Genomic DNA, 52,422 nt, shown 5'->3' on the forward strand with positions numbered 1-52,422 from the left:
CGGTCAGGAACTCCGACAGCAGAGCCCGGGAAGGAGAGCCACCGCTGATTGGTGATGTCTGAGGCAGGCGGTCAGGGGGTGTGGCAGCGCTCATTCATTCATCCACACCGGGTCCACAGCAGTTTACCTCCTCCGTGCCTCGCCTGTGTGCTCTGAAGCTGTCCTCTTCGCAGGGTCTCAAAAGGCTCAGCTGCAGAAAGAGCAAAAGGCCCCACAGCCCAGGCTCCACTCTGCTCTGGCCCTTCTCCCTTGGAGCCTCTTTGAGGTTTTGGAAAACGCCTGTGTCCCACTCTCTCGGGATCTTGAACAAATTAGCTGCGTGGTAGCTATTTGTGGAAGGAAGAAAGTAAATGCGGGAATCACCATATTTTCCACTTTTTTATTCATTTAACAAAGAAACCGATATATACATTTTGCAAGGCCTTTTCGAGGATTTGGAGATGAATTAGACCCAATCTTTGCCTTCTAGGAATTCATAGACCTCATCTGGAGATTAGACATGTGCCCAAATATCTGTAAAACCAGGTCGTTATTTATAAATACAAGTTCCTTCGGGGTGCCCGGCTTCAGGAAGGCAAACAGAGCTTGTCTGGGGTCTGGGGTATCAGAGGGGAGTAGTGTGCCAAGGTGAGAACCAGGATGGGGTGGGGGGGGCGGTAGCAAAGGAAAAGCCAGCTGCCTTTCCTCTGGCCCCCCACCCCCACCCCGCCTCCCAGGCAGGTCCCCCTCCATGCCTCCCTGTGCTCCTGGAGTCTGGAAACAGAACACAGCTGTGCAGGATTGGCGGCAGCAAGAGGTCAGAGTGACAATGGCATTACAAGTCCCCTTGAAGGAAACACTTGGAGATGTCCAAGTCTTGCTCTGAGAAGGCCAGACTGTCACTGGGCTACTGGTGATGACTACGTTGCTGCTCAGAAAACAGCATGGACAGAGGGAAGCAAGTGCATTGCCAGCTCCGGCCCCCCAGCTGGCCTACCATGGCTGACCACAGCACAGCACTTGCCCACATCTCCGCCCTGGATCACGGGCATGAGGGGCTCTGTGGGTTCCTCCAGCTCCCAGCACAGTCCCTGCATGCTGTTACCTGTTCTGGCCCCTAGGACCTGCCCCTCCTCCTCGCAGGCTGGTGAGAAAGGGGAGAGGGGTGAGGGTGGGTCGGAGAAAGAAGGACAGCCCGGGGCCTTTGGAGGACTCAGGTTGGTAGAGGGAGGGTAGGAGGATGTCTCAGGCCAGAGTGATGGTGATGGGGACAGGAAGGAGTCACTGTGTGGGGAGACAGAATCCACCTGGGGCCCTGGCCCAGCTGTGAGCCCAGAAAGGCCCAGGGACTCATGGACTGCCCTCCCCAGAACTTAAGCCCATCTTCTGGGATGATGTGGGGCCGGAACCAGGAAGCAGTGCAGCTGATGTGCACAGAGTTTTTGAAGTTTTATAAAGCTGGGTGGAGCTGGGAACTCCGAGTCCTGGAGCAGTTCTTTGTGGTTTGTGTCCTGCGGAGAGCAGGAAGCATGCATGCTGCAGGAACCAGGCAGACACTCAGAGGTACACACACAGACATATGTGTCACTCGCAGGTCCCCTGGGTCCCTCTGTGGCTGGTGATTGATGAGCCATCACCGGCACGTGGGCTCAGGACGCAGAGCAAACAACAAAGCAGGAGGCTGTGCCGCAGACAAACCTGCAGGGCTCTGTGATCACAAACCCTCTGCTGGACTGGGACGTGAGGGGGGGTGGCTCTTCATAATTTTTATCCTGTCGAGGGTCTTCTTGCCTGGCTGCTTCCATAAAATGGCCTGAAAGGCTGCCAGTGAAATTGGCAATCTCAATCTACCTCAAATGGATCGCCCTTCCCTGGGAATATCTGCAAGCGTGTATACAGGTGTCCATGTGTATGCAAGAAGGAGTGTACATTTGTGTGTGTGTGTGTGTGTGTGTGTGTATGCACAAACACAAGCGGCTGTGCTGGGGGGGGGGAAGCATGAAAAAGAAAGAAAAAGAAAGAAAAGCATGAACTTTCAATCGTTCACACACATATGTGCACACATGTGCACACAGAGCTATACACACACACCCACGTCCACCCATCCACATTTTTGGCCCGGCATGTATCCCACATCAGTGATTCTAAATCACTTTTTTGTCAGAAACCTGAGCCCACTTAAACCAGTAGCTCTCAATCTTGCCAGCACTTTGGAATCACTTAGGGAGCTTTTAAAAATCCCAGTGCCAGGGACGCTTGGGTGGCTCAGTTGGTTGAGCACCGACTTTGGCTCAGGTCATGATCTCACGGTTCATGGGTTCAAGCTCTGTGTTGGGCTCTGTGCTGACAGCTCAGAGCCTGGAGCCTGCTTTGGATTCTGTGTCTCCCTCTCTCTCTGCCCCTACCTCTCTCTCTCTCTCTCTCTCTCTCTCTCTCTCTCTCAAAATTAAACATAAAAAAATCCCAATGCCCAAGTCACACTCCAGACCAATACATCAGAGTTTCTGGAGATGGGACTTTGGCATAAATACTTCATATCAATAATCATAATCTCCTTAGGTGATTCCAGTGTCCCACCAGGGCTATGTATTCCTATGCACAGAAAGCCCTTCTCCCATTCCTCTGCACAGAGAAAACTTCTGTTCATCCTTCAAGACCCAACTCCCAAGGCCTCTTTGGAGGAATTGCCTGAAATTCCCAACAACATCTTAGTCATCTGACTGTATCATAATTATTTGCTTATCTGCCTGCAGGTCCATGAGCTCCGTGAAGACAGGTGCTGTGTGAGATCCATTCCTCCATTGTGAACACCCAGCTTAATGTCTGATATGCAGCTAATGACCAATAGATGCTTCAGAACGAAAGGGAAGTATGTTACAAAGGCCAGGAATAAGAGAGGGGTGGGAGTGGAGGCCACGGGTTGTTTCTGGGTGGTAAGGCCATGGGGTCTGGTCCCCTGGTGGCAGGATGAGGGTACCTCCCCACCTTTTAGTAACAGAAAGGGTCCTCTTATGTCAATAAGTTTCATGCTGTTTGGTCCACATTTCCTGCTTCCCTAGGAAGTGTCACCAGCGATACTCAGAAAGTCAGGGAGACAAGTGAGTGGGGATATGCCTTGTGCCTGGAGCCCTAGGTGACCAACCTTTTTTTTTTTTTAATGTTTATTTTGAGAAAGAGTGGAAAGGGGCAGTGGGGGGGGGGGGGGCGGAGAGAGAGAATCCCAAGCAGGCTCCATGCTGTCAGTGCTGAGCCTAACGCAGAGCTTGATCTCCCCACCATGAGATCATGACCTGAGCTGAAATCCAGAGCTGGATGCTCAATCGACTGAGCCACCTGGACACCCCAGTGACCATCCCCTTGTAGCCCCCATCCCAAGCCCATTCTGTCTTGCAGGGCACCTTTGCTCTGAGGAGTGCTCTGAGCAGTCTGGGTCCCCTACTTCTGTCCCAGATCCAGGACCTGTCCAACAACCTGGTTCTTGGCAAAGGGCCATGCCTGGGAAACACTAGTGCAGGGGGAGGAGGCTCCTGTCAGTCAGCTGCACCTGCAGACATTCAGGACCCGGTCCAGGATCCGAGGGAGCAGACAGAGACGGCGTGGCTGGGCTGAACCAAGGGACAAATGTGCACCCTGCAGGAGCATAGCTCCTTTCCTCATCACCTCCCATCTCCCTGGGCAGCCCTGCCCTTGAGAGTCCTCTCCCCATTCTTATCTTATGACCTCTTCCCCACCCCCAAATGCCCACTGAGGTGAAGTGATGTGACAAGGCCACACAAAGACTTTGGGCTGGGACTGGACTATGGGGCCAGAAAGGGGGTAAGAGCACAGGATTTGGCGTGAGATCACCCTGATTTGGGGGCCAGATCCATCACTGTCTCCTTGGGGCCTTATTTCTTCATCTGTAAAATGGGATTAAAATGACAGTTCCCACCTCATAAACTCGTGGAATGGATTAAGTGAGGTATGAAGTGGAAAGAGCTCCTCACATGTTTCTGACCAGGCCTCCTGGTCACTAGTCCAGATTTGAGGTCATAGTGAGGGCTCCCTACACCCTGACACACGCACACACACACACACACACACACACACACTCACACGCTCAACTTCTAGGCCGACACCAGCCTCTCCCCTCCTCCCACAACCCCCCCTTAACTGACCAGCCAAAGTCCTGGTCGCCCACAGAGTCCATTCAACACGAGCAAGTGTTTTCTTTACATGTTTGGGCTTTTACTTCAATTTGAAGCAGATGGTTGAGCACAGATGTGAACAGCTTTGGCCTTTTGAGCACAAGGAAGGAATAGGCCTTGGCTTTGAACATGCCCCTCGCCACCATACTGGCCCATTTCCCTGGTCCCTTCCTTCCCTCTGCCCACCCCTTGCATAACCGGGAACAGACTACTGGCCTTCATGCAGGGCACCATCTTGTTTTCCCAGCCAGGAGGGTGGGCCATGGGCAAGGAGTGGCTGGCTGGGCTGGCTGGGGAGCAAAGACCCTTTAGGCTGGTCACCTTGGGGGACAAGACCCTGCGGTGGGGTACAGGGTGGTCAAATTGGTTTCTTTTCCCTCTTACTCCCTTGCCATGATGCTCAGGGCCCAAGAAGCCTGGACCAGAACACTGACAATCAGGGTCAGAGGCCTAGGCAGCCAGTGGGAAGGAGAGAAGAGGGCCAGGATCTCACATCCCCCTCCATATAAGCACCCCCAGCCCCCTCTCACAGCCCCCAGAAGGCTTATCTTATACCCAACCAGCTCAGGACCCAGCGTAGAAAGAGAGTGCCAGGTCAGAAGGTTGAGTGCTTCCAATGGTCACCAAATGTCCATCCCTTCCATGAGTTTCCTGTGGGATCGCTGACTCGTCTTTGGCTTGAGATGGAACTCGGGCAACAGGAGGAGCAAAAGTCCTAGAGCAATGGGGTGGCTTTTTGCCGTGGGGTTTTGTCACCACCATTTCTTCAGTGTCTCTGTGGAATCTTTGGCAACGAATTTCTGCAGCCAGACAGGGGCCTCAGGCCCTGGGCAAGGGAGAGGCTTTGCTCTCCCCTCCCCACCAGGCCGAGGGCAAAGTGCAGAGTCACCAGAGTGGCTGAGGGGGGACAGGAGGGCAAGAGGGAGGCAGGTGTGCCCCTGCCCCACCCTGAGAGGCAGTGGTCTGAGCATCTGGTGGAATCCTGGAGAAGACAAGGCTGGACTTGGAGAGCTCACCTTCTCCTCGGGCTTGACCAGAACGAGGGCCCACGGAAGCATCCTTGGTCTAGACCGGGGCCAGTCACTCCTGAAAGAAACAACCAACCATCAGAAAAACTTGACTCTCCTGACTCTTTCCTAAAGGCCAGCTGATCCCAGGAGCTGGCACCCCAGCACCTCCTCTCTCTTGATCCTTGCTGGCTCCTGCCCCGGGAGGGACCTGTGTGGCTCAGGCAGGGGACTGCATCCTGAGGGGTTCAGTAAGTGATGGAGCCGGCATCTGGACCCAGAACTGGCTGCCTCCAGAGCCCACACTGTCCCCTTACTCCTCACTCTGCATTTCAGAGCCATTGCTGACTTGGCCGCTTTGGGGATATGGGCAGGGCTGCAGGGGCTAGAGGGGGACTCAGGGACACCTGGTGCTGATAACACAGTCCTCCGGGTCACACCTCTGAGGGATGTAAGTCAGGTCTGCCCCCCCCCCCCCCCCCCGCCCACAGGAATGACCACCTGCAGCCCCTTTTCCCTACGCTGTTCAGACAAGAGCACTATGCCAGGAGTCCAGGGGCCTCCTCTAGGTGCTGTCTGTCCACCCCACCAAGTGGGTGACCTGAGACAAGTCACTTAACTCCTCTGGGCCTCAGTGTTCTCCTGACACAGCTAGAGCAGGTCAATAATTTTCAAACTTTCTTTTAAGCAGCAGAAGTGAAGTCAAACCCGTGAAACCCTAACACAGAAAACAGATAAACATGGTCTGGTGTGTTTGCAGCAGCAGGGTAGGGAGCACACAGGGAGAGGGGGTCACAGGGTGTATTCCCTCCAACGGGAGGCCTGGGACATCTCTGAGAACCCAGGGTGCGCAGGAGCCTAGTTGGAAAACCACTAGGTTGCACCGTCGTGCGCGCCTCGCAGTCCTGACCTTTGGAACCCTCACTCTGGCACCTGAACCTGGTGTCGCTCATGAGAAAACTGACCGCAGGGTGTGACTTGCTACCAGGGACAGGAGACAGGGAAAGGTCACAGGGGCTGCTGGGACTTCAGGTTCTGAGGGAGGTCAGCACTGTGGGGGGGGGGGGGGGGGGCGGTCTGCGAGGCCTCCAAGTCTACCCAAACACGCCAAAGAGCAACAGCAGTGCCCTAACCTGGCACAGCACACTCCTACGAAAGCAGCTCCAAATACCGCTTCTCTGGGATTCTTGCAACAACCCTGAACAAACAGCTAAGTACTCGTTTTTGAAGCAAAACATCTGTCAGGCACCTCCACCATGCCAGGGGGGCTTTCTCCGCACCCTCATCTCAGAGGTGAGCCATCGCCGGTGGAGAGGGGGCGCTGGAAGCTGGCGGCCATCAGGATTCGAATGCGGATCGACAATGTTTGTTCTACCACAGAGAAGCTGCTTCTGCTGAACCGGAGGCTTGGGGAGCCGGGATGGGGCCAAACCACAGCCTGGAGGGCCTGCCAACCACAGGCCCCGGTGAGCCTCGCAGGCCTGGGGCGCCGGGCTTGGCCAGCGGCCAGGGTGTGAGGCTGGGGTAAGGCTGGAAGTGGGGTCCGAGGAAGGCGAGAGCTGGGCCAGGAGGAGGGGGCGTCCCCTAGCTAACAGAGGCTGAGAAGGGAGAAAGGAAAGAAGAGGGAGCATCTTGATGGGGTGAGTCCCGGCTCACATCCTCTGAGCCCACAGTGCGGTGCGTGGCTGGCCCCAGCAGGAATCTGCTTTTTGTTACCGAGTCTGAGGAGGAGGATTAAGAGGCGGAAAGGAAACCCGTGGGGATGGCACAGGGTCTGTGGTCCACGGGGTGATTTACAGCCCGCGTCAGCCAGTCGCTGGCTGCCTGGGCGAGCCCTGCGGAGAAGGGCCCAGAGATCCTCTCTGTCCAGCCGGCCTGCGGTCTGGGGGTTCGGCGCAGAAGGCTGGCTGGGCAGGCGGGCCGGAGCTGTCCCACTGGCTACTCGGTCAAGGTGCCAGGGCCCTGCCCGGGCTCGCTATTGGCCCTCAGGCCCTGCGGAAGCCATGACTACCACCCAAGAGCAAGGGAGCCAGGTTCTTCTCGCCAAAGCCTGACCTTCAGTTCTTGCTCCCACCCTTTCCCTGGTGTCTACACTGGACCTGTGTTCCCACCGCCCACCTCGGTACAGGAATCCCAGCACACGTATCATCCATACGTGGAAGTCTTATGTCAAATGGGGCATGGTGGGAAAACACCAGGAGGCCTTGGGTGCCAGGACCTCCTCTGTGATCAACCAGCTTTGTGACTTTGGGGAACTCACTCTCCCTCTCTGTGCTTAATTCCTTCACTTGTACAGCACACACATGGATTTGCACTCCCACCAAAGGGTATGAACATTAGGCAGGTGAGGTTATCCCATCTGGGAGTCTGGGAAACATTTTAGACCTTGACCCCACCTTGGAAAGTCACTACCTATATTAGCGTATTAAAGGACTGAAAAGTCCTGCAATGAAGAAATTCACAAGACTTTATTTACTCGTTGTTTTCTGAACTCCTATGATCCTGTGATCACAACTGCACCCTGAGTCAATCTGTGGCCCTTCCCTCTAGGTGCCTCCCAGAAGCAGCACTCGGCCACATCAAGTATCTGCTTCCTTCCTGCCTACCAGCTGGCCCAGTCTCTCAGTGCCCCAACTCAAATGTCCCAGTGGAGGCAGCCAGTGGTCCAGCCTCAATCAGATTTCCTCCACAGATCAGCTGTGGCTGAGAGGTTAGGAGACAAACCCATGGACAAACCCTTCAGAAGGGGCAGGGTGTATGCGTGTGTGTATTAATTACAGGCACATAATTACAAATGCAACAGAGAGGGCTGGCAAATACCCCCAACTTTGGCAACCGTACTATAGACCCCTTCTCATGAAACTGGTGTCAACATCCTATGTCACCTCATATAGAAGCACAGCCTGAGAGGGCCTCCCGAACCCCATCCAGCTCTGGGATTTATAGGTGGTGTTTCCTCTTTGGGCCAAGGCTCTGGGTACAGAGGGGAAAGGCTCTTGGCTCACTGCTCACAGAAGTCTCCTACATCCCAGCCCCTTACCACAGAAGATGCCCTTTAAACAGGTTCTGCAGTGAAAATAAACTTTGAACACGACTAGGCAAGATGGCCTCCCAGGTCCCTTTCCGCGGCCTGACATGCTGAGTCTGATGGAGGTGATTTGGTCAGAGTGGCAAAGTGGCTGAGTCTATCACATTTAGAAATCATTTTTTTTAATCTGTTCATTTGTGGTCAGAACATCATTTGTGGTCAGAACATCAGCTCCACAAGGACAGGGACATGGTCTGTTTTGTTCCCTGACATAGCCCGAGAGCCTAGAACAGTCTGGACACATACGAGCATCTTGACAAATATTTGTTGAACACGTGAATAAATATTTCCAGTCACAGGCTTTTTATTCACCATAGCTTTTATATACCATGGAGTATGTTTCCTGTTTCAAATGTAACTTTGCATTTTTGAAAATACGCCTATGCTTTAGGGAAACTTGGGGTAATTGTTGTGAATCCTGAAACAATTCTGCATCTTTTTTTGCTTTTGTTCACCTCCAGTTTCTTATTCTGACTCTGTCCTCTGCTTACCAAGTCTGTCTCTGGCTTTAGGTGGATTGGTTTCCTCTTTTGATCACTTCTGTGTATTGCAGGGCAATTTTACCATTTTAGGGGCATTTAAAAATGACTGTGTCTGCTTTCTAAGGTATTTTACCTTTTAAATTCATTTTCAGTCCATGTTATCTACTTAACCATTTTTCATTATTTTTAAATTATACTTTTTTTTTTTTTTTTTTTTTTACATTTTAGCAATTTGGATACGGCCTTCCACATGCAGAAAAAGACATCTAGTGAAACGGAAATCCCTATTTTTTTTTTTTTTTGCATTAGTTTGTCCTAAAAAGAATAGTCAGGTTTCAGATGTTAGTTTAAAACAAAAACACGAGGGGCGCCTGGCTGGCTCAGTTGGTTGGTTGAGCGTCCGACTTTGGCTCAGGTCATGATCTCACAGTTCATGAGTTTGAGCCCTGTGTCAGGCCCTGTGCTAATGGCTCAGAGCCTGGAGCTTGCTTTGGACTCTGTGCCTCCCTCTCTCCCTGTCCCGCTCCTGATCGCACTGTCTCTCTCTCTCTCTCTCTCAAATGAATAAACATTTTTTAAAAATTTTTAAAAAATATGAAAGACAAACAGAGAGGACGTGGGAAAAGTATTTTTCAAGACCCATGCTATTAGGTATTATTTTTTCTTTCACTTTTAAGTACACCCACGTTTGGGCTGGGAAGGGGGTTCTGTGTTTGGTTCTAAACGCAGAACATTGGGGTTCACCTTGGCCCCAAAGTCAGCAGGCTATGGGGCTCTGGGCAAGTGAGTTAATCTCTCTATGCCTCAGTTTCCTCATCTTTATAGTGAACCTAGTAACAGTACTCACCTTCCAGTTGCCAAGAATCAATGAGACAATGGAGCGTTGCCCCCCCCTCCCAAGCAGGGCCTGGCACACAGTGGGAACACTGGAAGGTGCTGGCTCACATTCCTGGAAAAAGCTGGGTCCTCGGTTTGACTAATGGGTGTTTAGAAACATAAAAAGGCATCACAGGCTGAAAAGTCTCAAAGTAAGTTTATGTCATCTTGACCAATTTGCTTTCAATGGATTGTTTTTAAAAATGTAGACACAACTTCTAAAATCACATAAGGCATGTCTCTTGCCTCATGAATGGATAACCAAAGTGTGGTGTATCCATGCCAGGGAATATTATTCAGCCACAAAAAGAAATGAAGCTCCAACACATTTCCAGACCATGGATGAACCCTGAGAGGAGTACGCTGAGTGAAAGAAGCCAGGCACCGAAGACCATGTGTCACAGGATTCCATTTACACGAACTGTCCAGAATGGGAAAATCCACAGAGTAGGCTAGGACTGAGGGACAGCGAAGACCGTGGGGTAGGAAGAAATAGTAAAGCATACAGGGTATTTTTTTTTTTTTTTTTTGCCTGATACAAAAGTTCTAAAATTGTGGTAATGGCTGCACATAGGTGTGAAAATACTAAAAACCACTGAAGTGGACACATTTTTTTTTTTAAGTAATTTTTTTTGTTGTTAAATTTATTTATTTATTTTGAGAGAGAGAGAGAGCATGCGAGCGTGCACACAAAGCAGGGGAGGGGCAGAGAGAGAGGGAAAGAGAGAGAATCCCAAGCAGGCTCCGCACCATCAGCACAGAGCCTGATGTGGGGCTCAAACTCCCAACTGTGAGATCATGACCTGAGCCAAAAGCAAGGGTGGGACGCTTAACCAACTGAGCCACCCACGCGACCCTGAAGTGGACACTTTAAACAGGTGAACTATATACGATCTCAATAAAGCAGTTAAGTTTTTAAAAAACATTACACAGGTAGGACATGTTAATTATAGAAAAACTAGAAAATACAGAAGAGTGAACAGAAGAAACAACATTTCAATCACCTCAGTCTCCCCACTAGGAGCAAACCACTGATAGCCTTGGGTGACTTATTGTTCCATATATTTTTATGCTCAGACCTACCTGTATAGTATTTTTTTTTGTTTGTCTGGGTGTTTATTTGTTTACTTGTATTTTAAAATTTTTATTATTTAAGTATGCTTGGCACCTATATAGCAGTTTATGAAAGTGGAGTTATGTTGTGTAACTGCTGGTGTTTGTGTTTTCTCCAACACCCCAGCCTGTACACCTTTGCATTTGGCAGATGTGTTTTCACATCTCCACGGGCCAGGCTGTGCTGAGGTTATTCTGGGCACAAGCACAGGCCTGGGCTTCTGGCCTCCCAACTTCCCAGGGAACTGGAAGCAGGTATGGACCAGCCCACCCCCAGCGCCTCCCGCCCCGCCTGGCCTGGGCGCCAGGGGTGACAGGCAGGAAATTTATGAGCAGTTGGAGTTGGCTGCTATTTTCTGAGGGCGGGAACATGGTGTGAATCAAGGATCCCACTGTGTCCGGGCTGGGAGGGCCCTCTGAGGTCCCAGCCATCTAAGATTTGCAAAGTTACGGCCAGAGCCCCTTGTGGGCCAGGAGAATCCTCCTGGGGACCATGAATTGGGAGAATTCATTCACTCATCAAAGATGCACTCAGTCCCTACTGGGTGCCAGCTCTGTGACAGGCACGGGGTTAGAGTCCCTGCCCTGGGGCAGCTGACGATGTAACTCCAGGGTGAGACTGAAAACCACTGCTGCTGGTACATGGCATTGATTCGCCCGGTCCCCCTTGTGTTCGCTCCTCACTAGAGGAGCGGCTGAGGTGGCCAGGGGCTCTAGGCTAGTGTGCAGACAGTTGCCTGGGCAGCGAAGAGGCTCCCCTGCCCTGCGGGCCCCAGCCCCCCAGGTGGGAGCATGGGTGGGTCCAGCAGTCTAAGCCCCCCATTGACTGAGGCCAGTGGAGACGACCAAACTTCAGTCAGTCAGTGACATACAGAAGAACTGTCCTACCGGGAAGAATGAACCCCCTCATCAGACAACGTTGAGGATGAGAGCAGGTGACCCTGGGGCCCCCTCCTGTGCTAAGACGCCAGTCGCAGAACCGGATCCAGGTACGCTGGGCAAGCATTGGGAGAGCACAGTCCACACACCCCACGCTGCCCTGAAGCTTTACTTGGAGTTACTCCCGCCGGCTGGACCATAAACTCCAGGAGGGCGGGGTTTTGTGGCTGGGTCCCTGCTGTCTCCCGGTCCAGGATAATCGGGGCTAACTCGAGTCCAGTCTCTTCACCCCCCAGGCCCCACCTCCGCTGCAGGCTGAGAAAAACGTGCCTCTCCTCTGCACTCCCGAGGCACTGTATGTGGACTCCCACACCCCTCCGTGCCACGAATTATTGTTGGTACGATTGCCATCATCATCCCCTCGCTCACCCCACATACCTCGACTGCGAGCTCCCGAGGGAAGGAGGGGGTCGCGTCGTCCTGTCCACCGCTGTCCTCCCGGGCCTAAGGCCAGAAGTGAGTGAATCGGCGCTCAGAGCTACCAACTACTGCCTCGTGCCGGGCACCACGCTGCCCTCCTTTGCATGTGCTGTCTTACACACTCCCTGGGAGGTGGCCATCTCTGCTCCCATTTTGCAGATGAGGAGATGGAGGCCGGTCCGGTTTCCTGACTGGCCTGGGTCACGCTGCTAAGATGCAGCAGAGCAAGGCAGACCCCCTGACCTCTGGACAGCTCAGCTTCTTCACTGCAAAGCGGGCTGGTGAGTCCCCAAGCCATCCACCCAGCTGCCACCTTCCTTGGTTCTAAGAAAATCTCTGTCTCTGTCCTTTGAGCCTAAGGGAAAGGTGGCTGGCAGTGGGAGGCCTGGCATTCCCAGAGCCAGGGCCAGAACCCAGAAGGAGCCCACTGAGCCTGCAGGGGATGGCCAGGGAGAGCCGCGGCCCCCGCCGCGCTGACGCCTTCTTGGGCTACAGGCCGCTCTCTCTGGCTGCCAGTCTCTCACTTTCTTTCTCCATGCTTTGCCTATGTGTCTCTGTGCCAGCTTTCTCTTGGCCTCTCCTTTGTTTATATCTCCCCGTCCATCAGCCTGTCTGTCTTTCTTGGCCCCCACCCCACCCCACCCAGAGCACAGAGCACTGGGAGGGTCGAGCTGGCCCGAGAGAGGCCTGAGGCCCAGCTGCTGCAGCTTCCCATCTGCTTCCCATTCTGTGATGTTGTCCAGCCAATTCCACTCGGCTACACACTGCTCTTCCAGACCCCAGGAGCTCAAGGAGCCCGTGACCTTGCCCCATAGCCAGGGGAGGCACTCAGGCTGGAGGGGAGCAGACAGCTGGGCAGACAGGTGGCCCAGCCAGGTGAGGAAGGCCCTGCTCCCTGGCAGCTTCCCGGTGGGCCCTGACCCATGCCCCTCACCCCACTCCCACCCCCACCCCCACCCCCGCTATGCACATACACACACACACCTAACCGCAGGGCTGACAGATCCCTGTCAGACCTGCTTCTTCCCCAGCTGGGGATCGCTGGCCATCACTGCCCTGCATCTTTCAGTGCCTCCCCCCCCCCCCCATCCTTACTGCAACTGACAGCAGGGGTGATGGGGAACCAAGCAGACAAGCCAATTCACGCCCAAATGCTGGCCAGCGCGCCTTTGCAAAGATCACGATGTATCTCTCCAGGAGACCTCCAGGAAGAAGTCTAGCTGTGGATATTTCAGGACCAGCAGGGCAATAACATGTGGTCATGGAGCCCCTGGAGAGCCCAAACAATCAAATGACTTACACAAAAACAGCGTGCAAATGCAGTTTTAAGGTGAGAAAAACACCACCCCCTACCCCTTCGCATCATCCCTGGGCCTCTCACAGCCAGATTCCGGAGGCACGGTGGGGGACATCTTTGATCAGGGCTCTTTACTCACTGCTACCCTGTCCATCAGTAACACCACAAAAGTAGCTCCCAGCCGCATAAGGGAAAGGCCGAGACTGGACGAGAAACGATTATTTTACCCACATGCGTGTGCACACGCACACCTACTGACAGGCAACACGGCGCGATGGCTGAATGTGCCAGCCGTGGCACCACACAGCCTCTGTTTGAATCCTGACTTCCTCATTCTACCAGCTGTGTGACCTTGGGCACGTTCCTTAACCTCTCTGTACCTCAGTTTCTTCACCTATAAAATGGTAATAATAGTAATCTACCGCAGGAGGTTGTAGGGAGGACTCAAGAGCACAGTGGCGGCCCCGCGAAGCACCCGGCCCCTAGGCGGTCACGTGCCAGAGCACACGTGTGTGCATCTGTGTCTCCCTTCCATTGGCCCGTTAGCTCCTCAAGGCAGGACTGTGTCTCCACCTCAGACTGCCAGGGTCCCACCCAGTACTGGGCACAAAGGAGCTGCCTATTAGATCCTGGGGAGGACAACTGGAAACCCCTCCTTTCCTATGGCTTCCACTCGTCCGTTCTTTCGGCAAACATCTACGGAGCGTTTAGACCATGCCAGGCTCCCTTTGAGGCACTGGGGATGCTGCAAACAGCAAAACAGACACGGAGCCCTGCCCTCCCTGCACTGACATCCTAGAACCAGCTCTTGCACAGAAGCAGACTTCCCCAGAGAAAGGAAGCCTCATGTTTTCTGTGCCAAAACAGCTTGGACAGGTCCTTTCCTAATAATTGATGCACTTCCCTGCATTCTCAGCCCGACGTTACTGGATGTACTTTAGCTTCCTCTTGACAACCCAAGGTCAAGCCCAGAAACATCAGGCCAGAGAAGACTCCACAGGTCCTCGAGGCTTCGGGGGCCCTTTACCCAGACACTAAATGGCTCCAAGCCTCTTGGCTCTTCTGAGCCTCTGGCACTGCTCTCTTTGTTTTTCTGTTTCCTCCCACACCATCAGGCCGCTGGCCGTGACTCTGGGCGCTGTCCCTGCACCTGCTCCAGGTTACCACTTCAATAGGTTATTTCTGCTCAGCTGCTCTGATCTGAGACACCGGGGAGTCCAGCTTGTCAGAACTATGCACAGATTAAGGGCCGTGGGCTCTGAAGACGGCCCCTCCAGGGCTCCCCTATGAGCTTTTATGCTTGGCCCTTGTGTCATTTAGCCCTGCCCTCCAAGGGGTGGGGCCTTTGTTTGTTTTGTTCTCCAATGTGACCCGGCACCCAGAACAATGTCTGACGCACAGTGGACATTCCAAAGTATTTATTCTTAAACAAATGTGCAGGACCCTCATGCTTTCTTCATCTTTTACTGCTCCTGTTAACTCAAGAGACTGAACAAGTAAGAATCACTGTGTGGATAGGCTGAGGGGGTGAGTGGGCCAAAGTGGGCCAACCTTTGCCAGTAACCACTCTGGCTGCCCACCCATGTCCCATGTGTGCGTGCAGGTGGGGCTGCGGGGGGCAGGAGAGCACCACTGCCACGGACTGGGTGGGGTGATTCTCAGCAACACCTCTACCCACCTGGACGGGAAGTCAACCTACCATGTAGGAGGCCCCCCATCTGATCCTGACAGACAGTGCCTAGAGACCGACCCAGCGGGACACCCGTGCGCGTGTGTGCACGCAGGATGGACGGGGTGTCCTCTGCGCGGCGATGCAATCAAGTCCTCTGTGGCCAGCCCAGTCTGATATCCATTCTCTAAATCACTGGGTGGGGAGGGGACACTGGGGCCCCTCTGCCCAGTGCCCTGATGGACGTGGAACCTCTCTGACCACACAGCATTTCCAGCTGACAAAGCCCTTTCTCAGCCATTGTTTCCTTGAAGCCGGCTCACCTGTGGCCATTTCCATCCGTGTTTTAGGAGGAGCAGAGCATAGAGAAGGCAAGACCCTGAGGTCACAAAGCCCATGAGTGGCTGGGCTGAGACTCAGACCGACATCTCCCAGTCCTGGGCCTTTCACTGCCAGACACTCTCTGCAGCTCATACCCACCTTGGGAGCAGCAGAGGACAGAGATGGTCTAGATTCAGGAGCACCTGTGTCATGGGGCTGAGGAGCCTGCCTTACCCCACCTGGCCTGCCCAGCTGTGTGACCTGGGTGACTTCACCTCTGGGTCCCAGCCTCCCCATCTAGCTGCCATGGTTAGAAATATGTGTCTCGGGGAGGTCTGGGTGGCTCGGTCAGTTAGGCATCCGACTTTGGCTCAAATCATGATCTCACGGGTTGGTGAGTTTGAGCCCCACATCATGCTCTCTGCTGTGGGCGCAGAGCCCGCTGCAGATCCTCTGTTTCCTTGTCGCTGTCCCTCCCCCACTCTCTTGGAAGGAAGGAGGGAAGGAAGGAAGGAAGGAAGGAAGGAAGGAAGGAAGGAAGGAAGGAAGGAAGGAAGGAAGGAAGGAAGGGAGAAATGTGCGTCTCCAGAGGTTGCTATAGGAATTAAGTGAGTAACAGGCATGAGAGGGCTCTGCAAAGTGTAAAGCACAGCACAGATAGGTACATGGTCACTAGTGGCCTAGCCTGGTCACCCAGGTTCTTTTAACCTTAGTGTCGTCAACTGAAAATGGAGCTATTGGCACTCACTTTGCAGAGCCACGGCGAAGAGGGAGCAAGCTCATGGAGGCGGGGTTCTGGCACTGTGGTTAAGGTTAGGACACCGGTTAGCCCCACTGAGAAGAAAACCACCCTGTCACAAATCAGGGCCAATGCTCCAGGGATGTCACGTAGCTGCATGTCACGAGCCTGCTGCACTCCCAACTGAGAGATCCTGATGTCTTTCTCACTTTCAGGGGGAGCACCCCTTCTTCTAGGACAGGTAGGGGATGTCTGGGCAGGATGACTGAACTGATGAGGAGAAAGGCTCTCTCCAGCAAAGCCCCTGTTCTGCCTTTGGATGTAACATGAGGATGAAGTGCTCAGTGCTGTGGCAGCCACTATGTAGCCATGAGGCAAAGACAGAAAGAAGCCTTGGGAGCCCAGGAAGCAGCTGCTTCCCTTCAGCTTTCCTGAGAAACAGGAACCCCTACTTAGTTTAAGCTGCTGCTTGAGGTGCTGGCTCTGTGATCTGAAATGCAAAGTTTTCCTCACTGATTCAAGGGAACAAGGACACAAATTCCCCAAATAGGGGGCTGAGGGAACACAGGAGCATTTCCCTGGTTGTGTCCTGAAGCCCCTAGTTTATCCTTCCCTCGAGTCTCTGCCCTCGAGTCTCTGCCTTCAGCCTAGGAATACTCAGCCCCAGCTGTGTGGATATTAGTTGAAGGAATGATGTGTCATTATTTGGGGGCCTACTATGCACCAGAAACTGGGATACAAAAATGAAAGGGCACCCAGTCTGACTGGAGAAGCAGGCACTAAATAAACACTGTATGCCTTAAGGTAGTGTAGTGTGGGGGTTATAGTATCACATAATATATCCTGTAACATACCAGCTAAAAGTGTAACAATATAACATGGGCTCCAGCACGTCACATAACAGAACATCTTACATCGTTACTTCACAGTAGATCATAGGACACTCTCCTGAATTAGACTATACACACCACTGTGGTAAAGGCAAGTAGAGTGGCCATGCTATGAGGCCCTGAGGAGGAGGCTGGGGTAGGGGTCAGGGAGGTCTTCCAGGAGGAACTGAGCCTTCCAGAATGAGCAGGAGTTAGCCAGCCAGACAGGGGAGAAGGGCATTCCAGGCAGAAGGAACAACATGAGCACAGAGGCCAAAAATAGCCCCTTTGGGCGAGGAGTTCCTTGTTGCTAGAGTGTAAATTGGGACACAGGGAGTGACCGGCTGGAGCCAGGTCACTTGGGGGAGGGTCAGGTGTCCTGCGAGGGGGTATGGCCTCTACTCTTGGCCTGTGGGGAGCCCCTGAAGGTCCCGAGCAGGGAGTGAGGTGGTCAGACCTGGCTTCTGGCTGAGCTGCTAGGAGGGGCTCAGGTGGGGGCCCACAGAGCCGGAGCAGTTGGGCAGCTGGGCCAGGTCCCAGGTGGCTGTGAATTCTGGGTGGAGGGCAGGAAGGTCTTGAAGGAAGGAATGGCTCCCTACTTCTCCCTCCAGAAATATTTTTAGTAGGAGCTCAAGGAAGGCAGGGATTGATATCTTCCCCTAGAACCAGCTTTCTGGTGTGCTAGGGCAGATAAAAGGGGAGAAGCAGTTCAAGGACAGGCGAGGAACGGGGGCCTGCAGCCACCCCTCAGATCCGGGCCTTCTGCTGTGCTGGGTACAGTGTTCAAGGCTGAGCAGGGAGCAGGGAAGCCTCAGGGCTGGAAAGCAACTTCTGGTCATTGGGCTGACTCTACATTACAACCAGGGGCCTGGGGCCAGCAGTCACTCCTCTTTGCCCAGCCCTCCGCCCCTCCGCACCTTTGGCCCCACAAAGACCAATTTCTCAGGCAGAGGACATGGGAGAGAGGAGGAAGTTCACGAAACAGCTTCACATACTTTGTGCATCAACCCTTGAGTAGATCTGGAAGGCAGGCTAGGCATCTTCCAGACAGGACACTTGAACACGGCCACCCAGTCACACAGCCCCGGGGCAGAGCTGAGGCTGGCTTCAGAGTCCGGGGCCCAGACACCTGCCCACTGACACCAAGCAGGGAGGGTAGATCTCAGCCCCCTCTGAGCCCTTCAGACGGTGAGATTAATGGCCCTGAAATTGTGATAAACATAAATATTTGGTCCTTCTGGAGCTGCCTCTCTCCAACTAAAACTGGGAGGGGAGGAGAGAGAAAAGGAGGGCAAAGGAATGAAATGCAGGGGCCTGGGTACAGTGTAGATGAGACACATGGATGCCCTCCAACACCCACAGTCCTTGGCTTGTAAGAAGCCAGCCACCCACAGCCACGGGACAACAGACTTTTCCCACTGCTGCGGTGAGGGGTTCCGGAGCTTCTGGGTCTCCTGGGGCTGTGTGGGGGCAGACAGTGGGAAAGGGGTGCAGGGAATTGAGAAAGGAAAGGGGAGACCCCAGTCCCTTGGCCCTGACCTGTGTCCCCTCCCCCCCCATATCAAATCAGCACCCTCTGACACTTGGGAGGCATCCCTCTTCCCACCTCCACCTGGCAGCCTGGGGCCTGAGTCTCAGCTCCACATCAGTGCTCCAAGGGGTATGAGGAAGGCGGGCCACGCCTTGCCATCTTGCTTCCTCCCGGAAGCTGGTGTCACAGCTGCCGGCCCTGCCCCAGTACCCGTGGCCTCCGGACAGACCACAGGGTGACTGCTCCCAAGAGGTGCCCAGATTCCAGGCACACATCTCCCAGAAGCTTCTGGCAGAGACAGCCAGTTCTTTAAAAAGGCTTCATGTCATACTGCAATCAGCTGAGGGGCCCAAGAACAAGGGTGTTTATGAATGCCACTGTTCTCCCAAAGCATCTCCACGTTGCTCTCTGATGAGCCGACGAGGGTCTCTGCGTTATCTCTGCCCCACTGACGTCTCTGGCATCTTTTGTGCCTGGGTTTATGACTTTCTGCCTCTCGTCCAAGACCTGAGCATTCATGGCCTGGGCCTTGCCCATAGCGTGCCCTCCCAGGCACCTTCTTTCCCGTCTGTCCTTCCCTACCCACCCTGCACCCACCCACCCCCCGCCCAGGTTTTATGAAAACAGTCACTTCCAACTCCCTCCAACTCTAACAGTTTTGAGAAGGAAAGGATTCTGGCAGCATCCAGGAGAACTAATTAGGTGGTCTTCAGGCACCTTGGAGGAAGAAGAAAAGTCATAAGTGGTGTAAGAAGAGGAAGAAACAACATAAAAAGAAAACGAGGGGAAACAAAATAAAAACCAGAGATAAAAAGTCAAGAGAAAACGGCGGCGCCTGAGAAACAAGAATTCCAGCCGCCAACTTTTACGGCGTCCAGCCCTGTTATTCATAAGTGAGTTTCCTCTCTCACAAAGGACCTTTTGCACGGTTTTCCCTTCTGCCTCCAAACCAGCTGCTCACGCTGTTGTATCCTGAGTGATGATGAGGCTCTGAAAGGGTTTTTTGGGAACAGATGGCCAGGGGAGAGCTGGGGAATGTGCCAGCAGAGGGCTGGGCGGGCTGCCAAGGCCTGCGGTGACTGAGTGCTTGGGCTTCCAGCTCGCGTGCTTTCCCTGCCCTCTGCCCTCCGTGGCGCCAGCAGGCCTTCCCAGCGAGCGCTCGGAACATCTGGAGTCTGGGGCTGCCAGGAGGGGGGGCCGCGGCGGCCGGGCGGGGGACCCTCTGTTCCAGCGAAGCTCCCATGGACTCGCCACCAGGCCCGCCTCGCAGAACAGCTAATCAAAACCACAGCGCCCCGAATGGGAACCAGGCGTGCTCCCAGCTGCAGCCAGAGGCCGCCAGGCGACTTAACCCGGTGTCAAGCCTCGCTGGCGGTGCAGCGCTGGGGGTGCGCGGGGCTGATGACACCCCCAGCCTACCCCACCCCGCGCCACCCCCAGTGCCACCACCGGCGGGCTATTGGCTCCCTGCAGCTAAATGCAGCCTCCACGTGCTGCGGCCCGGCCGCTTACATAAGAGCTGCTGCTCGGGGCAAGGCGCTGCACCCGGCATTTGCTGGGGACCCTCTGGGCGCAGGCCACCCCAATGGGCAGTGGGTGAGCCTGGGGGCCCGGCAGGCCTCCAGAGTTGAAGGGCATGGAGTTTGGAACCAAAGAGACACAGGCTGGAAACGGCTCGACCGCTTGCTAGCCATGTGGCCTTGGGCAAGTGCCCTCCTCGTGGCCTCGGTTTCCCCTCTGTGCAATGGGGAAGGAGGTCCTAACTTGTGCGGTTAGTGTAACGTGAGGCAGAGACAACGTACGTGAGGTGCCTGGCAGACAATGGGCACTCACTGCATGGTCGGCATGACCGTAGGGGGCAGCTTATTAGCACTATTACTTGTGCACAACCAAACATTATGCATGTTTTTTGGTATGAGTCCGTGAACTTGAAAAGCCAGGGGATTTCTGAGTTTGCTGCACGTTCCCCTTATGGGTGTGAGACCAGGGGTTTGGGCTGAAGTGCTGGAGAGGGGAGGGGTCCCCCATTCAGAACTATTCATTCTTATCTGCCTTTTGGTTGGTCAGTCTTTCGTCCACCCCAGGCACTGCCCCTTCCAGAGATAGTCCTTCCTGGGGTTCCATATGAAGTTGTTACCTTACTGCTATAAATTCCAGAGATTTCCTTTCTGGCACTCCCGGAGAAAATGCCAGCCCCTTCTCATATGGCAACCTGTTGAATCCTTCCAGCAAGGTGGCAAGGAAGGCATGTGGGCTCTCACTTTATAGATGAGGGAATGGGGGATCAGAGAGGTTAAGTGACACACCTAAGGCCACACAGCTAGGTCTTGCCCATGTCAGGACTCTCCCCTACAAAACTCTGTTCTTGGCCTACTTCACAGTCTTCCTGAAGGTCTCCCTGTTCTGCTTTCATATGTCTTAAAGGTACACAACAGCACCAGAGAGAACTGAAGAGAACTGTAGGGTTCAACCTACCCCTCCCCCAACCTACAAAGACACCCTTTCTCCAGTGTCTTGGACCAAGGGTCATTGAGCTTCTGCAGAGATTTCCAGAGGGACACCCTGGCTCAAAGAGCAGCTGGCAGGAGGATGGGAGGGGGGTTCTCGGAAGGGTCTCTACATTCCCAAGGGTGATCCGTTAGAGCCTCAGCGGGGTCTTCCCATGTCTCTGTGACCTTCTGACCATGAGTGGTTGGTTCTTTCTCGCTGTGCCCAAGATTCCAAGTTTTCACTCGTGGACAGCATGCTGGGGAGAAGGGTGCATGTCAGGAGCAGAGCAATTTGGAAAAGGGGACAGGAGGCGGGTGACGAGTGCGTGAAAGCAGAGAGTAAAGCAGCACCAGCCTCTACCCCACCCTGGGACCACCCGGGGAACATCGGAGGGCCGACTTCTGCCTTCCTTCCGGGGAAAGCTGGCTCTGAGCTCACCTGTGAGGCTCCCCAGCCAATGATCCCTCCAACCCAGTCCCTGCCAGACTTGTGGACGAATGATGTCAAATGTGAGAGGAGAAACGGCAGCTGAGAGAACACTCTGTTAGAGCAAACAGCTGGCGACAAACGTCTATGTAATTGGAATGCCAGAAAAAATAAATTGCATCCATTTTTATGACTAGAAGGGAATTTGATGGTGGTTTCCCACCCACCCCCCTTTTTTCCCAGCATAGATGGACTCTATGGGCTTTGAAGGCAAATGGTATTTAACTCAGTCACTTGGCCGGTAGGATTTGGAAATAGAACCTCCTCTCACACACCCACTTCCATGTGGGAGGCAGAACAGGGAAGGGTAGGGCCCCTGCACCCCTCTCTGACTGGCTAAGGGACCTTGGTCAAGTTCCTTAGGTCTCTGGACCTCAGCTTCATTATCTGTGTAATGGGACAGCATCAGTACCTCCCTCGTAGGCTTGGCAGAAAGAATCACGAGTCGATACATCACAAGATCTAAGCACCATGCCCGACACGTAGTCCAGGCTCTAAGAACATCAGGTATTACCGGTGTTCCCGGGACACAATGCACTGGAGACCCAGCAGTCCCTGTGAGAAACTTTCAGGTCTGTGTAAGATGCCCATGCAGGGCACAGGGAAAGTAAGAGTACCACGTTTAGTCATTCAGACAGAAAAAGGGGCTGAGGTGACCTCAGCTCAGAAAGCCCAACCAGAAAGGGCCTCAGAAATCACTTCTGGTGACAACTCGCCTCAGAGAAGTGGACACTGAGGCCCCAGTGCAGATGACTATGTACATGCAATGGGGACAGAGCCAGGGCTGTGCCCCTTGGCGGATACTCTAGGGACACAGGAGGCCAGGCACACCAGCAGTTGGGTCCAGCCAGAGCAGGAGCTCCTAAGACTGGGCCACATGCTCTGGGGCTTGGGTACAGTCCACATAAGGCTCTGGGCTCAGCCAGTCAGTAAAGGGCCCCTCGAAACACCCTTGGCTCCCATGGACCCCCAACCCAAAACCGACGTACCACCTCCGCTTGTCCCCAGCACCAAAGCTACAGAAGTCTGCACACAAGATGTTCTTCCGAAAAGGAGCAGGTCACCCTGGGACCTGCCATCACCAAGAAAAGCCTCCCCTGCCTAAAAAGCAGCAGGAAAAGAGGGAAGACATGAGTGTGATGGCGCTGCATCAGCTTCGGGGCTTCCTCCGGCCCAGATCACCCAACGCGTTAGGAGCAACCTCCAGTCTTGCAGAGCCAGCCTCCCTCCATCTGGCACAGCCCTGGGGGTCCCTAACCGCTGCCCAGGCTTCTGGGACAGCCCTTAACTCGGTGCATCATGACGTTTTCTCTCTCCCCATCCCCAAACAGCCTGCAAGCAACTTGAGGGCACGGACTTACTGGCCATTTAGCACTACCGTTTAAACTATGCCTTCAGTGTTAGTAGCTGTCGTTATTACTATTATTATTATTACTCAGTAGGTTAAAGGCGCTGGTAAGGGGCGTCCTCGATTGTGGGAAATTGGTCCTTTCCTATTCTGCAGGTCTGGCAAGGCCCACCCGGCCCAGGTGTGAAACAGTCTTGCTGCTCTTCTTCCTCCTCCTCCTCCTCCTCCTCCACCACCTCCCCCTCCCCCTCCTCCTCCAAAGCTCCCAGGAGTTGCTGCTTTAAAAACAGGAGCTGCAGAAACATGGCCCAAAGCCAGGTGCTTAACGTGCATTATCTCCAGCTACAGCCAGAGTCAGAACTGCGTTCTCCAGGGCCCATCCACTCCTCCCCACCATCTCTGGGCTGGGCGGCCTCACCGGCTGACACAGGCCTCACCGCACAACAGGGGCTTCCAAACGAGGCTCTGAAACCTCAGAGTTGTGTCCCATGAGGACCAGAGACAGAAGACCCACCGGTCAAGGGACACTGATCTCCCACCCCTGGTAGGGAAGGGCTGAGGTGAGGCAAAAGGATGCACCTGGGACTTGGGGTGGGGAGCACTGAATTCAGATTCAATCCCATTCTTAACACAGGTCTGGCGGGTGGGCAAGGCAGCTCATTAGCTCTACAAGGGATCTCAGATGACACGGTGTACAATCTCTCAAGGAGGCGTCCTGAGAAAGGGTCGCCCGGCCTCTTGGGGACACATGAACTGTGTGAGGGAGCCATCAAGTGGGACAGCTGGCTAAAGATGCTATCAGTCATACCGGTGAGGGTCACTGCCATCATAGCAGCTGTTTACAGAGGACTTCCTTTGAGCCACTTACATTGGCACGTGTTTTCTAGTTTATTCCCTTCTTTACTTTTTATCTCTCTCATTAGGATTTAAGCTTGGCTCACCCCCATCCCCAAATCCTCAGTGGCCACAGGGGAGGGGTACAGAGGCTTGATCTGAGCCCCAAATCCATATACTCTGTGTACAGGGACTATGGAGGGTCAAGTCTCAGTGTGGATGGAACTCACCGCACATGCTCAATGAACATTGAGTGAATGAATGAATGAATGAATGAGCGAATGATCAAGTGAATTTCCAGGGATACCGGTCTCCTTCGTTCTGGTTAACAAAAAGGTGGCCTGCCCCAGCCACTCAGGGCCACTGGGCAGGTCACTAGAGACCATCCCTGAGGAAGGACATCTCAGAACTCACCTCACCTGCCTGGTGACAGCGAGGCAGGGAAGCACAGGTCACAGAAATGGGGTGGTGCCGTGAAACCCCTACCTGCCAGGGCAGAATGCTGGGGCTGGAGAAATCCTCAGATGTCCCGGCAACTCCAGGACTCTATCAGTCTAAGTCCTCTCAGCAGAGCTGACTGGGTAGGCATAGCCCTTGGGAGATAGCAGCCCGGGGACAGTTAGTAGGATGGGATGTGGGTTGCAAGCAGCCCCATGCCCTTCTGAGGTGAGGCAAGACCTCTGTGTGGACACACAGGCTGGAAAGGGCCTGAGAAATCACTGATGATGCTCCCACTGTGCCCATTTATCAGTGAGAGAACTGAGGCTCGAAGAGGTTAAGAAATGGGTCCAAGATGACACAGACACAGCTGTTAGGTGACTGTGAACTCAGGGTTCTTTGTTGCTCTGAACTGCAGTCTGCCACCTCAGTCTCCCAATCTGGACAATGGGAAGTTGGACCAGATGGCCTCTCAGGTGTCTTAGGTTTGAAGTGATTTTAGGGGAAGCCAAAACCTCATCTCTGCTGGGCATCTTGACCCCATTCCCCTGCTGTCCTCCCCAGCCCAGGAGGTGGTCTGCTCCAATCAAGGAACAGGGAAGAGAGGGGGCCTCAGCACTGTCTTGCTGCATGGGGGGACTTTGGGGGGCAGGTGAGGGGATGAGGGGTGGATTTGGAGCAAATGGCGCCTGACCACCCTGCCCATCCACACCTCGGGACCGCCCGAATGCCACGGGAAGTTCACCCAGAGTTTACAAACCTCCTTTGTCACAGAGCCCTGCATGGAGCCATCAATCACGCCCTTAATTTACCCGTGTCACTTTCCAGAGGAAAGCCGCCCTGCCAGCAGCCAGTGGCGCTTCCTCTCTCACCCACTTGATGAGGATTTCATCTAATTGGTCCATGTTAAATCACTCCCAGGAATGCAACGTACAATTACTGCAGCAGTGACTGGCGGTGAGGACGTGCCTGGCCCTCCTTGGTGGAGGCAGGAGAGTCTAGGGGGGGCCTCCCTGGCTCAGGGCCCAGAGGCCGCTGGGAGAACCCAGAGAGGAGCCTGATGGAAAGGGGGGCTGGAGGAGGAATGTCAGGGACAAGAGGGAGAGGCAGGTCAGGAAGGAAGAAGGAGGCAGCAGGAAGGAGGGAGGATGCCAGCCACCGGGTTCCCCCACCTTCCCCATCCCTGGATGCCCAGGGGAGCCAGGCGTCTCTCACAGCCTCCACCCTCCTCATGGACACAGGCTGGGTCCCACCCTCTGTGTCTCTTCCCCTAGCCTCCCAGGAACAAGCATCCAGAGGGTTGCCACAGCTTTGCCCAGCACTGCCTGGCACTGACCCCCAAATGGAAAGGCTGGAAGCACAGGCCACTCAGGGACCACAGCTGTGCCCACCACCTTTCCTCCTGCACATATTTCTCTAAACACATCAAGCTCTGTACAGGCTGTTCCCTTGGTCTCGGATGCTCTTCCATGTTTCATCTTCCTGGCAAACTCTTGGTTATCCTTCTGGTCCCAGATCAAATACCACTTACACTAAGATGCCCTTTCAAACCACGTTGGGCAGGAGAGGTAACCTGTCCCTCCTCTGTCTGGCCTTCCACTGCCCTCAGCAGAGACCTCCGAGACCACCTTGCCACCCTGTACCATCCATATCTACTGGCAGAAGGGTCACTCTGACCATGCTGTGAGCTTCATGGGGCCTGGGGCCACATGTCTGTCACTTTTATAGCCCCTGCCCAGCACGCTTTGTACGTGGGTGGGGTCGGCAAATCTCTCCACAATGAATAAATGAATTACAAATATCACCCGCCTTAATATACGGCCTCAGGTAATCCACAGGCCAAGTCACACTCCCAAAACGTGCCAAAGGGCTCTCCTGGGCTGTCACCCTGCTCAGAGGATCTCATTCTAATATAAATTTATTAGGGGCCGCATGAGCAAACCAGCACCAGAATACATAAAACCAGAAAGAGCTTCAGATACACCATCTTCCGCAGTAAGTGAGCGAACCCAGGCCCAGAGGCCCAGGGTGACTGTCCAAGGTACCCACCAGGCCCATGACCAGTAGAGAGTCACCCCCATAATCCCAGGGGCATGAGAAGCTCTGAAGGCGGAGCAACCCCCAGCAAACCTCTAAGAGGCTGATCTCGCTGGCCCCCTTAGAAGCCTCGGTGAGTGTGGGGTGCCCCGATTTCTCTTCCCACCTCTCCCGTCCCCCTCCAGAGGCTGCTGGCCGAGTGGCTGGCACATACCTTACGCTTCTTGGCACGTCCCTCGGCCTGCAGGGTGCGGGTGCAGCGCTGCACACACTCGGAGAAGCTGAGGTTGCTGTGGTCGGCACTGTAGTCAAGGTCAGCCAGCCGTGCCAGGGACAGGATGTAGTTACAGGCAATCCTCAGGATGGCCAGTTTGGACAGCTTCTGCCCATATGAGTAACACGGCACCTGTGGGTTGAGAAGGCATCAGGAGGGGCTGCCGGGGGTCTCTGTGCTGAGCAAGGCCCAGCAGGGCACCCCGGCCAGGCTGGCGTGGGGCCCCTCACAGTGACATCCCACCGCCTGAGAGGGGACGGCTGGGCAACAGAGGTGGCCTGTCTAATCCCCTAACGCAGAGTTTATTTTTGAAGCACCTGCTGTTTTCCACGCATACATCTCAACTCATCCACTCACAAACTCCGGGAAGCATCCACATTCCCACTTTGTAGTGGAAGAAACTGAGGCTCAGCTCATGCCCACGAGGCAATAGGAATGAAGCATGTGAGTTCCCACTGTGACAGAGCTCTGTCCCCCACCCTCCCTAAGGAGTCTCTCAGAGAGAACGGACACATTTGTCAGCTCCCACGTTCCATTCATTCACTCACGCAGTGACACTTGTTTTGCTGGGTGCTTGGGGGTCCAACTCTGAACAATAACTTGATTCCTGGCTTCGGAGAACTCACGCTCAAGAGTTACGTTACAATGTCATAATGGAATTAGGTACCCAGGGTCCTGGGTCAAACGCAAGTGCTTAGCTGGGAGGGCACACATATGCATGGTTTTCTTTTTCTTTTCTCTTTTTCTTGATGCCCTCTGGACCCTAAGTGCTGCTGGGCATACAACAGGTACACAATAAATACAGCCCCAACCAGACATGCTTGTCAGTGACTCATCGCCAAGTACACACTAACTAATTGCACACGGGTGTGTGCGGCATGAAGCAATGGAGCCTCTACCTTTTTAACATTGTCCTGTGTGAGCAAAAGGCAACACAGACCACAGCTGAGTTCTGCGCGGTGACGTGCAGGCGATACTACAAGGCCCATGTGACCGGTGCTAACCGGTACAGCCGACTGCCCCTCTGATGCACACCGTTCACCTAAATGGCTGAAACATGCTGACCCAGCAACCAGGGCTCTGGTCTCCTCTGCCCTCTGGCTCTCCAGGATCTATACCCAGCATCCATCCCTACCACCGCCGCTGGTACTGATCAACCCCATGCCATAGACTGGGTCACCCCAGCACATCCATTCAGCAAGTATTTGGTGAGTATCCCCCATCTGCCAGGCACTGTTCTGGGCCAATGGTTCTCAACAGGGGATGATTCCGTCCCTCGGGGGACTGTTCACAATGTCTGCAAGACATGCCTAACTGTCCATCTTGGGGAGCAATGGAGGGGAGGTGCAACTGGCTCCCACTGGGGAGAGGCCAGGGTTGCTGCTAAACAGCCTGCAGTGCACAGGGGCCTAAAAGGCCCCCACCACACAGAATTGCCTGGCCCAAACTGTCACTGGTGCAGAGATGGAGAAAGCATGAAGAAGACAGTCACTCAGATGGGGACTCTAAATGCATCATCTATTTTGATCTCACTTGAAACCTCACCTTGCCCAGGAGCTCTCTCTGACCTTCCCCACCTAACCCTAAACCAGGGGGCAAGGGGCAGAGTGCAGGAGGGGGCACCTGCCCTTAACAGTGCTCTAGGGGCCCCCCAACTGTCCTTAATTCACAATCATCGCAACTAATTTAATGGCCCGTCTTCCTGTGAGCCATTGGAGGAAGGCCCATGTCTGCAGGACCTAGCACAGGCCTTGGCCATAAACAGGCCCTCAAGGGCATTTGTTGAATGAGGGAATGAATGAATAAATAAATGACTGACCTACCTCCATGTTCCCCAGGTGTCTCCAGAATGTTTAGAAATGGGTTCAAAACCCTTCCCTCTCTCGGAGGATGAAGATTAGCTATTGAGGGTAGAGCTGAAGTACACGTACCTTTTGGTCATCTGGGTTCAACTCCTGACTCTAGCTCTCACCAGGGTGAGTGACATCACCTTTCCAAGCCTGGGTTTCCTCTTCAGATGCTCCCGAGACTGCCCTTGCAGCACGGTAGGGTTAAGTGAGATGATGGGTACATTCCACAGAGTAAGGCCTGATACAAGTCGGTGAGTTATTACTGCAGAACGTCTCCAAAGAGGGGCCCCAGAGCAGGTGAGGAGCAAGAGGCCAGAAGCCAGGACACAATGCCGGCTCATCGCCCTGCTCCCCCACTACTTGGGGTCCTGAAAGGGCACCCACGTCAGAGGCAAGGTTTGCTGTCTCCTTTTGAAATCCTCCAGCAGCCAAGGAGTTGCCCCTCACCAAGCTGGGAAACTGAAGGAGGACCCGCTTGGTGACAGACAGCATGCCAACTCCTGTGCGCTCCCCCTTCCCACCTCCCATGCCCAGCCCTGGCTGCGGCTCCAAACCCATCCAAGAAAAGCCAAGAAAGGCCAGCAGAACAATGCACTTTGCCTGTTCCCAGCCAGAGTCCAGAGAATCCTGCTTTATCAGCCTGAACAAATAAACAAGGTCTGTGGGACAGAAAGGATCCTGGGAGGCAGGGAGGGGGGATCTCAAAAGCCAGCCCAGCACCTCTGGCTCCTCTGCACCCCAGGAGGGAGTGCCTATCTGGCAGAGGCCCTCGGGCACTGAGCGCAGCTCTGTGACACAGGTCCCTGCTGCTGTTTTCACCCAGGAGCCACGCTGGGAGTTACCCAGCTCACTGAGCTCTTGGCCCCTGAACAGAGGGGCTTTCCTGCCAGTGGGGAGTAGGGATCTCAGGAAGGAGCCGCATGTGGGGATCCAGGGTCACTGCAGGATTACAGAGCAACAGATGAGGTCAAGGCCAACCTAGGGGCTCCTGTGCCAGGCTTGGGGCCAGTTTTGTCACTCTGTCCCATTGCTTCTTTCAAAATCCACATCTGACAAGGAAACTATCCATCAAGCTCTAGTTGTATATCTGGTACTATGGGAGCAATTCACAGGTCGTTTGTCCCCCCTTTAAAACCCTCCCCCAAATAAAGATGGTTATCCCATCTGCACATGAAGAAACAGAAAAGTGACGTATTGGACCACAGTTCACTCAGCTAAGAGCTTAAGCTAAGCCAGGAGCTTATCTATCTAGTACCCAAGGAAGGTACATGGCCACTGAGCTCCCCAGGATCCCTCCACCACAGGTGGCTATATATGGGACACCAAGGGCACCTTTTGGACAGCTCACTCCTCCTCCTCCTCCCCTCCCCTGGAGGGAGGTGTTCCTCAGCCCACTGGTTAATTCCAGACCCTCCTGGAATTTTTAAGCCCCAGAGCCCTGTTCAGAAGCACCCTGGCCTGGCCTGGCTCCTACAAAGTAAGAGTCTAGCAGCAGGTCCTAGTTCTGGAAGGTGGAGGTAGGGTGGAAAGAGCTGGTCTGAATCACAGACACTTATCAGTAGTGTGACTCTGGACAAGTGCCTTCACCTCTCTGAGCCTCAGTTCCCTCACCCAGAGAGTGGGGATGACAATGCCTGGGGACTCCACATGATTGTGGGGACTGGGCCACCTCTTGCTGTTTACTGTGATCTACTAAGGGTATTTTTGATACAGTGCCTATATTTATCTTTAAACTTTATTTATCTATAGTTTTAATACAATGCCTATATTTATGTTTAAAAAGTGAGGTAGAAATGATCACTTCCACTTTACAGAGAAGCATTTGATGCCTCAGCTGGGCTCCTTCCAATGAGCTGGAAGCAACTGCTTGAGGATTTGGATGAGCCTTTATAGCCAAAGGTCAGGGCACCGGCAGCCTGCCCTTCTGAGCTGGGGATGGAGAGTTCTGGACTGATAATCCCATGGGACCTTAGCCTTTGTGCATTACCAGCGACCCCACCACCTGCAGGGGAACCCCTCAGCAGCTGTCTGCGACCCTGGTCAGAGGACACAGGGCACAGGAGACAGCAAGGTCACTTGGCTTCAATTCCTGACAGATTGCCCAACTTCCAGCAAAGTAAGGAACCTGCCCCGTGCTCACCCCATCAAGATTTTCAAGCTTCAGAGGACCAGGGTGGGGATTTTCACAAGGTCCCCTATGACCCCGCAAACATTCCATCCCACCTACCCCAAGCCAGACTCTCTCCTGGCTCTGGAAAGCAGGAGACGGTGGGAAGGGCACTGGCCTGGGAGCCTGAGGACCTGGCTCTATTCCTGGCCATCCAATGTGACCTTAGGTAGTTCCATAACCGTAAAGGACCTCCGTTTCCTCACCAACAAAATGATCATCAGAATACCCACTACCTCACAGTGGGAGCCCAGCAGGCAAATATAGGAAGTTGCTACAGAGAAACAAAGTCCAGAACCTACCAGCCCATGCGGGAAAGTCCTCAAAGCCCTCCCCCTCTTCAGACCCAGCCCAGGATGCCCTCCTGGTAGCCCATCGGGACTCCCTGACCCACCGAGCTCCAATATCACCATGTCATGGCACACAGCTGAGCCCCTGACTGCATTTGAAACTATTCTCTAATCGCTCAGTGGGTGCTGGCTGCCTGGGGTGAAGCCACTTGGTGCAGGGCCGTGCGAAGTCCTTGTCAAGTTCTACCGAAATAGGTTCTCGAAAATCCCCTTTCCACACAGCCATGAGGCTGGACCCTGAGAACCTGGCTCTTAGTAGTTAAGAGCCATGACCCCAGGGCAAGACAAACCGGGGTACAAGTCCTGGTCACGTGCTTAACCTCTCTGTAAGTGTTCTCATCTGTAAAATGGGAAGGTGACAGCAGAGATGTGCGACAGGCTCAGGTAAGGCACTTCACCCAGTGCAATGAGGCTCAATAAACAGCCACTCTGGTGACTGTGGTCATGAGGGGGCAGAGTAAAGCCCTCTGTCACCCCTCAACCATGTGGATGGAGTCCCCAAAGCTGGCCTGCCCCCCCATTCCCTGAGGAGGTACGCACTGGCTGCTGTGGGGTCACAGCCCCCGGCATCCTATGGGGTAGGGGCTAAGGGAGGTATAGGGCTGGGGGCACCATCCCAATGCCCCCTCATGGTCCACCCTGAGTTCACTCGGTGAGGATCCCCTGGGAGACAGCAGGGTAGGGGCCCCAGGCCCAACTTGCTTGGCCCCCCGCTCATGAAGAGGTACCTCAGCAGGCCCTGAGGGCTCCTCACCACCACCCCAGGCCTTGGCCCTGTCCGGTTACCGTTCCTCCATCAAGGCTGTGGGGCTTTTGAGGGGAGAGAGGAAATCTGCACTCACACCAGATGTCCCAGTGTTCTGCCAGGAGGCTGAGGCCAGAACTCAGGCCTCTCCCCTCACTCACCCAGCAAGGCCAGGCTTTCCTTCTGACCCCCTCCCACCTGGCCCCGAGCAGCCCTGCACACGGGCCAGGCCCAGCTGTGCACACATGGCCTTCACATGAGGCGGCAGGGAGGGCCCTACGCAGCTGGGCTGGTGGCATGTGCTGTGGCCTGACCATCTGCCCTGCACACCCCCCCACCAAGACCAGAGGGCCTCTCCCCACCTGCACTTCCTTGGCCAAGCAGCTGCCCCCACTTCCCCTTCTGGTTAAGAGCAGAGTGCGTTGGACCAAACAGGAGGCTTCCTGGTGCTGAGGGTGGACAGCTCCGGGGCATTCAAAAGCCTGAGAAGCAGAGCTCTTAAAAGCCTGGGCACTGGAGTGACTCACTGACTCTGATCTGAATCCCGGCCCTACAGTGACAGTGGAACACAGCTACACAGGCTGTGCCTACACCGTGCCAAGAAGGCACCGACACACACAAATCTAAAGACTGTTCGCCAAGGAGATGTGCAGTACAAAACCCGCAAGGCCCCACATGGTGGCAAAAGGCTGCCACCTTGGCCAACTCACATAAGCTCTCTGAACCTCAGTTTCACTATCTGTGAAAAGGGGAGAGGATAATATACCTATTTCATTAAACGAGCTAACACACATAATATGCTTAGCCTGGTGCTCTACCCAAAGCAAACATCTGATAAATGGTAGCTTCTATCATTGTTATTAAAATGATTATAGGGGTATCTAGGTGGCTCAGTGGGTTAAGTGTCTGACTTCGTCTCAGGTCATGATCCTGTGGTTCGTGAGTTTGAGCCCCGCATCAGGCTCTATGTTGACAGCTCAGAGCCTGGAGCCTGCTCTGTCTCAGTCTCTCTCTCTCTCTCTCTCTCTCTCTCAAAAATGAATAAACATTAAAAATTTTAAATAAAATAAAATGATTATAGAATATTTATTTCCACTTATTTCTCAAGGCTTTGCTTGGCACTGAGGACACTATAAATGCTCAAGGATTGTTCATTCCTCCTACAGCCCCATTCCTTTCTTCATTTGCTCTTTGCAAAGAAGCTACAGGGAGGTGTTGGGGGGAGCCTTATCACCATTTTCCAGCTCTAGCGACTAAAGCCCAGGGAGGGGAAGTGACTTTCCATGATCCCACAGAAAGCATGCAGCAGAGGCATGATTCAAACCCAGAGGAGGCCTCTGAACTCCTCATCCAGTGCTCTTTTAGCCATACCAGGAAGCTGCTCAGGGAAACAAGACCCCAGATTATAGAGCCACAGTCCCAGAACTGATCTCGGTGCTATGATGGCCAAGCCCTCCTTTCAGGCAAAACCATCCTCCTTCCTTTCCCTCCTTTGCCAAGGGCCCATTTCAAACAGTCAAACCAGAGCGACAGCTTGTGTGGACTGGAGTATCTGGATTGGGATGTGGATGTGTGCACCTTTTACAGGTGGGGCACTGAGGAGGAAGGAGCTCCTTCGGGACACAGGACTTTCTCCATCTGATGTATGCCATGGTGGGTGTGGCCTCAGCCCCTGGCTCTGAGACCACGAGTGCGCTTGCCATATTTCCTTTCCTCCCAGACAATAGGCAGATGCCCCCTATGGCCCAGCAGCATTCTGGGGAAGGGACAGAACGGTCTGAGCAAGGAGAGAACGAACAGGAGCAGGCACCTCTGTGACCGTGTATTTGTGTGTGCTCTTAGGCACGTGTAATGATCATGACATAGCCATAGGTATGTCCCGGAATCTGTCCTTTTTATGTAGAACTTCTCCACCAGAAGGGTAGAAGCAAGAAGGGACCAGGACTTAAATAGTCTCATCTCTGACTCAGCCACGTGTTAACCAGCTTCTGATTGTTAATAAACATGACACTGGTACAAAGATGACATGGTGGAAAGCATTTGGCCAGGCAGTCGTTCCAGAAACTGCTGTCATCTGCCTTTACCCACTAGGTGATCTTGGACAAGTCTCCTTCCTTCCTTCTCCAGGCCTCAGTTTTCCATTCCATTGAATGGGCTAATTCACCCTGCCGGGATGTTAAGATCAAACAAGATGGAATATTATTGAAAGAAGTTAAAGCCATTGGGTGAATGAGATGTAGTTGAGTACACAGAGACCGTGAATACTTTCTCAGAAATGAACGAGGCAAAAGGGGCCTTGAACTGGCAGCCAAAGGGACCTAGATGACAGCCCTGCCCTGCTACTCACCGGCTGTGATGCTCTAGGCACGTGGCCTCCCCAGTCTGGGAGGTTTCCCCAGTTGCAAGGGGAGCAAGTGGACAGGCATCTTTCTGCCGTTCTGTCATCCTTCCATCCTTGGGGTGGGTTGTAGGACACTCTACAGGCTGCCACCCTCCCCAGGCATTCAGACACAGAGCTGCTGTCCAAGAATAAGCCTGAATGTTCCACTGGGCCCACTGCCCAGGGTCCCAACCCGTGTGGCTGGCCACCTCACTGACCAAGCATCTTACCCAAGCCCAAGCAAGACACTTTGGCTCAAGTTGTAGAGCCTCTTTTCTCCCAGGAGCTCAATTCCCTTCCAATGGATGGACACATGTCCCTGTCTACTCCGCCCGCAGGAGGAAGAAGAGAGTGGGATCCAGGAAGAAGATCATGTTTTCTAAGACGCTTTGTTGTTGGCTAAAGAGAGAGGCTGAGTTACTTTCTTGGAGTCACACAAGAAATCAGCTATAGAGTAAGCAAAAAACCTGAACATCTAAACCAGTCCCATCCATCCCTAATCCATCCCCATGCCCTGTGGGGCTGGGGGCAGGGGGCACTTACTACCCTCTTCTAAGATCTCCCTTCTTTCTAAGAAAATGAGAAGTCTAGAACCCCAGGGCAGTCCCAGTCTTGTTTAAAGTGTAATTGCAAAACTGCCCCTCCCTCTAAGGGTAATTCTCTAGCAAATGTTCTTCGTCACTCATCCCCCCAGAGGACGCTGGTAAGGGCAGTGCCCACCAGCACCAAACTGAGAAGCCCCTGACCCGCCTCAGAACTAGGCTCTGAAGATCCCCTAACCATCCGGTCCCCTCAGTAGACCTACCTGCTTCACCGTGGGGTGAAAGGGAGCAACGGAGGGCGTCCCCTAGGAAGGCTCTCACCAGCCAATTCCTGAGGCTGCCCCCTGGGGAGGGGACGCAGGCTTGTAACCCAGATCCTTAAGGATACCAGGGAAAAGGGTGCAGAACCCCAAGCAGCCAGAGTGTAGGGGTATCTCTTTTGGGACGTAGGGGCTGAAGAGGAGCTAGCAAAACTAGGTCCACCCCTCCGCAGCATCTAGGCCTTCCAAGACCCAGACCACACTAAATGCCCGAAGGGAAAGGGTCTTCCCCACTCTTCCTCGCTGGAGACAGATTCCCACATTCCCTCTCTCCACTCCCCACCGCGCCCAAGGGACCCGGGGAGACAAATAACTCGCTGCCATAAAAGTGAACTATGAGGGCTGAAGTCAGACGCGCAGACAGGGTCACCCTGGGGGGCTGGGGGAAGAACCGGGGCGTGCCTAGCCAGAGATCTCGAACCTTTGCCCTCACTTTGCAAGCGAAGATCCGTACCAACGCTGTGACAAAGGTTACTGACCTAGAAGGGCTCAAATGTGTCTGGGCCCTGGGGCCGACCGGGCGGGAACAATATGCGCCTCACACACACCTTCATCCGCCCGAAAATCCCCCCGCCACTCACCCACCCACTCCCGCAACCATCCCTCGGGCGCAGTGAGGGTGTGCGGCTGGGAGCTGGTACCTGCTTCCTGAGCGCCTCGAAGGCTGCGCTGATCGTGTGCACCCGCGTCCGCTCCCTGGCGTTCGCTAGGAGCCTCCGGGTCTGCTGCAGGGCTTTGATCTCCGAAGCGGCGGTGGTCGCTTCGCCCGGCCGTTTCCTAGGCGACGCGGAGGAATCCGGGTGGTTATTGTAAATTACGTGTGAAATTGACGAGTAAGAACTTTCCCCGGGGCGCTTGGGGGGCGCCGGGCGCCCTGAAGACTCCGGGGGCGCAGGGGGCGCCGACGGCGTGGGGCGTGCAGGCGGTGCGCACAGCAAGATGCGGGGACGCAGGCCGGGTTCCCGGAAAAGCTGCGCCTCGGGACCCCCAGGTACTTGGCCCTGGGACGCTGGAACCGGCGGCGGCGGCGGCGGCGGCGGCGTGGGGAGTCCCGGCCCCACTGCGCCCAAGGCGAAGCCGCGTTTCCGCGCGTCCGAGACCTCCGGCGCTCGGGCGCTCCGGCGCTCCCCGGCTGGGTCCGCACCCCCACCTGAGGGAACCGCCGGCGCCGCCGGGGCTGGCACCGGGGCCGCGACCGGCTGCAGCCTCTGGGTCCTGTCGCGCAGCCCGTTGGTGGCGGTGGCGCCGTGCTCGGGCGCTTCCAAGTCCAATCGGAAAGTTTTATAGCCGTTCGCGCGCCGCGCCGGCTCCTTGCCTTTCCGCTTGAGCTTCTTGAGGCCGTTCAGCTCCTTCACGCACACGGTCTTCCACGGCCCGTCCTCGAGAACCGGGATGTGCTTCATGGCGCGGGCAGCGCGAGAGGCAGGGGCGTGGGGCTGCCCGGGCCGCGCGCCCGCCGCGCTCGCTCTGCACGCTGCGCGCCGGCTCTGCCCGGGCCGCCGCCGCGCTCAGCGCCTGGGAGTCTCGGGCTCTCCCCCTTCTCGCGCCCGCCCTCCTCCCTCCCTCTCTCCCCCTCGCCCGGGGCAGCTGCGCCGCCGGCTCCGCGAAGCCGCCGGGCTGTCCGTTCCCGGAGCGCTCAGAGTGTCATCTGAAGTCGCTGCCGCCTTGCCAGCATTTCTGGAGAACGCCCGCTGCGCTCCATCTGTGTTTGTTTAGCCTCAGTTTACACAGAAGCCCAGTTCGCGAGATCAGTCAGCGCCGCCGCCCGGAGAGGAGGCAGCTCCCGCCGCCGCCGCCTCCCCAGCCCCGGCCGCCCGAGCCACGAGCGCCTTTAAAGAAACAGGAAGCATTTTTCAAAACAGCTGGGCTGCCGGCCGCCTCCTTTGTCCGCGTCCTCTCTACCTCCCCCCACCCCCATCCCTTCTGTCCAGAACCTGCCTCCTCAGGCTCCCCCTCCCCGCCCCCTCCTCAAGTCCCGGGCGCTTCTCTTTCCCCAGAGGACGGTCCGCTCCCAGCAGAACTGCCCGGAGCACGTGGCTTCTGGGCCCTTGGGCCCTTCCCCAAATCTGAGCTGGGCCTTCTCTACCCGAGCTAGCTGACCTCTGGGTGATGCACCAGCGACCTTCTGCACCCAGCAGCTCTCCGTCCCAACTCACCATTGGAGAGAAAAAAAAAGAAAAAAAAAGCAGAAACGGATCGGCAACTTCTGCGAGGGACGTTGTGGGGGGAGGGGGAGAACCAAGGTGGGGGAAGGAAAAGGTCCTGAGCAGTTGAGACCCTCACTCCCACAGCACTGCAACCCCACCCACTCTGGCTCTCGCTGGAGCAGGGAGGCCAGGAGTAGAAGACCTAAGCGATAGGGAAACTGAGGCTCTGAAAAGAAATGTGCTTTCCCAGTGTCACACAGGGAGTCAAAGACGCCCCAAAAGAGGCTGAGTAGAATGGACACTTCGGATTTAGGTGGACCTAGCATCTGTGAGATTGTGAAGTTGCCTCCCGCTAGGCCGCCTGCTAAGCCCGGATTTATTCATCTATGAAATGAGAAATGTGCAGGCCATCAGTGCCCAAGTCCCAGCCTTGCTGTGAGGAGCTGAGCCCCAGGCACACCGGAGGTACTAGTCAAATGGTGGCTTTGCTTATAATTGTTATTAATAACAGGGGCAGAGTAGCTCCTAGAGGCGGATTTCCTGGGTTTGAACCCCAGCTCTTCCACTTACAAACAGTGATCTTAGGCAAGTCACTGAACCTCTCTGCCTCCCTGTAAAATGGAGGTAATAATTATACCTTCCTGCCGAGGTGGTTGTGACGATTGAGAATGTGTGTGTAACACTCAGAGCAGTGTCTGGCACTAAGGGAGAGCTTTGCAAGTGCCCACAGTTACTGGCAGGAAGCAGAAGTTGACTCCCTGCTCCCCCCAGACCTTCAGTCCTCAGTGCCATCCCACTGGAGATTTGGAAAGGAGAGGTCAAGCTAGGGGGACCATTTCTCCAAGTCTGCCCTGGAGGACCAGCACAGGGCTTTACCCATCCCAGGTCCTTTCTTATGGCAGTTCCTCCTTAAGGCAGTGGTGGGCACTTTAAACAGTTTGGGAGAAGAAGATGGACCTTCAACCCTGGTCTTGGGCTCTGGCCTCTGCAGCCACTGCACCTCATCTTCTGGTTTCATTCCTTCACTCCTGCCCCCATACTTACCAGACCAGGTTGGGGGTTTTCCTGTAAAAATGCAGGAGGAGGCAGGTGGCTTGGTGGCCTGTGGCATGCAGGGTCCTGGGAGATAGGAGAGCAGTCTAGGCAAAAGTTTGGGGGCAGAAGCATACAGCTGGGGCCAGGAGCCCATCCATGATAGACCTTGGCTTTTCAACTACTGAGCCCCCTGACCGTGGGCCAGACATCATCCCACTAGGGTTCTTTTCGCTCCTCTGTCCCTGAGGATGATATTTCTGTCCAGCAAACCTCTCAGGGTAGTTGGGAAAGGGAAAAGAGATTACGGAGGCAAAACTACTTTGACATAGGGCTTCAAAGATACACTCACACATACACGTTCACATACACGGAGGCATGAAATTTTCTGACTACAGCAAGTCCAAAACTACTTTTCTTCCCACTGAGATGGGTCTCCATAAGGCATGTGGTCCCTGGGGCACCCCCCTTCATGGACGCCCAGTGTCTTCCTGCACCTTATCTCTCTCCTAAGACCAAGAGGGTGCCCCAGAGAGGAGCCGTCATTCACCTGCTGTTCCCCCGCCCCAGCCCACGACCCTAATGCCCTGGCTTTCGCTCATAGATCTCCCACATCTCCCTGCGTCAGAGCATGCTCATCCTCACCCTTTGATGACTGGCTCCAGTCCCGCCTCCTCCTGTAAACCTTGGCTGACCACCAGAGCCCCCTGTCTCACTCTTGCTGTCCTCTGCACATACTCACTCACAGGTATGGGTGCAATTTATCCTTCACTGAGGACCTGGCTGACTCCCTAGGTTTATGAGCTCCTGGAAGCCTGCGGGCTCCTTCCTCCCTATCTCCAAGAGTTGGTGCTCAGGAAACCTTTGCTGAAGGACAACCAGCCCTTATGCCCTTCTTCACCTTCTCCAGAACCCAAGCAGAGGCTAAGATCCATGTTTGCCCACTCCTCGTGCATCTAGTCAGTCAGTGGCAGAGATGGGAGGAAAGCCAGGTCCCCCTCTCCAGAGTTGCTCAGGTACTCTCTGAGCCTCAGTTTCCTCACCTGTAAAATGGAGATCATAATATTGTGCCTCACAGGGCTGTCATGAGGCTGCATGTACAGCATGGAGCATAGTGATGATGTAAAGTGAATGGTGGCCTTAGGCATCCTCTGTTAGCACGCTGCCTTGGCTCCTTGCATCCTGGCATCTGCCCCCAGACTAGGGGTGCAGTTGCAGGCTGTGGTGTTGATGGCTAGTGGGGGTGGCTAGTGTGGAAGTCTCTGGCAGGACTGAAAATCATCCCTAAAGAGCCCAGGCTGCACTCCAGGAAAAGTACATATCTTGGCTGAGCATCGAGGGCTCTCAGTATTGTGCTGCCTGAGCCCCTTGCCATCTTTCCCCAAAATAGAGCAGTTTGCTGAAATCCCACAGTGTGGGAAGAGAGGAAGGGAATGGATAGGAATGGGAAGGGAAAGACTCAGACCTAGCTCCAGTCTCCCAGGACACCCTCCTGCCCCCTCACCATGCTGCCTCTCCTCTGGTCAGACACTGGGGCCCCGGGGTTGGCAGCAGGCAAGCCTAGGAGGGATCTTTGCTTTGCCATTTACCAGCTGTGTGGCCTTAAGCAGCCACTTTACCTCTCTGAGCCTTAGTTCATTATCTGGGGTTTATCCCCTTAGTCATAAGATAGAATGCATGTACAGGAACGGGAGGCAAACTGTGAAGGACCCAAGTGACGTGAAGAGTCCCTGTTATTGCTATTCCCAGCCCACCAGGTGGCAGATCTTCAAGGTGCAGACTAGCTGCCTGTGGACCGCAGCCTAAGGGCAAACCTGCATCCAGGGCTCCTCATTCTGCCTCCCATCAGCCTCCTTGAGAAATGGGGGAGAGAGACCAGCTGGGCAACGCCCCCTGGTGGTATGATGCTGCCTGTACTGCACATCTCCTATAAGGAACTACTTGCTGATCTTGGCGCCCGGAGTGGTAGCTCTGCAATGACAGTCATTTGCGTTTTGTGAATTCATAGAGTTGCCAGGATAAAAAGGCTCTTGAGGCTCAAGGTGGTATCGCCCTCCGCTTGGGATGGCACAACGCAGGCACTCCAGAAAACCTATGCCCTACATTAAAAACATCCCTCCTTGAATCAACTGTTTGATGTTGTTACCCTGGGCTAGCACGATGGTGCCATTGGGAGGTGCCACATCCCCTGGATGGCTGGTCCAAGTAACAAGAACGAAGCTAGAAAGGGAAAGGAAGGCAAGAGCTTAGGGCTTAGGCCCCTGGGGACAAATACTAGGCAGTCAGGCAGCAATAATTACCTCCACACAGGGATTGATCAGAGGCTCTATTTCACTAAATCCTTATAACAATCCAAGGAGGTAAGCCCATTCTACAGATAAGGAAACTATTCCCGGAAGAAAAAACTTGCCAACAGAAAGGAAATAACGGAAGTGGGATTTGAACCCAGGGCAACTGACCCAAAAACCCAAGCTTTGAGTCATTGTGGTTTGCTGCCTCTTGAGACCTCGGTGACTAACATCTGGGGAGTTGCGTAGCTGGGCTTCCTATTGTACTGGCTGCTTTGGCATCCTGGCTGTCCCTGCATGTGCTGGCAGCCTGGGTGAGCTTCTTGCTGTTCACCTCTCATCTGAAGCCACTGACCTTCCTTGGACCAGCCCAGTGTGCCTCCAGCTCCTTCCAGGTCAGGATTAGATGGCAGGGCGCCACTTCTGGACCTCAGATCTTTGGATGTCCAAGCACTGGTGCCTTCCCATCATTACTGAGTGGAACTTGCCCAGCAATCCCTTGGTGCACATGCAACACCCATGGGTGACCAAGAGACAGCTTGGCAGGGTGATGTCCAATGATGGCTGTCTTCTTAGCTGGATGGGATAGAACCTTAGACGCTTGCTACATGAAATTCTACATTCCTGAATCTGCAGTCCTCATTTCTGGCTGTTCCAATTGTTCCAGAGTGGGTGTGTCTGTCACCTATTCAAGAAAGGGAGGAAGAGTGGACACTGGGTGGCCAGAAGGAAACAGGGTGTGTATGCCTAGAGCACCCGGAGCGGTGCTCGAAGCAACCCTAGAAAGGACCACCCAGGGGAGTGAGCATGAAGTAGAATATGGTCAGCATGGTGGCTCCAAAGCCCCTCCCTATCTTCCGGCACAGGGTCCACACGGCCAGCATTAATCAGCAGGACGCTGGATCCAGAGGACAGGGATGAGTCATGCAGGCAGGAAGCTCCTTTGGACTCACTTTCTGGTCTTCCTTCTATCTTCCTCTATCCAAGTGACCTTTGCACTGGCTGTTCCGTTTGCAATGCTCCCAGGTATCCCCATGGCTCATTCCCTCACCCCTTGTGGCGTTTCTGTGTCACCCTAGTAAGGCTGTCCCTGAGCACCCATGTAAAGTTTATATCCCTCCCCTAACCTGCTCTAATTTTTAAAGCACTTACCATCATCTGACATTTTATATATATGTCAGATTATATATATCGGTCATTATATATATGAATGTCAGCTCCATGGGGGCAGGGATTTTTGCCTGCCTTGTCCACTGCTGCATCCCAGCCTCTAGAACAATCCCTGGTACACAGTAGGCACTCAAAAATACTTACTGAATGAGCAAAGGCCCACTGCACAGTATGGACCAGGGCTTGCTCAGCTGCTCTGACAGAAGAACCAGTGAATCCAGAGACAGAGTTGATCACATCACAGGAATGGCTGCTCTCACTACTGAGAACTGGTGGTCATGTCAGATTCGGTTTCTCTTCTCTGACTTTTGGCCTCTAGACTGATAAACTGAGTGGGGGATGATGGGTTTTAATCAACAGTCACCCATTCGTTTGACAAATCTTGCGCCCATTCAGGTCTCATGGTGGGACTGGGGCAAAGAAATGAAGTGTCCACATCAGGCGCTTAAGTGCAAACAGCAGACCGTTCCCATCCCCTCCCTCCCTGGTCCACCTCTGACAATTCAGTATGCATTTGTAGACCACCAACTGAGGCTGGGGATACAGCAGTGAAGACAGCAAACACCCCTGACCTCAGGGGGTGGATGTTCCAGCGGGAAGAGACGTGATGTCCACCTCAAGGGGCCCCGAGCCCAGTGGAAAGATAACTCAAGTCTGTTGAGAGCTGCAAGACACAGCGCAAAGTGCTGCACCCTGCAGGAAAAGCTGTGGGAACTCCAAGTGTGGCAGAACAGCTCTGGGAGACTTCCTGGAAGAAGGGACATTTAAATCAGGCCTGAGAACGGTCGGACTTGGCCTGGCAGACTGCTTCCCGGGCAAAGGCCCACAGCTTGCTCCCTCGCCTCCTTCAAGCCTTCCCCACCATGTCACTTCCTCGCTGTCATGTCACGTCCTCACTGCAGCCTCCCCTCACCACCCATTTACAACTGAACCTCCAGCACTTTCCTGCTGCTAACACACCATGTTCACGGTCTGTGTTCTCACCCAAAGGAGACAGGAAGGAGCAACACCTGCTCCCTTGCAAAGCCCAGCAAGGATTCTTCCCATTGGCAGGCAAGATGGCAGAGGAGAGAGGGGATGGTCATGTGCTACTGCCCAGACTTTCGAGAATTTGCTAAAAAGCAAGGGGATTATCTGAGCTTCCTGGAGACCGGCCCAAGGAAGAAACACTGCTAGCCAGGCCTGTGCTGGGCAAATACACCCCCAGAGGACAGGCGGACTGCCCTGGAGTAGCTAAGTCTTCAAGCTCTCAGCTTCCTCTGACCAACATCTGACTTGGCCCTGCCCTCTCCTGTCCTCTTCCCTCACCCTGACTTCATACTGTCCTCCAGATTCCTTCATTCTAACGGCCTCTGATGGGGAAGGCCCAGAGTCTTCTGTCGCTTCTCCTCTGCTCCTCTTCTATGCCCTATGGGTTCTGTTTCAGCAAAACAATATTATCTGTCGCACTAACTTAATGTCGCTAATGCTCGATCAGCTTTGTGGTTTTGTCTATTAATTTATTAACTTGTTTTGGTTTCTAGTTACATAAGACTGAGTGCACTTATGTTATAGCGTAAGAGTACAATTATGTCATCGGGCTCTGTGACAACGTGTTGTCCTTTCAGACAAGGGCATACATTCCTCAGGTCCAAGAAGCTCTGGGCTAGATGCTGTCGGAGTTCTGCAGCTTTGACTTGCTGGTCTGGGAAGCAAGAGATGCGTTCTCTTCCCGGGATTGGCAAATACCCTTCCCTTTGGCACCTGCCTCCCCTGCCTTTCTACCCGCGGCAAGCTTCAGTGTCTTCATCTGTAAAATGGGAAGAGTGAGGAGGAGCTGGAGCCTGCCTCTCCTGAGAAACCACCCCCCGCCCCATCCCCAGCATCTCTCCATTTGTCATAACGCCAGCAAGGAAAAGTACAACATTCACTCCTAGGAGAGAAAGCTCTCCTGCATGCCTAACCTCCATTGCAGACAAGAAAAGCTGTCTCAGGGAGCCATCGAGCCCACTGGAACGCTGAAGCTGGATCAGCCAGGGAGGAGGCAGTGAGCAAGCAGGCGGCTCATTAGGGCTCTGCTCATCAGCACCAAGTTGTCAACAGCCTAACGAGACCCGGCTTAAGCCGGTGATCTCCTGGGAGCGGTTACCAATCCTCACAGACTTGCTCTGTGGCTAGATGTGAAACCAGAGTGTGATAACTCCTTTTTTTTTTTTTTTTTTTTTTTTTTTTTTTTTTTTTTTTTTTAGGAAAACAACTTTAAATTCCCCAAGGAGCACATTCCTTCATTGTGAAGTATTCCCTACCCATCTCCCCCATTCCCTCCTAAAAGAAGGGAAACAAAAAAGGCTTGACTGCTTCTTCTGTGCAGGCTTCTTAAAAAAAACTATTTTTACAGCTCTCTGAAAAAGTCCCCGCTGCTGGCGGCAGCCGGAGAACATGAGGGGGCAGAGCAGAGCTGACGCAATGCACATTTATTAGCAGTGAGGAAAATTAATAAGGCACCAGCTCAGCCATGGCCCAGCTCAAGGGCAGCTCCACAGACCTAGGAAGCCCCAGGGGCAGCTGTCGATCTGGTGGTCTCCAGGCTGAGCCCTCAGACACCTAATCAGTTGCAATCCTAGATCAGCACAGCTGGAGGGAGGCTTCGAGATCCTCTAGTGCCCAGAGGACAAACGCTTTTTATCATGCGTGCCAAATCTAATTGATTGGTAGGGGCTGCCTGAAGCCCTGTGTTGAAAAGGATTCTGAGACCCTCATCTGGGTCCCATGGGAATGAGTGCTGTAATCGATTAGCAATGTCTGCCATGGATGAAAGGGGAAGAGTGGTAGTATGCACACCGTGTGTTTGCCACTCCTGATCTAGCCCCACCTTCCCATTTTATTGTTGGAGAGACTGAATCCCAAAGCTTATTGTTCATAGGGTTTTTTCCCAGCCTTCTCAGGAGTCTGGCTGTTGCTGGTAAGTAGCCGGTAGCCTACGTGTGTCTAAGAACCAAAGATACCGGACCTAAAGACTATCTCTGAAAATCCAGAACAATTACTGGGTTTGGTGAGTTCAGTCCATTACCCGTTTCCTGGAAATAATTGGTCAAATCAGTTCTCTTGTGGAATTGACAAATCAGTTCAACCAATGAAGGTGATCTGTCAGGCCCAGGTGACCCCAAGCTGGTGCTTACCTAATATTAGTGGTCAGTTAGGTCAAAAATAACCAATGGGTGAGACTAACCAACTATTTGACCTCAGGACAATAAAGTCCCCAGGTGGTCAGTGGAGTCATCCGAATTAATCAGATAGATTACTGTCCCCTCTGGTCTCTACCTGGCAAGCTTGGGTCTGACCATCCTGAGCATAACTCCACCTCCCTCACTCCATCTTCTCCTGTCCTGCCATGCCTGGCTTATTTCCTTCTTCTCTCCCAAGCCTGTGAAGGACCCCGCTTCCTCTGCCAGAGGTGGGCTGGCCACCTTAGACAAGCTCATCTCGCCCCCCACCCAACACTTGCCTATCACCTCTGACATCTTAGATTCTCCCCCTCCATCTGCAACAGCTCATCCAGGCCACTCCTCACTTCAGAACTACGAACACTGAGTCCTGAGCAGGGAAAGGACTCGCTAAACATCTCTAGGAAGTTGTGGCAGCTCTTGGTCTCCTGACTCCAAGTCTAGAGTCATGCTGGTTGCCCTGAGAAACCCATTCTGTCTGGTTCACCTCAGTTTCAGGCACCAGTCAGAGTAGCATAGATAACTTCTGAGGATCCCCAAAGTGGGCACTCCCAGAGTGAACATCTAGGGTGGGAAAGAACTTGGCATGTGAAGGAAGGATCCTGGGGGCTGTAGGAGGGGACATGGGTCATTAGGAAGGTGATTCGGGCTGCAGGAAAGGCCTGGCTTGGTATGGAACCTGGCAGGCCTGCCAAGGGGCCCAACTGCCACCTCCTGGGAATGGTGAGGCCAGGCAGATTCCTTTCCAGTCACACTGCCTCTGGGAGGCATCTTAGATCCTGTCTTTGAATTCAACAGTTTTCTTTCCAGGGGCAAAAAAAAATCAACAAACAAAAATAGGCCCTTACCTGGGCAACTTGGCTAAATGGAAAAGGCCCCTCCTTGTGGTGGGGAGAAATCGGTCTTTACAGTGGGACAACTCTTAGTTGAACACTAGCTTGCCACTTACAAGCTGGGAGCTTGGCAAAGTTCCTTCATCTCTCTGGGCCTCAGTTTCCTTGTTTGTAAAGTCAAATAGAGAGATCGGTGACCCTTGTAGGGTTGCTGGGAAGACTGAAGGGGATTGTCAACGTAAAGTGCTTAGCCCAGGGCTCGGCACATGGTAACCCCGAACGAACGGTATCCTGAACGCCTCTCCTCTCCTTTCAATGCAAAACTTCATGCTTCAGGGCTCAGACCCTATGAAACCTCCTCCGGGAGGCCTTCCCTGAACACCATCAGTCATTCATGCATCCCACTCTGGGGAACTTCCAGGCTGGCCCGACTGTGTTCTGTACTGGGAGACTTGTTTCCCCATAAGAGCCTATGAGTCACGGGGAGCCGGGGTGGTCTGCATCTCCCCTCCCTCCCGAGAGCCCCCAGCTCTGGGCTGGGAACACAATGGGTGCTAGATAAAGTGGCTGCACAGATCCTGGCACCAGCCTCTCACCCCCACCCACCTAATCTCCTGGTTGCCTGATTTTCCAACCCCCTGTCTAGTTTCTTCCTAATGCTTCTGTCTCCACATCTCCAGGGCTCTGTTTGCATGAGGGAGAAAAGTCTACACACACACACACACAGCCCAGAAAGCATCCAGTTGCTCCTGGGCAGGCTGCCAGCGATTGAGTGACCTGAAGCTTCCCCCCCAAATCACATTCCACTGGCACGGATCTTGCCCCGCCTGACGCCAGCCTCCGAACTCGCCCCCAGAGCAAACATTTCCAGTTGGCAGCTCGGCCTTGTTTTTCTGAGGCCCTGATTCAGGCTCCCTTGTAGAAAACAGAAAACAAAATGCATGGGACCAAAAATGAATTAAAATCTGAAAGGAGGAGGGTGAGGTGGGGAGGCATTTGCTCTAAGGCGCATGGAAAAATATGAGCTTCGGGATGTGCAAAGAGTTTCTAAGAAGCAAACGCACATGCTCGCCACCCCTCCCCTGCTGGCTTGGAGGCTGTGATCAATTCATTCAGGCCACTGCCTCCTGCTAAAAGACTCACTCTGTTCTCATTCACAGCTGCGAGGGAGGACAGGGCGAGGGTGGGGAGGCTGTGGATCTGTGAGGAGAGGTGGTCGCTGGTACAGGGCTGGTGTTTGTTCTAAAGGGGAAATGAAAGGAAGAAAAATAAACACTGCCAGCCGGATTTTCACGGCAACGGGTGAGGCATCAGGGCGAGGAGGGGGTGTGTGTGCGCATGTGCTAGTGTGTGCACATGCCTGTGGGCACCCCTGTGTTTGCCTTCTCGAATAGGAGCTGCTCAGTGGAAAGATGTCATAACCCAGGCTTGGGTGGCAGGGGGACAGGCCAGCCAGGGAGGGCCAGGGCTGGTGCTGAGGCCTGCCCCTGGGGTCAGGCAAAGGCCAGGTGTCTAAAGAGGAGAGCTCAGCTGGGGCCATTAGTCAAGGGCCGGGGCGTGGGGACTCAGAAGGTCAATCTCAAATCGAGTGCTCAGTCCCTGGGGAAGAGGTGGACCAAGGGGCATCACTAGAAGGATGGGCTCAGGCCTGGAATATAGATGCCCCTTTGAGGAGGGGAGGGCCATGAAGCAGGAGGGAGGGATTGAGAGAGGTCCAAGGGATAGGAAGAGGCTGGTGAGGTGATAGGGTGGGAAAGACGACAGCGAGAGGTGGTTAACAGACTCCAGAGTGAGGGCAGATCAACCATTAATCCCGCTGAGACACGGAGCTGATCAGCGGGGCTATAAAGAACCTCCCACCCAGGGACAAGGGTCCCATGAGGGCACCAGAGAGGAGAGAGGAATCCCTCAGCTGAGATGCAGGGTCCCAGGCCCAGTAGAGCCTAAGAAGTGTCATCAGGAGTGAGTGGGCTGTCACATGAGATGCTGGGCATGTCAGGACAGCTCAGGAAGCCACAAGAGAGGGGAGCTCAGAGCTCACACCGGGACCCGTGTGGCTGGGTCCCTTCTCCATGGTGCCAGCTGCCCCACACAAGGAAAGGCCTGGCACCTGCGAGGGACCTGGCAGTAGTAAAGAGGTCCCAGGGAGAGGGGCCTGCTAAAGTCTGCAGAGGCTGGAAGTGCTCAGCTGAGACAGACCAGCACTGCTGGAGGAGAAAGTCACATGGGCCAATAGAAGAGATCCAGGAGCCCTGGTCTAGTGTCTCCCAGAAAATGGTGACAGAACCACCTGTGTCCAAATCACCTGTGACATATAATAATCTATGCATTTCTGCCATCTTTTCCACCTGCTGGAACAGATGCCATCTGATTAGGCTACTGAGGAGCTGAATTTTGGAGAGGCAGCTCAGGGGGTTCTTGTGCACAGTCAAGTTGAATTCCTCCCCTAGATGATGTGGCCAAGTTCTCTGACCCTCCCAGCCCCTCCTGTCTAGCTGTACCCCTATCTGTCCAGACCCAGGAATCATAGGACCATCACAATCTATGAGGGTAGAAGTTAACAAACTTTTTCCAAGGGGATTTTGGCTTTGACTCAGAACATCTCTTAACCCGAAGAAAATGAGTCTCTAATGGTGGAAATTCAGGCCCAGAGAAAGCCAGAGGGAGAGTTTGGGGAATACGTGAGCAGTCTTCCAACTAGGCCTCAAGCTCACTACATTATTGGGAGGCCCCAAAGTTAGCTTTACAGAACTTCTTTCCCTTTACTTATCAGTTCTCAGAAGAGTGAGTTTTCTGTAAACATCCTGCGGAATGTTTTTTTTATTATTATTATCATTTTGAATTTACAGATTTTAAAAATATTTGATATGTTGCAATTCACTGCAAGGTTTTTGTTTGTTTAGCTTTGATTTTGATGCACAAATGATCCCCTTCTGTCCAGCAGGAGCTCCTTCAAGTTGGCACCTGTGTCCTTTTGACATGACTCCGGTGGTGTTTGATAGCTTTCTTGGCTTCTGGTACAAGATGTTCTGGGCTCCTTTTATATGTTTCCTGCTCCAGACCTGGAAACAGCCAATTCTCCAAGAAGCCTTGGTTTTTTTCGTGAGAAAAGATGTTTAGAGACCACAATGTGATCACTATATATGCTCAAGGACAGCTTATTTTGTTTGAGTTTCTTAATCTTCTCCAAGAGGGCCTTGAGTCTGGGCCCAAGGGCATCTGAAGGATATGACACCTTGCCCCCTTAAGTGTGTTTCTCCCGAATCCCAGCTGTCTCCTCCTTGGAAGTAAGCTCTCTACCCACTTGAGGAAGCCTCTGTCTTTCTTCCCTCTCCAAAGATCAATCTCTGTCCCCCAGGGCTGGCCCGTCAGCCCCAAAGCCCTCCTCACCATCTCTCTTGGGTGTGTTCTATAATGTGAGGAACACAGATACAAAAGTCAGACCCCAAGGAAGTTGCTCACCTCTCCATAGTTTCTTCACCTGAAAAGTGAGGTTGAAAGTATTTTAAATGAGGGAATTCAAAGGAAGTTCTCAGCACAGTGCTTAGCTAACAGTAAGCACTAGAAAACTTTATGGCTTTGTATTATTACCTGCCAGGGGAACCTACAAAGTTTTGGTGTGTGCAAATAGAGTTTCCAGCAGTCTTCTCTGACTCTCCTGAGGCAGGCAGGCCTGCAGATTCCCATCTTGCTGTAAAACAGGGACACAAAGGTGGTTTGTGCTGGCTTTAGGCTTTTGAGAGGGGAGTGCCCAGTGGAGAAAGGAGCACTCAAAGGAAATAAGAAGTCCCTGGAATGAGGTCTTAGGTTAAAAGAAATGAGCAATGTGTGTGTGGAGGGTGGTGGGCCTTGCAAGGCATGCATGGGGCAATAAGGGGATGAAGATCTTATGTGAGTACAAACCAGGACCACAGTTTGGCAGGGCCTTGTGAAATCTGGACCTCTGCAATCTGAAGCAGCTCTGGGGACCAGCTCCCTTCTCCCTGGACATCAATAAGACTGGCCACAAACATTCTTGTTTCTCCTCTTTTCGTGTGCACGGTAGCATCACATGACTCTTCTACCTTTAAAATTAGGCACAGCCATATTGTAAGTGGAAGGGTCACATGTCACCTCTGAGCAGAAGCCTTAAGAGCTGATGAGCAATTGGCTGAATTTCCTTCCGCTGCCTCTGCAACCGTGGAGGTACTTGTAGGTCTGAGGTGCGGCACGAGAACGTGCAGCGACTTCCTGGCTCACCTGAGATGGACAGGTAGTGTGTGGTCAAGAATAAACTCCTGCTGGGTCAGCCACTGGCATCTGGGACTGTTTGTTTCCACAGCTGAGTCTAGCCTATCCTGACTAACTGCTCTCTCTTTCCTTCTTAGTAGCACTCTTCCCCACTCAGGGAGTCTGTTCTTTCTGTGAATCAATTCCACCCTCTTCTCCCTACCAACCGACTTCTTCTTGCCCTGGACTCTGGGGTAGTTCTTTCCTTGTAGCTTTACCTGCTCCTCTTTTCTGCTCCCACATAACTTTTGCTTGCCTATCATTCTTGCACGGCCCTGTCTCTGCTTCATGGCTCTGCCTGTAACTGCTTCCTTCTTCAGACCGTCTTAGTTTGGAGAGGCAAAGAAAGATCGATTTCCCTAGCTCATCTCTTGAAGCCAGGCCACACGTGGGAGGTTGTCCAGCTTCTAGATGGGCTCTCTGGTCTACATACCAATCTCTGGCCCAAAGAGCTGTGGAAAAAGAGGACAAGTGGACTGGAGGTTGTACCAGGATACAAAACAGGGCACCACCCTGAGTGCGGGGGAGGCAGGGCATGGCTATCTGGAAGGACTGTAAGGGAGCAGGCATCAGATGGGGTGGGGGTGGGGGGTTGGAGGTGGGGAAGGGAAGGAAGTTTGCTTTTAAGCATTAAATCATGTTAACCTTCCATCTACAAGATACTCAACATCTGGCTGAAACAAGAACACTTTCACGGAACATCTGGATACTCACTCTGCACAGTGTGAAACAGCTGGATCCCTGGCAGCATCTGCCAGAGTCACTGATGTGGGGTCTCCTCTGTGTGTTTAACATCACATTTGTGCTTTCCTTTGCCTGTAACAGAACACCAGACTCAAACTGGTTTAAATTTTTTAAAAGGACATTACTAGCTCACTGGGATGAAAAAGTCCAGAGACGAGGCCGGCTTCAGGTAAGCACTAGCAGCTGAACAGTATCTCCAAGGACTCAGCTTCTTTGTATCCTGCTGGGAGCATTATCCCCAAACTGGCTGTCCTCAGGGTTCCCAAAAAGACTGCCAGAAGCCCCCACAGTTACATGTACCTTGTTTAATGACAAGAGTGGAATCATATCTGTCTCAGCATCCCTAGCAAAAGGCTTGATATCTCCTCTGATTGGACAGGACCAGGTCACGTGCCCCAATTGATCCAGTCGCTGAGACCTAAGGGTACTGGAATGTGCTGACAGACTTAGTCACACACTCCACCCTTGGAACCGGAGATGGAGTCAGCTTCTTCAGAAACCCAAGGAGCCCCAAGGGCAAGCTGAAGAATGTTGGGAAATGGAAAGAGGCATGGAAGGTTATGTGCTGCTAGACACAAGGTCGGGACTAGGGTGAAGCAAGTGAGGAACCCAGGGCACAAAATTTAAGGAGAAGCTCACTCTCAGGGTTGGGCCTCAAATTTTGTGCCCTGGGTTCCTCACTTACTTCACCCTAGTCCCAGCCCTGACTGCATCACAGGTTACCCCAAAAGTTGGTAGCTTCAAACAAGAAACACTTATTATATCATGGTTTCTGGGAGTCAGGAATTTGAAAGTGGCTTTGCTGGGGTGCTCTGGCTTGGGTGGTTCCTGAGGTTGCCATCAAGATGTCGGCAAGGACTCCAGTCATAGGAAGACTTGACTGGGGCCTGAAGACCCACTTCTGAAATGACTTCCTCACATGGCTTTTGGCAGAAAATCTCAGCTCCTTCCCATGTGGACTTCCCTCTGTAGGGCTGCTGGAACATCCTCATGACATGGTGGCTGGCCTTCCACAGAATACGTGATCCAAGAAAGAGCAAGGGGAAAGCAACATTGCCTTTCATAGCGCCATTCAGTATTCACACACCATCACTTCTGCCATTTTCTATTCACTAGAAATGAATTATTAGATCCAGATCATGGTCAAAGGGAGGGAACTACCTGCCACCCTTTGAAGGGTGGACTGTAAAAGAATTTTTAGACATATTTAAAGACCCCACATGAAGCAATGACAAGATGACTGAGTCACTAAAGGTGCCCTGAATTATGGCTTCCTTCCTTCCCGTTATCTAAGGCTGAGATGACATGTATACTTTATCTCCTGTGCCAACTTTGTCTGGTTGGTAATGACTGTCTAAGAAAAAGAGGTATAATTGATTATTAATATCTGCCCTGAGACTAACCAGCAGCCGTGGCACCCTATTTCTCTGATAACAGAATTTGTCTTTGTTCAGAATCCAGCCACAATGTGCTGAGAGAAAGTGGGCCCCCGACGATGACCCATGATTGGCCTAAATCAACCATCCCATGGGAAGGGGTGACCCTGTTCACTCTTGCCAATGGTTGGTTGAAAGATAGAGATGTAACCTAGTCTAGCCAAGAAAGGATTCTGATTCCAAACAATTCTGATGAAGAGGTTTTGGAAACGGTTTCCCTTGTAGATAAAATGGCCCTGGTGAGGAGAATGCTTTCTTCCTCTGAAAGCAGATTTAGGAAAATATAATGCTTGGGCGTCTAGCTACCATGTTACAACCAAAAGGAAAAGCTGTGAGAATTTCCAGGAAATGGAACCAGAACCCAGACATCATCTTGACTTAATCAATTCCAGAACAGCTCTCCTCTGGACTTCTTGTTTGGAGAGATAATAAATGCTCTCATTGAGCATTTTGGTCGAGTTTTCTGTTACATGTGGCCCAGAGTGACCTAACTGATATGTGAAATGATCCCAATTTTATGAA

At 53.5% G+C, this 52,422-nt stretch overlaps 1 protein-coding gene across 1 annotated transcript; it reads right to left on the bottom strand.

Moving 5' to 3' along the window:
- Positions 1 to 365: 365 nt before the first annotated feature.
- ATOH8 (atonal bHLH transcription factor 8) lies at positions 366 to 36,592 on the bottom strand. Its single transcript, XM_058683456.1, has 3 exons — positions 35,420 to 36,592; positions 26,365 to 26,556; positions 366 to 5,252 (listed from the first exon to the last, which is right to left on the bottom strand). The coding sequence occupies exons 1-3, from the start codon at positions 36,179 to 36,181 to the stop codon at positions 5,247 to 5,249; spliced, it is 960 nt and encodes a 319-aa protein (XP_058539439.1). The 5' UTR covers positions 36,182 to 36,592; the 3' UTR covers positions 366 to 5,246.
- Between the last annotated feature and the right edge of the window lie 15,830 nt (positions 36,593 to 52,422).

The sequence above is a fragment of the Neofelis nebulosa genome, chromosome 9 (assembly GCF_028018385.1).
Source record: "Neofelis nebulosa isolate mNeoNeb1 chromosome 9, mNeoNeb1.pri, whole genome shotgun sequence".
Taxonomy (NCBI): Eukaryota; Metazoa; Chordata; class Mammalia; order Carnivora; family Felidae; genus Neofelis; species Neofelis nebulosa.

What these genes read in the sequence shown, in the direction of transcription:
- ATOH8 (XM_058683456.1), bottom strand. Translation starts at nt 36,181, where the DNA reads ATGAAGCACATCCCGGTTCTCGAGGACGGGCCGTGGAAGACCGTGTGC. An exon ending in TCGAGGCGCTCAGGAAGCAG is followed by an intron (nt 26,557 to 35,419) that starts GTACCAGCTCCC and finishes CTCAACCCACAG; the next exon opens with GTGCCGTGTTACTCATATGG.